This window comes from Vipera ursinii, assembly GCF_947247035.1.
Source record: "Vipera ursinii genome assembly, chromosome: 14".
NCBI lineage: Eukaryota > Metazoa > Chordata > Lepidosauria > Squamata > Viperidae > Vipera > Vipera ursinii.
Genome location: NC_139527.1, coordinates 12,620,278 through 12,692,366, shown reverse-complemented (window position 1 = coordinate 12,692,366; position 72,089 = coordinate 12,620,278). Strand labels below are relative to the sequence as shown.

At 44.5% G+C, this 72,089-nt stretch overlaps 2 protein-coding genes across 2 annotated transcripts; both read left to right on the top strand.

Moving 5' to 3' along the window:
• Positions 1-25,302: 25,302 nt before the first annotated feature.
• On the top strand, positions 25,303-36,609 carry LOC310646760 (solute carrier family 2, facilitated glucose transporter member 11-like; the record flags this gene model as incomplete). The annotated part of the gene is made up of 7 exons (XM_083373424.1): positions 25,303-25,317; positions 26,151-26,249; positions 30,938-31,098; positions 31,338-31,462; positions 31,580-31,709; positions 32,237-32,385; positions 36,530-36,609. The coding sequence occupies 7 exons, from the start codon at positions 25,303-25,305 to the stop codon at positions 36,607-36,609; spliced, it is 759 nt and encodes a 252-aa protein (XP_083229550.1).
• Positions 36,610-38,973: 2,364 nt separating this feature from the next.
• LOC310646759 (solute carrier family 2, facilitated glucose transporter member 9-like) lies at positions 38,974-60,587 on the top strand (the record flags this gene model as incomplete). The annotated part of the gene is made up of 6 exons (XM_083373423.1): positions 38,974-39,156; positions 40,893-41,003; positions 41,294-41,395; positions 51,544-51,619; positions 59,362-59,489; positions 60,399-60,587. The coding sequence occupies 6 exons, from the start codon at positions 38,974-38,976 to the stop codon at positions 60,585-60,587; spliced, it is 789 nt and encodes a 262-aa protein (XP_083229549.1).
• Positions 60,588-72,089: the final 11,502 nt, after the last annotated feature.

The following is a 72,089-nucleotide window of genomic DNA, read 5'->3' as shown; positions in this document are numbered from 1 at the left end:
TAGAATTTTATCTTTAGAAATGGTTCCAGGTTCCCTTTGGATTTTTGTAAAAATTGCTGATGCCAGGGGTTGGAGCATGGGGGGTGGGGGATGTGTGTGCGAAAAGAATTTCAAGCCAAATTGAAAACCGAGGGCAGGATGAGAATCAGGGCAGAATTTTACATGAAACCCAGTAAAACATGGACAAAAGCAGAAATGTGGCCTCCTCTGGAGATGCTAGTGACCAGGGGCAGGTTTGTTGGTCTCAGGACTCTGCCTGGACTCAGATCTAAGTGTGCCAAGTCACAACTCAGTTTCCCATTGGCTCCCTCTTGTAAGTTTAACACAGGCTGTGGGAACTGCCTCATCCTGTCCCACGACCCTCCCCTTGTTCTTGGACAACATTCACCACATTCCCATCAGGCACATAGGATGGTGGGTGAAAAAAGACACAGGCTCTCCTTCCTTTTTTCTGGTGCCTTCATTATTGGAATCATTCTATAGCCTTTCATTAAATCCCTACCTCTCAACAAAGGCACAAACATTTCTCCATACACGTTTCTCCCAATTATGACTTTTTCTACAGAACAAAATGAGCTGCAAAATAGACCTTCCTCTGGAGGCCGTATCTTTTGGTCCCCTAATTGATAGCTTGTCCACAAGGATCCTGTGGGAATGGCCAGAATTTGGCCTCCCAAGAATTTGGTTTCTCAGCCTTCAGCTTTCCCAACCCTGCTTAATTGGCCACCACGTGGGTTACAGTGTAGAGCAAACTCTCCTGACTCACAGGCAGGCTGGCATGTGGGAGGTTTGGGAAATGCTATGATAGAGCTTTCACATATATCGTTAGTATCTTGTTTTTGTAATGATCTCATAGGCACCTGAGAAGTTCCAATTATGTATTCTATGTTGTATGAGACTGATGGAGTTTTTTGTAATGTTGGAGGTGAATAAAAGTTCAGCAGGCAGTGCTCAAGGGGTTTTTTTGTGGAGACGAGGCTGCCTGGCTGGTTCAGAGCTCTCTATCGACCTGGGTCTGAATTCCTTTCCCTTCGTCTGAATTTCTTTCCCCTTCAGATCCTACAAAGGAAAATCAACTGACTCTTCATTAATGTGTCTCCACCCCCAGTTTTTGGAAATTTTGTAGACTGCAATCCAAAGGCATTCCCTGCCTGTCCTTACTGGTCCAGACCCATTATTCATGCCACCATCTATGGTCCTTTTATAACCCAAAGTGTTCTCTATCACACACACCTACAACCTCTCCCCACTCCATGGGGAGCTTTTTTTTATCTACCTTCTTTATCCAAACCTCATTCTTGTATTTCTTTGAGTTTTCCTTCAGCTGTTCCCAGGACTACACTTTTTTAAAAAATTGTCAGGTTTTGATTGGTTCAATGCAGTCTCTCCATTGATGGATTGATTAGAAACATTTCTGATTTGATTGAAATTGGAGATTCTGCCTATGGTGTGTAATCTGAGCTTCATATCTGCTGATCTTCTTGGCTATAGATCTTATGTGCTGCTTTATTATTTTCTACACTTCCTTAATCTTCCTTGTTTCTAGGTGACATTTTTTATTAGATACTTTTTGATCCTTTTGTTCTTCAGCTTCTTTTCTTTCATCTGTTCTAGCTTGCTTGCATCTGATCTTAACTTGCTAATCTTATTTTCCAACCTGATCTTCTATTCTGATGATGCACTGTTTGACTTTTTTTCTTATTTGTTGATTTTGCATCATAGGTATTCAATATTTCCACTAGCTGTTCCTTTGGAACAAGGTTCAGTGCAGGCAGTTGTGTTGTGCTGTTATAGAGGCTCAGTTATTCTTTGCTTTATTTCTTCTACTTCTTTAGTTAAAAGGCTTTGTCCATTTTGAGGCAGAGGAGGCTATTTAGTTTGGGAATGAAAATATTCAATGGTTTCTCAACTGCTGGTTTACCTCTACAGTCTGAGCTACTTCATGGTAGGCTTTGATTTCTTTGCCCTGGGTAGACCTTTGCAGTTCTTCCAGTTCCACTTCTATGAATACTTTATTTTATATTATAAGTTGATGTTGGTTGGCTACCCTCTGTCCTGTTATTTCTGATTCTGGATGTTGTTCTTTATAGAACTAATGCATTCGTTTCAGATATTGTCTTCTCTTTAGACTTGTCATCCAATTTGTAATAACACAGCATTATTTCTTTCTTTTCAATTCTTGAATATTTGCAATGGGTAAACACCTTTCCTTGCAGTAGTCCTGCAGATGCTGGGCCAGGTTACTCAGCCAATAGGTCACCAAATGTCCAGGAACTCCAACATATGGGATGATCCTTGTTGACCCCTGTGATGATTGATCTGGTATGGTTTCCATAAATTACATCTCACTGTACTGTCTATGGGAGAGGCACTCTTCAGCTGGGTCCTCTGATAGGACTTGTCCAGTATGTTTGAACTGCTGGCATAGCTCTCATCTTCCTCAGAGAATACAAGCCCTATAACCATCTCAAGCTAGTGTCTTATTAAGATTTGTTGCCCAGTCAGCTGGATTTGGCTTATTTATCCACCTTTTGACTTCTTCCCAAGGACCTGAGATAGGCAGAAGTTGTTGTTTGACTGTGTTAAAGGTATTGCCACAAGATGTAAGCAATTCCAAATAAAGTTGCTTTTAGTAATTGAGTGATGATGGTTCTGTTAATGCCAGTGGTGTTAAGATGGTTCTCCAAATGTTTTGGGATTGCACCTATTGTGTAGTGGGTCCGACGCAAGGAAGAGACGCCAGCCGGTGTGTGAGTTCAGCTCTTTATTGGAGGGGGGTAGTGAACTGAGGAATGAGGGTTACCTGGCCTCCTTAAATACCTAGCCAGGTAAGCTGCCAGCCAATGGGGTTGGCCCTAGATTTCCCGCCAAAACTGGGTTTCCCGCCGAAACCATTCAGGCCAACACCCCCTGGTGGCTGTTGCTATGCAGGACCCCCTTAGAGAAGAACCACATAACAATGAAACAACATGCACTGGCTATAACTATATACACTGTGTGTCAAAAATAATAAAAAAACAATTCAACTGTGTAAGGGTCATTTGCACACATAGTCCGACAGGTAGGCAGGTGTCCTGTGGGGCCGGGTGGACTGTCTGGGTGTGGCTTGGCCCTGGGCTTGGACAGCTGGTTACTGGGGCCTCTGTGCTGGGTTGAACAGGACTGGGTTCAGGAGGCCCTCCTCCTCTGGTTCCTGCTCTGTTTTGTTTCCGGTTGGACTGGCCTCCCCTGGGGTGTGGCTTTCTGGTTGGGCGTGTGTGGTGCACTCAGGGACCCTTCCTCTGAGCTGGTCGATGTGTCGCCTTATGTGCCTGTCCCCCTTCACCCCCACAATGTAGGAGAGGGGTCCAGTTTTCTCAATCACTGTCCCTGGAACCCATGGATGCCCTGCCCCATAGTTCCTCGCCCAGACCAGGTCCCCCACGTTGAGAACTCTGTGTGCTGGTGGTGATGTATATGATGATGATGATGATGATGATGGTTGTGACCTAACCATCTTGGCTGCTACCCAGTCTGGGTGTAAACGGTCCAGCTTGGTGATGAGGCGCCGTCCCCATCGCAGTTCTGCTGGGCTCTTATCGGTAGCAACGCATGGTGTAGTGTGCTGGGCAAGCAGGAATTTCGCCAGTCTGTGGTGCCAGTCCCCGCTAATGATGCGCCGGAGTGCGTCCTTACCATCCGTTCGGCTTGCCCGTTGGTCGATGGATGGAAGGGTGTGGAGGTGGCATGCCTAATCCAGTTCGCCTTCAAGAACGCCTGGAAATCAGTAGCGGTAAACTGAGGCCCATTGTCAGACACAATTACGTCGGGGAGGCCATGTGAGGCAAAGAGAGCTCTGAGCACCTGGATTGTCCTCCCCGAGGTCATGTTGGGCACTGGGACTACCTCCAACCACTTGGAGTGGCTGTCCACCACTACTAAGAATAGTTGGCCCTGGAATGGCCCTGCATAGTCAATGTGGATGCAGGACCAGGATGTGTGTGTGGCCTCCCACCTGTGCACGGGTGCGTGTGGCATTTCTAGTCTGGATCTCTGGCATGTGTAACAGGCCTTGACCCGTTCCTCAATGTCCTTGTCCAGCCCTGGCCACCAGAGGTAGCTTCTGGCCAGGGCCTTCATCCTAACCACCCCCGGGTGTCCCTCGTGTAATGAGTCCAATACCCTGCTCCGCACTGCGGTGGGAATGATGACCCTGCTTCCCCAGAGGAGGCAGCCCCTGTGCATGGAGATCTCGTTGCGCCTGGTGAAATAGGCCTGGAACTCAGGCCCCGGGGACTTGTCCTGCCACCCTGTGCAAACCCAGGAGTGTACCCTGCTCATGATGTTGTCTGTGGCTGTGTGGCTGGCAATGTCCTTGGCATGAACTGAGCACTCTGGTAGCTCCTGCAGTGCTAGGATCTGTGTGGCTGGGGCCGGGTCTGGATCAGGGGTGTCTATGGGTAGCCTACTTAGACTGTCTGCATGGCCCATCTCCTTCCCTGGCTTATGCACCAGCTTGCAATTGTAGGCTGCAAGGAAGATGGACCACAGGAGCATTCTGGGGGACAGGATTTGTGGAGTCTGCCTGTCCATTGTGAACAGACCCAGGAGTGGTTTGTGGTCCATGTAGACAGTGAACTCCCTGCCATACAGATAATCGTGGAATTTTTTGATACCTGCCACGATTGCCAGGGCTTCTTTGTCAATTTGGGCGTAGTTTTTTTCTGCTCCAGACAGCGTCCTGGAATAGTAGGCTATGGGGATTTGCACCCCATTGGGCTCAAGGTGGCTGAGCACTGCGCCCACACCATAAGGGGATGCATCGCATGCGATGCAGATGAGCTTGGACTCGATGAAATGGGTTACTGTGGACTTATCCAACAGTAGTGCTTTCAAGGCCCTGAAGCTATGGTCGTGGGCAGCAGTCCAGACCCATGCTGCCTGCTTGTCTAGTAGCCTGTGGAGTGGCTCTGCAATGGCTGCCTTGTGTGGAAGGAATGTATGGTAGAAGTTTCAGCAGGCCCAGGAATGCCTGCAGCTCTGCCTTGTTCTTGGGTGTGGGTGCTAGTTTGATGTCCCTCACCTTGGATTCAGTGGGGTGGATTCCCCTGGTATCTACTCTAAACCCCAAGAACTCTGTGGAGGGAACACCTATGCTGCATTTCTCCCTCTTGAGTTTGAGGCCAGCTGTGCGCAGCCTGGACAGTACCACCCTGAGCCTACCTGCCAGTTCCTCTGCTGATGCTCCTGCAATCAGGATGTCATCGAAGTAAGGGCAGACTCCTGCCCTTGAGTGTCTTTTCCATAACCTCCTGGAAGATGCCAGGAGCAACAATGACTCCAAACTGCAGCCTGTTCACCCGGAACGCCCCCCTGTGTGTTACTATGGTTTGAATGTCAGCTGTTGCCCTAGTAACCGTGAGTTGTTGGTACGCCTGCGCAAGATCGAGCCTTGCAAAGATGGTGCCGCCTTGGAGGGAAGCGAGAACATGGCTGACCGTGGGGACTGGGTAAGCGTGCGGGTTCAGTGCGCAGTTCACTGAGCACTTGTAGTCGGCGCAGATCCTTATTTCCCCGTTGGACTTGAGGGGGGTGACGATGGGGGTTTCCCACTTCCCCCCCCATCTACGGGCTCTAAGATTCCCTGGGCCACCAGCTTATCTAATTTGTGCTCTATTTTTTGTTTGAGCACGAAGGGGACTCGCCGAAGCCGGACCCTAATGGGGGGAATGTTTGAGTTAAACTTGAACGCTATGGGGGGGCCTGTGTTCCATCGAAGACGTCTGCGAACTCCTTGCAGACGGTCTCGACGGGTCCCCCTGGATCTGGTGGATCCCGGTGACTGTGATTCCCAGGGCCTCGAACCAGTCTAGGCCGACTGGGCTGGCTCTCTGGCCCTCTACTACTACAACCCCCAGGTGCTCTTCGCAACCCTTAAACCCCACCGAGACGGTGGCCTCCCCTCTTACCTTGACCGGTGAGTTCTGGAAATCGGTCAGGGTTAAATTTGTAGGCCGTAATTTAATCTGCTGCTTGCTATTTATGTAGTTAAGGGTCTCGTCCGAAATGATCGAGACCGCTGATCCGGAGTCAAGCTCCATGCTGCAAGGGATGCCTTGCAAGCGGATTGTTAATCTAATTTTAGGTTTGAGCAGCCGGTGGCTGCCCGTGTGATTAATGGCCAGCCGGCTCTCAACATAGCCAATTCACGTTTTGGTCGGGGCCCCAGTACCTTCGAATGGCGATTCCTCCGGCTGCAGCTCGTGGATCTCCTCTCAGGGGCGGCAACTACGACAGACCGCGGCTATGTGGCCTGTTTTCTTGCAGGCCCGACACGTGGCTGACCGGAACTTGCAGAAGCTGCGCATGTGGTTCCCACCACACCCTGCACACTTCTGAGGGTTGGCGGCATTGCTGGGAGGCCTGGGCTTGTCTGGGCGTCTGGCTCGCTGGTCGGGGGTCGACGTCCGCTGGAGGAGGTCGATGCTCAGGTCGTTCTCCTCTGCGGCACCTTGCCGGTGGACGCTGGTCGCCTGGTTGCCGGACCTGGTTTCCTGGCATGCTTGGACGGCCCCGCAGGCCACTTCATGGGCTAGGATGGCATCCTCAGCTTCTTGGAGCAAAACCTCCTCTCTCTCGAACAGGCGCTCTTGCAACCGCCTGTCTCGTAGGCTGCAGATCAGCCGGTCCTGTAGCCACTCCTCCAAGTTAGAGAACCTGCAAGCTACAGCAACTTCTCGTAGGGCGGTGAGGAAATCGGCACCAGTCTCGTTGGAGCGCTGGTCCCTTTTTTCGAATTGCAACCGCGCGGCCACCTTGGAGCGTTGGGGCTTGAAGTGGGCATTGAGTCTGGCCACGAGGTCCCGGTACGCGACGGTGTTGATGGCCTCTTGGGGAAACAGGTTTGCGGTGATCTCCAACAGCGCTGGCCCCCCGAGGCAAAGCAGGGCTGCTGCCTTCGCCCGTCCTCTGATATCTGGTTGAACTGCATGTACAGTTCAACGTGAGCCAGGTAACGGGCCCAGGTCTCGGGGTGGCGGGTGTCGAACTCATGGGGTTGACCGGCTCTTGCCATGGTGGCAGTTGTGGTCTTGGTCGCGGTGCGGTGTGCGATCTCAGTTGCGGATGCGGTGACCAGCGTGATCCGGTCGGCTGATCCGGTCGGCTGGCGGTCGTGGGGGGGGGAGAAGGAAGGAAAAATGCCTTTCCCTTCAGCTCGCGGAGCGTTGCCCCAGTGACTTCAGGTCTTGGTCGGCAGCAATCCCACCTTCGTCGCCACTATTGTGTAGTGGGTCTGACGCAAGGAAGAGACACCAGCCGGTGTGTGAGTTCAGCTCTTTATTGGAAGGGGGTAGTGAACTGAGGAATGAGGGTTACCTGGCCTCCTTAAATACCTAGCCAGGTAAGCTGCCAGCCAATGGGGTTGGCCCTAGGTTTCCCGCCAAAACTGGGTTTCCCACCAAAACCGTTCAGGCCAAGGCCCCCTGGTGGCTGTTGCTATGCAGGTGCCTGCATACATAACAGCACCCAAGGGACCTATTACTATCTTTCCTTTCTTTTGCTACAGCTATTCAATTTCTATTTATAAGTCTTTATGTTTTGTGATTTTCTCTCTTCTATTCTACCCAAATTCTTCAGTGCATTGTGATTGTTATTCATCAAAGGCCTGGATCCATGCAAAAAGTACCAGTGTCCTTGAGCTGAGGTCCATTTTCTTGTAGCATGACAGAAGTGCTTTCACATTGCTTCATTCCAGAACTTTTTAAGTGTTAGATCATTTCTCAGCTGGCATGATCTGTGCCCAGCGGGTGATTCAGCATAAGTGCAAAGTGCTCCCAAATCCACATCTGGATTAACCCTTTATTAAGACAAATCCAAACACTCCTTGTTTTAGTTGGCCTGACATCCATTCAATTGTGGGAAAGGAGTCAGTGCAGGCAATGCGTACAGGAAATGCTGCTGTGCTGACTCCTTCCTTGCCAGTCTTCTCGGCAGAGAGCCCCCTGTGCTGATTCACCCATTGGCACCTGGTCACTGCAGCTGCCTGATCACTTGTCCTGGCTGATCTCCAGCATCTGGAACAAAAGGCTGCACTGGGGGGGGGGAGGCCAGCGCCAGCTCTGAGGGAAGCAGTTCATGTCACAGAGAACAACTTGGAAGCCTGCAGTAAAGCTTTGACCCTCAGCCAGGGCCTCTCCTCTCTAGAAGAAGGGAATGGCTTAGTAGGTGGAGGAATCCTCCACCAAATCTTTCACAACACCCCAGGATCATCAAATAAAGTAGAACTGATCAAAGCTTTCATCCCCAGCACAGAAAGAAGAAACATTCAGATGAAACCATCTCTTTTCAGAAATAGGAAAAGGCTAAATGCATCCCAACCTTAACCTCGTTCAAGGACAGATATACATTAATACAACTTGCTGCAAACTCTTCTCTTTGAAAGCAATGGAATCTGTTTAGAAAACAAAGTTTATGAAGAAGCTTATTGCCACTGCTTTGATGTGCCCTTCTGTGGATATGTCTTCTATAATCTAGCTGTTGTGTGTTCATCTAACACAAGGAAAAACAATCAAGTGGACACCTACAGCACAAGGGATTTTTGGGTTGGTAATCTGACTTCTAATTTTTAAGTTAGAACTGATTTCTGAATCATAAGAAGTTATTGTTCTATGTTAATTTGGTTTGGACAGTCCCCATCTCAAATACCATGTTCAACTCTGGGTATTATAATTTGAGGAGTTTCTAGGCTAATTGGAGCAGTTTCAGGGAAAAGCAGTGAAGGTTATGCTGGGATGTCCAGCTACCATTCCCAGCCACCAAAGATGGATCCAATAGGAAAGGTATATCCTACCACACTTTTTATCTGTTTACCCCAGTATTCCTTTCTACTGCTCCAGCCCTCTGTCCATTTTCCTTGTCAGCCCCATTGGGTTACATAAATTGTAGCTGAGCAATCCAGTCCACTAGGGAAGCATTTGGGTGGGTGGTCCATGGTAATTCTGGGATGGCTATGAAGACTTGGCCCATTGCAGCTCGGAATGGTGCAAAGCCAGTGCTGGAAAGGGAGGAAGTCAGCCCAGTTGTCTTGTTGGAAGCTAATGTAGCACAGACATATCAAACTCAAAGCCTGCAGGGTTTAGATATGGCCCACAGAGCCGCCCTAGACATGGCGAGGGGCCGGTCACCTTAGCCCCAGCCCCAGCCCAGCTAGTTGCTCCCCCTGGGTGCACACACAGTAGGCAGTGAGCACATGGGGGCTGGCCCCTTGCCATCTCAAGGGCTGCCCTGCAGGCCAGATCTAAACCCTCAACTTGCCTTGCCTCCTCATCCTGCAGCAGCAGCAGCCCCATCCACCAAGAGCCCTGCTGCCCCTTTACTCTCTTCTAGCCCAAGAACCCTGGAAGGGAAGCTGCCATCGCAGCCTGCCGGATGAAGCCACCTCAGAGTGGCATCACCACCCACTAACTTCCCGCACCCACCATGAGCAACCTGGCCAAGGAAAGCGAGCACAGCAGCAGTAGCCTCAAGGAGGAGGTAAATATGGCCAGGCACCCCCTCAGGGAAGCAGGGCTGGGCTGTAGGGTCCCAGTGCACAAGAACTCTAGGACTGGGCACTTGCCCTCTGCTGCCCAGCACTCCAGACAGCCCCATTGCCATCTGGGACTCCTCCACATGGCCTTTGAGGGCAACCATAATGCTGATGCGGCCCTCAATGAAATTGAGTTTGAAACCCATTTAAGGAATTGTTCTAGGATGCGACTCAAATGTTCATAGCCTCTGTTAAGTAGTGGGCTCTTTGGTATAGGAAGGAAGACACGAGACTGAGTACAGGATAACACATACTTCATTCTTGCTAGAACTGTACTGAAACTTGGGCTGCAACCAGCCACAATATATAGTCTAGCCCCTAGGCGGCAGCCAATAGGTTTGAACCCAGTCTTGCCGCCTGGGGCTAGCCAATTGCAGGACAGGAGAAAGCTGTTAGCTGCTCCAGCAACACACGTGGTGTATCACCACAAGCCCAGTACATAACACCCCTCCCCTCTTAGATCAAACTATGACAACCGTGATTAGTCTTGACAGTTGTCAAGACTTATTAATCAACTCTCATACAACTGTAGTGATAATAAAAATAATAAAAAATAATAAATCACTGTGGCTACAATGAGATTAAACAACATCTAATGAACAGGCTTCCATTGCAGTAATGAGCAGTTTCACAATGCACTAGTTTCTGTAGTTAGTGGTAACAAGTTTTTCAACAATATACATCACTTTATTTTACAATGTAATCTGTGAGGTACACAGGTGTGGCCTAGAGGAATGTCTTGGAGTTCCCATCACCTTATGGTCTACCAGCTTACCCAGTGGGCTGTGTAGATTCATGTCCCTTTGTGCTCCAGAGTCAAGGGGATTCAAAATGCTCTGGCTGGCCTCACCAGGTTGGCCCACCCCAGATGTTCTGTACCAGCCTGCTACTGGCCCTGCAGTAAAAGCAGGGACAACCCCTTTACAAACGGCAAGAGGCTGGAATAAAGCCTGCCAAATTTATTAACATAAAACAGAGCAAGACAAGACACCAACCATGAAACAGGAGCTATGAAACAGGAACTATCCAAGCGGTTGCCTTCAGCAAACCAGCCCTCCCACACATTCCCCTTAAATACAGTTCAGGTCGTGGCCTCTCTCCTTCTGAGGTGCCCCATTGCCTTCCTCTGTTTACTCCTGATTGACTGCCTCCTGCGTCGGGCGTCCTTGAACAGGGCCAGCTGTGGGTCATCTTCATCCACGCTGTCAGGCTCACACAGCTGGGTCTCCGTCATGACCAGGTGGGAGGGGCCCGGCTGAGGGCTCTGCGGAGCCTCAAGGCCATCATCAGCAAGCTCTTCAACACCCCCCTCCTCCTCCTCTGAGTCGTCCAACCCAACTGCCGAACCCACAGGCTGACCCTGAATCACAACACCAGAGTCAGTCTGTTCAGCAGAGTAGGCACAGCGGTTGCTGAAACTTGGTTGGCTTGCTTCATCAGGGGGTCCATGTTGCACTCCTGTGCTACCCAGTTCTTCCTCAGAATCCATCTCCGCTGAGAAGGAAAAACCCTGGTAGTCCAAGTGAGGGCTGGCTTGGCCGCAAGTTTGAGGACCTTGGGAGGGACTTAGTGGCCATTCTGGAAACCTTTTCCTGAGTTGATCAATGTGTCTTCTGACAACTCGCCCTCCCTCCAACCCCACTTCATAAGATAGGGGTACAGATGCCTTGGTTATTTGACCAGGAACCCATAAATTCCCTTGACCATAGTTCCTGGCCCAAACCCAATCACTCATGTGCAGCCCCCTTGGGAGTTTTGGTCAAGAGGCTTCTGCTGCCACTCTGTATGGAAGCAACCTGTCCAGTTTAGTAATCAAATGCCTCCCCCAACATAGTTTTGCAGGACTTTTACCTGTGGCAGTGCAGGGCGTAGAATGCTGGCAGAGTAAAAAATCTGCCAATCTGTGATGCCAGTCACCTGTAACAATGCGCTTGAGTGCCTCCTTTGTTGTCCTCACCATGCATTCACCATGGATGAAAGAGTGCAGACGTTGCATGTCTGATAAGATTAGCTCTAAGAAAAGCCTGAAATTCAGCAGCAGTGAATTGGGCCCCATTATCAGAAACTAAGACATCAGGCAACCCATGTGTTGCAAAGAGTTTTCTCAGCACCTAGCAGTAGTCATGTTAGGAACTGGAATTACTTCCAGCCATTTTGAGTGGCTATCCACTACTATCAGGAAAAGCTGCCCCTGAAAAGGCCCAGCGTAGTCTATGTGAATCCTAGACCAGGGAGTGTGCGTTTCTTCCCACCTGTGAACTGGGGCCTGTGGCATTTCAGGCCTAGATTGCTGGCATGTATAACAACCATGGACTTGACCCTCAATGGCCTTATCAAGGCCAGGCCACCAAAGGTAGCTTCTAGCTAAGGCTTTCATTCTGACAATGCCTGGATGGCCTTAATGTAAGGAGTGTAAGACCCTGTCTCTTAGTGAAGTGGGAATTATGACTCTGTTCCCCCATAACATGCACCCTTTATGTGCAGACAACTCATGCCTCCTGACAAAATAACTTTGAAATTCAAAGCCTGGACATTTTTCCAACCAGCCCATGTATACCCATGACAACACTCTACTAAGTAGTTTATCTGTGGCAGTTTCAGCAGCAATATCCCCTGCATGGAGGGGGAACTCAGGTATGTCCTGTATAGACAGTATTCTAGCAGCAGGAGCTGGATCTGGATCCATTAGTGGCAGTGGTAGTCTGCTGAGGCCATCAGCATAGCCCATTTCCTTCCCTGGTTTGTGAATTAATTTAAAATTGTATGCAGACAGAAAAATAGACCATCTCAACATTCTTGGAGATAGTATGTGGGGGGTTTGTTTGTCTGTTGTGAACAGTCCCAACAGAGGTTTGTGGTCAGTGTAGACAGTGAAATCCCTGCCATATAAGTAATCATGAATTTGTTTTAATTCCAGCAACTATGGCCAGGGCCTCTTTGTCAGTCTGTGCATAGTTGCACTCAGCAGAGGACAAGGTCCTTGAGTAAAAATGAGTAAAATAATAATCGCCTGGCTGCCCTGTTTAGGGTGACTCACCCCCTTCTTAATCAGGAGGTGAGGGAGGAGCCCTTGCAGGGTTGGGCCGAGGAGTTTAGTCATCATCTGACGGACAAAATCGCTCAGATCGGGGCCAGTTTGGACTCTGACTGGGCAGAGTCTGATGTGGAGGAATCGGACGGTCTTGAGCATGTTATCTGGACTGAGTTCGATCCTGTTTCCCCTGATGATGTGGACAGGATTATGGGGAGGCTGAGCTCCACCACCTGTTTATTGGACCCGTGCCCCTCCTGGCTGATTTATGCAGCTCGGGAGGAGACATGAAGCTGGTTCCAGGCAGTAATATCTACCTCTTTGAGTGAGGGTGTCCTTTGAAGGAGGCAGTGGTGAGGCCCCTTCTCAAGAAATCTGCCCTGGACCCAGTGATTTTAAATAATTATCGTCCAGTCTCCAACCTTCACTTTTTGGCGAAGGTTGTTGAGAGTGTGGTGGTGCATCAGCTTCCTCTGTTCCTGGAGGAAACTGATTACCTTGACCCATACCAATTGGGCCCGGGTACAGCATGGAGATGGCATTGGTCGCGCTGGTGAATGATCTCTGGTGGGCTCGGGACAGGGGTTGTTCCTCTGTCCTAGTCCTATTAGATCTCTCAGCGGCTTTTGATACTATCGACCATGGTATCCTACTGGGGCGTCTCAGGGGGTTGGGAGTGGGAGGCACTGTTTTGCAGTGGTTCTCCTCCTATCTCCTGGGCCGCTTGCAGTCAATGTTGACGGGAGGGCAGAGATCCACCCCGAGGCCTCTCGTTTGTGGAGTTCCTCAGGGGTCGGTTCTCTGTTCAACATCTATATGAAGCCACTGGGCAAGATCATTCATGGTTTCGGGGTGGGGTATCATCAGTATACTGATGATACCCAACTTTTTTTCTCCACCCCGAACCAACCCAGTGATGCCCTCGCCGTGATGTCCCGTTGCCTGGATGCGGTCCGGGTCTGGATGGGGAGAAACAGGCTTCGTCTCAATCCTGCCAAGACTGAGTGGCTGTGCGTACCGGCATCTCGGGTTAACCAGTCTATTCCACCTTTAATGATGGGGGGTGAGGTGTTACCCCCCATTGATAGGGCTCGCAACTTGGGCGTCCTCCTGGATTCGCGGCTCAGTTTTGAAGATCATATAGGAGCCGTGACCAGGGGGGCCTTTGCCCAGGTTCGTCTGGTGCACCAGTTGCGGCCCTATCTGGACCAAGTCACCGATAGTCACTCATGCGCTCGTGACCTCCTGGTTGGACTACTGCCCTTGAGGACCACTTGGAGGCTTCAGCTGGTACAGAATGTAGCCGCGCGAGTTGTGATGGGGGTTTCCCGATACTCCCATGTAACACCTCTTCTCCGCGAGCTGCATTGGCTTCCGGTTGCCCTCTGGGTGAGATTCAAGGTGCTGGTGATGACCTATAAAGCCCTAAATGGCTTGGGTCCGGGATATCTGAGGGAACACCTGCTGCCGGCATCAAGCTCCCTTCGTCCAGTGCGCTCCCACAGGGAGGGTCTTCTCAGGGTGCCACCGGTAAGAGATTGCCGGTGGACGACACCCAGGGATAGGGCCTTCTCAGTGGGTGCACCTGCCCTTTGGAACCAGCTGCCAGTGGAGCTGAGGACTGCCCCCGACCTCCGTTCATTCCGCCGGGACCTGAAGACCTGGCTCTTCGAGCTCTCTGGCTCAGGCTGAGAATTCTAATTTTAGCTTTAATCTTAATTTTAACTGGGGTTTTACTTATGCAGGGACGAATATAATTTTTTTAATCTGTTTTTAACTTTTGTATCTTTGTTTTTTAATCACCCTGTAAACCGCCCTGAGTCCTTCGGGAAAGGGCGGTATATAAATGTAATGTAATGTAATTAATTAATTAATAATTAGTTCGCAATGGAACTACATCTACAATGGGGGAAGCATGCAGTGGAGCACCTAAGGTTCTATCTTGGGCCTAATATCTTCATAAATTATCTAAATAAGGAGATAGAAGGGAAACTCATCAAATTTGCAGACAACATCAAGTTTTGGTCATCATAATACAAAAAAGATGTTGAGACCCTAGAAAGAGTTCAGAGAAGATCAACAAAAATGATAAGAGGGCTAGAGGCTAAAACATATGGTGAATGATTCTAGGAACTGGGTATGTCTAGGTTGTTGGCTTCCGGTTGCCCTCTGGGTGAGATTCAAGGTGCTGGTGATGACCTATAAAGCCTTAAATGGCTTGGGTCCAGGATATCTGAGGGAACACCTGCTGCCGGCATCAAGCTCCCTTCGTCCAGTGCTCTCCCACAGGGAGGGCCTTCTCAGGGTACCGCCGGCAAAAGATTGCGGGCGGGTAACACCCAGGGGGAGGGCCTTCTCTGTGGGTGTGCCTGCCCTTTGGAACCAGCTGCCCGTAGAGCTCAGGACTGCCCCTGACCTTTGTTCATTCCCCGGGACCTGAAGACCTGGCTCTTTGAGCTTTCCGGCCAGGAGAATTTTTTTAGTAATTTTATTTTAATTGGGTTTTAATTGGAGTTTAACAGGGGTTTTATTTTATTCAAGGACTAAATTTAATTAATTTTAATTGTTCTTAACTTTTGTAATTGTATTGTTGTATTGTTATTTTAAATTCCTTGTGAGTCCTACGGGAGAAGGGCGGTCCAATAAACATAAACATAAACATGATGGGAGGAGCTAAGCCCTTGGGTGGTACCTAGTATTTTCAGGAATTTGCGCCAACATTGAGAGGTGAATTGAATGCCATTGCCCAAGATGTTTCATTTGGGGGCATCATGGAGTCTATATACATGTTGCCAGAAAAGTTTAGCCAGTGTGCGTGCTGAGGGGATTTGGGAGCAAGGCATGAAGTGCACCTGTTTAGAGGACAGTTTGGTAATACTATATTTCCAAAGCTTTCTAGTATCTCCACTATAAAGTCCATGGAAATTTATTTCCAAGGTGCTTGAGGTTTTGTTACTGGTTGGAGGAGCCCTGGGGTTTTCCTTAGTCATTCTTTGGCTAAAGAACAGACTTTAAGACCTTATGTCCCTGTAGGCCATAAGCGAGTACTCGGAACTGGAAACATTCCAAGGAACAACTGAAAGCTGTTTTGCCAGTTGCAAAACAGTACTCCCCTATGGCCTACAGGGAGCACTCACAGGCTTCATGCAGCTGATAAATGCAGTCCTGCATGAAAATTTACTACCTGAATGACATTCTAATTTACACCAAAACTATGGCAGACCACATGCAGCTGGTCAGAACAGTACTGAAAAAAACTCCATGCCACCCAGTTATATACCAAACTTTCCCAATGTAAATTCCACAGCATAAGATCAATTATCTGGGCTTTTGCTTCTCACACGAGGATGTAGAGATGGTCCTGAGAAGGTATGAGCTATACTAGAGTGGGCAATATCTGGCACCTGAAAGCAGCTCCAAAAATTCCTTGGATTTGCCCATTTCTATAGGCAATTTATCCCATCATTTGCCCAAATAGCACTGCCCATCACCAATCTTCTAAAGTCTAAAGGGGAGCGGAAACCCAAACGAAACCAATAATGGATAATGGAAGTGGCATTTGAGAAGCTCGTGTTTGCTGCCAAACCCATACTAAAACATCCAGACCCAAACACCCCGTTTGTTATTCAAGTTGATGCCACTCATGTGGCGGTCGGAGCTGTTTTACTCCAAAAGAATGAGCAAGGGGTCTTGCAACCTTGTGCTTATACCTCCAAAAACTGTGGAGGTGGTCAATATGGGGAAAAGAGGCATATGCAGTGCATTTCTTAGAAGGGGAAAAAACCCTTTCAAAATATGGACAAGCCATAAGAACCTGGAAGCTTTAAAAACAAAAATTGTCTCTGAAACAAGTCTGTCAGCAAAGCAGGCTGAATCATATACGATGGAGGACCTGACACCGGGAGGCTTAGGACTTGTTCTCAATCACTCTGAACCAGCCTTTTCTCCTTCCCATTAATGATATTTAGGGGTTTCTAGGTGAACGGTCAATCTCAAGTGTTGCAACTATGATCAGTACTTGATCTTCAAGTCTTTTTCCTCATACTACAGGACATGATCTGGGTGTTGAATTCCTACTCCTCCGTTAGCTGCCCTTTTTCACATTTCTCCCTTGAGCAGCAGTATCAGCAGCTCCCTATTACTGATCAGCCTGAAGGACTACTAAAGTCCAGAGGGGGAAATCATCCATCTCCTGGCTTCAGGTCAGCTGCTGGCAGCATGCTGAAGAGGAGGGAGGGGTGGGGAAAATGGTGACCTCAAGCAGATTCATCTGCTTCTTGAAATTGTTAACCCAACATTGCATGCCATCCTCCAATAACCAGCAGAGCAGAAATCACTGGGTCATAGTTCTAAATATTCAGATTCAGTTAATGAAACTTGATCAGCCTGACAACTGCCAGCTGGAGACCAGCAGGATCCCCTCCAGAAAATGACAGCCAGTTTCCTCTTGGAATTTGTGAGTATCCTGCATGTTGGGGGTCAACCCTTAGGCACCCACTCAGTCCCCACTTGGAAAGCTAATCCTAACCCTCATTCTTGATGGAAATAGGCAAAAACTGTTTCTTAGGCAACAGGGCTGATTTTTTTTTAAGTTCTAAAAAACAAAATGCCATTCAGAAACAGCTTGGGCATAAGCCTCCCTGACTCACTGGGGTATATGGGGTTGGGCGGGGTGGGGGAGAGGTAGTAGCAAGATTTTATTATTATAACCAAGCTCAATAAATGTAATTCTAGTCTTTCTGTGGAACTGATTTCCTGGTCAGGTCTGTGTTGTCAGAGTTGGAAAGGATAAAAAAATCATTTAGCGCCACCCTTGCTCTGTGAGAATATATTAAAGCATCTCTGACTATGGCTGTCCAGTTTGAGGATTTCCAGCAGAGGAGAACTCCCCCCTTCAAGTGGCTGCCTGTTGCACTGGTTGATGGTTTGTTCAGTTGGGAAATTCCTACCATCTTGAACTTGCTTCTTTGTAACTTAACTCATTGACTCTAGTCCTGCCTCTGGGGCAAAAGGGAATAAGTCTACTCCCTCTTCTATTTGATGAACTTTCAACTATTTGAAGATGGCTGTCCTATCATTGTGCAGTTGTCTTTTCTATAAGTTAAACAGCAAAGGGCCATGAATCATTCCACTTAATACTTGGTTTCCAGATCCGTCACCATTGCAACATCCTTCCTTTGAATTCATAGTCATGGGACCAGTTAGGATCTGACTAGGAGTGGAATTCTAGCTCTGTGTCTTCCTGAATGTTCCCCAGTCTGCTCTTTTTAGCAATTTTTTTCCCTTTTTTTACCTTCAACTTGGAGTATACTAGAACACCCAGATGCTTTCCCCATATGCTACTCTCATATCATATATGTCTGCCTTTCCCCCCCAGGTACAGGACTGTCTTTCTTTCTGTAAAAACATGTCCTATTCAAGACTGTCTACAACCTTCCGAATTTTTTTCTTTTCTAAAGTGTCAGCTTTATATTAACTGTGTCTTTCTAAGTGTCCCCTCAATTTCCTCATCCAAGTCCTTGATAAAAATGTTGAAGAGCCCAGGGCTCAGGACAGGACCACCACTCCGTACTCACCTTCAAGCTGCAGAGGTACCACGAAGGAGCATGTGTCAACTGCGAGTCCATCTAATATCATCTGCCCCATGTTTTACCAAGTTTATGAAAGAGAATGATAGGAGGCACTGTGTTGAAGATTTTGCTGGGGTCTTGGGAGAACATCTGTAAGGCATTCCCTTCCTCCACCAAGCTGATCACTCCATCAAAGATGAAGAAAAGGTTAGTGTGGCATACTTCAAGTCATACTTGAATTATGCAAGTCATATTTATTTATTTTTTATTGAAAAGTTTTAGAGTACATTTTATCTTTAACAATCCCCCCTCCCCCCACCCCTACCTATCCCTCCCTGCCCCTCCCCCCATTTTCCCCTCCCCCATTTCCCCCTCCCCCCCGACTTCCCAGAGCTAAGTACAAGGTATAAAAACAAAAAACAATCATAAGCATCCATATGCTAACAACAATAAACTCTTAAAACTATCGCTCTCTAGCTCATATAAGATAACTACAAGCAATATTAATATTACATATAAAAAGAAAGAAAAAAGAAAAAAGAAAGGAAGACTTATTCAAATGCTAAATGAAACTTTTTAGTCCCATATTTGTTCTGGATATAATAAATCCATTTTTTCCACTCCATAATATAACGTTCTTGCGAATGATCTTTCAAGTAAGCCGAGATCTTTGCCATTTCCGCCAGGTCAGAAACCTTTAAAGTCCATTCTTCTATAGTCGGCAGTTCCTCCTTCTTCCAATATTGACCTATTAAAAGTCTTGCTGCTGTAATTAAATTCAACATCAACTTAGTGTCCACAACAGTAGCATCTGTAATTATGCCCAACAAAAACAATTGCGGACAAAACTTTATCCTTTGCTTGAAGATCTTCTGCATATTCCACCAAATTTTTATCCAAAAAGCCTTAACCTTTTTGCAGGTCCACCATATGTGAAAATATGTTGCATCTTCGCCACCACACCTCCAACATTTTGGCTGATAGTTCGGATACATACTTGCAAGCTTTTTAGGATCTAAATGCCATCTATAAAACATTTTATAAAAGTTCTCTCTTAGGTTCTGAGCTTGTGTAAATTTTACGTTCCTCACCCAGATCTTTTCCCACGTATCCATTGTAATAACTTCTTGGATATTCTGGGCCCATTTTATCATACAATCTTTAACAAGTTCTGTTTCTGAGTCAATTTCTATCAATGCAAGATATATCCGTTTGATATGTGCTGGACCCTGATTTCTAATTTTCGTCAGTCATTGCAAAACCAATTTTCTGATCTTCTTTCCACCTGGCCCGTAACTGAGTATATTGAAACCAAGTTTGAACAATCTCATCTCGCAAGAGGTTGTACGGCTTTAAACACCAGACATTTCTTTCCAAGCTTAAAATCTCCTTATACGTAGTCACATCATGTTTGAAACCAACATTTATGTTTTCTATTGCGTGTTTTGGAATTGCCCACAACGGCATCTTGTAACCTAACTTATGTCTATACTTCTTCCAAACTCTCAACAATGCCTGTCTTAAAATATGCACTTTAAATACATTATCTACCTTCTTATCATACAACAAATATGCATGCCAGCCAAATAACAAGTCATGGCCCTCAAGATTTAATAATCTCTCTTGTGTCAAATTAATCCAATCACTTATTCCTGATAACGCAGCAGCTTCATAATATAATTTAAGATTAGGCATTTTAAGACCACCTCTTTCACGGGTATCCTGCATAATCTTAAATTTAACTCGTGGCCTTTTCCCTGCCCAAACAAATTTATTGATACCCCTTTGCCATTCTTCCAAATTAGAATCTTTTTTAAGGACCGGTATCATTTGAAATAAAAATAGAAATTTAGGCAGGACATTCATTTTCACTGCTGCAATTCTTCCCAACAAAGACAATTGCAATTTTTCCCAGCTCTCCATTTCTTTTTGAATTTTTCCCCATAACTTTTCATAGTTATTTTTATATAACTTTGTGTTAGAGGGTGACAAAACCACCCCCAAATATTTGACCCTTTTAACAATCTCAAATCCAGTTAATCCTTCTAAAAGGGCCTTTTGCGATACTGTCATATTTTTGGCCAGAATTTTAGTTTTTTTGTGCATTAACTTTAAATCCAGAAACCTTCCCATATTGCATTATTATCTCCATCAGGTCCACAACAGAGTTTTCTGGCTGGGTCACCGTAACAACCAGATCATCTGCGAACGCTCTCAGTCTATAATCCTGATCTCTAATTTGTATACCCTTAATTCTTTTCGAATTTCGTATTTTTACCAATAATATCTCCAATGTTAAAACAAATAATAAAGGTGATAACGGACACCCTTGTCTTGTGCCCTTCTCAATATTACATACTTCAGTCAAACTATTGTTAACTATTATTCGGGCAGTTTGTTTTTGATATAATGCCCTAATTGGTTGCAAAAATTTATCCCCAAAATTCATTTTATCTAAAACTTTCATCAAAAATTGCCAATTCAATTGATCAAAAGCTTTTTCAGCATCTAGAAAAATTAGCGCCGCAGGGATCTGGTTGTTCCTTTCCAAAAACTCCACCACATCAACTATATGCCTCACATTGTTTTTCATTTGTCTACCACTAATAAACCCAGTTTGATCCCCATGAATCACCTGTTGCAGGACCCTCATCAGTCTGTTGGCTAACACCTTGGCAAATATCTTGTAATCTGTATTTAAAAGTGATATCGGTCTATAGTTTTTTACTTGAGTAGCATCTTGATCTTCCTTCGGAATCAAAGAAATAAAAGCAGTTCTCCAAGACGGAGGCACCTTTCCCCCTCTCTGAATTGTCTGGAACAGTTCCTTTAACGGCTTTATCAGCTCCAATTGTAAGTTTTTGTAATAAGCCGCAGTCAAGCCATCCGTGCCTGGCGCTTTATCCACCTTCAGTTCCTTAATTGCTATAAGAATTTCTTCTTCTGTTATCAATTGATTAATCTCCTCCTTTTGTGCTTGCGTAAAAACCGGGATGCTAGCATTCTCTAAATATACATCAATGTCTTTTTCATTAATCTTCTCCTTAGCATATAATTTAGAATAAAAATCCACAAAGGCTTCCTTAATAAGATCCTGTTGAAACACAACCTTTCCCTTATGTTCAATTTTATCTATATTAGAAGCCCTTTGCTTTTTCCTTAACCTGTAAGCTAGCCATCTACCTGGCTTGTTCGCATTGCAAAAAGTATTATGCCTAGCAAACCGTAAATTGGTTGCCACTTGATCAGCCATCAACTTATCAAATTGTCCTCTTAGTAGATTAATAGCCTCCTTAATCTTCACATCCAATGGGTTCAAAATTAGGGCCTTTTCTTTTTCCCTAATTTCATTCTCCAGTTCTATCCTTCTAACTTCCAAGGTACGTCTGTATTTATTATTCATATATATCAACACCCCTCTCATGTAGGCCTTGCTAGCATCCCAAACCATGTCCATAGAGGTATCCTTATTCATATTAATTTCAAAGAAATCCTTCATCTGCTGTTTACATTCTTCCACATTTCTCTGATTTCTAAACAAATTCTCATTTACGCGCCACGAGCGCCTATCCCTATTGTCCTTATTGATCTCTAACCAAACTGGGCTATGGTCAGAAATAGTTCTTGCACAGATCTTTACCTTCTTAATCCTAGAAAAAAGTCATTAGTCAGCAAAATAAAGTCAATCCTGGAAAAAGATTGATGTCTGTCAGAGAAAAAAGTATAATCCTTTTCGTGTGGATGTGTGTCACGCCAAATATCTCGCAGTTCCAAATCGTCCTTCATTTCAAAAAAAGATTTAGGCAATCTAGCATGACTCGGAACACGCTTAAAAGAACCAGCCTTATCCATCTGTACGTCCAAAACACCATTCCAGTCCCCCATAAAAATAAACGATTTATAATCCAATTGGGTAACCTTTGTGTGAAGTAAACTAAAAAAATCAGCTTGTTGTTGATTAGGAGCATACAGTCCAACTAGAAGCGTTTTTTTACCTTCTAACAGCAAATCTATCATAACATATCTTCCTTGCTTATCTACTTCAATTAGTTCTGCTGTTAGAGTACTTTTAACATAGACAACCACTCCATTTTTCTTATTCATCGCAGAGGCAACAAATTGCATACCCAACCTTGAGTTCAATAAGTACTTTTGGTCCATAACCCTAATATGCGTTTCTTGCAAACAGATAACATCAGTCTTAAATTGTTTTAAATATTGAAAAACTTTCTTTCTCTTCTGTGGTGAGTTTAATCCATTGACATTCCAGGTTAGAAATTTAGTCGCCATGCTTGGCGTCCTGAAGCTTTTGGAGCACATCTTCAATGGCCCCTGTAATTTCCTTGGGCCGCGCTCCTCCCACGGCTTCACTGTAAGTATGCTTTGGAAGTTCCATAACTTTCTGCTGGTCTTGCTCTTGTACTTGTCTTGCTCGTCTTAAGGCGGCACGCGTCAATCTCTGCTCTCCAGCAGCAGCCGATGAAGCTGTAATTTGATCCCCTCCAGCACCATTCTCCTCTGTCTGTCCACCTTCAGCCTCTTGAAGTTTTCCCTCTCCAGATCCCTTTGCAGCTTCCAGGAGTGATAGAGGGGTTGCTTTTAACACATTGCTGTAGAAATCACGTGCCTGAGTCACAGTAACCAGACGATATCTTTTACCTTCATGCATCACCACCATTCCGACTGGAATCTTCCATCTAAACTTGATATCACATTTCTTAAGTTCCTGTGCAAGGAATGCAAAATCTTTCCTTCTCCTTAAAATCTTTGGAGGAATCTCTTTTAGAACCAGGACTTCTTGCTCAGCAACCACAAATTTAGTATCATAAGCAGCTTGAATAACTTCATCTCTAGTTGCTCTCTTTGTAAAATAGACCACCACATCTCTAGGTAGCTTCCTCTGCCTTGCAATCCATGAATTTACACGAAAAATTTTATTCATGCTTCCCTCTATTTCAGACGCTGGCTGGCCCAGTACTGCTTCCAAAGCCTCAGAGATCAGCTGCTTTAAGTCTTCTTTAGGCCCCTGATTCTAATAGCATACTGCATCTGATGGTACTGAACAAGGCTCAATTCTCCGTCCATTTTATCCCTTATATTTTCATTCTCTAGTACCTTTACTTCTAATATAGAGTTCTTTTGACTAAGATCCTCCACTTTTTCATCCAAACGTTGCACACATTCAGCCACGCTTTCAATTGTAGACAAAATGTCTACCCTCATTGCACTAAACTTCTCTTCCATCCTCTCCTCCAATTTCTCCAATTTCTCCTCCAGCTTTGCCATCTTATCATCCATCATATCTGACATTACCTGGGATTGCTTTGCAAAGGCATCTTGTAAGTCCTTAAGCGTCAATGCCACAGGAGGTGCAGGAGGAAGCAAAGCTTGCAACGAAGTCTGTTGCACCGGGGAAGTTCCCGCACTCCGAAGAACTTTAGAGGAAGATTTAGCCGCCATCTTTCCCCACTTTCACTTGTTGCATACTTTCACTTTAAAGCTATAAAATCCATTGAGCTAGGGAGTAAAAATAAAAGTCCACTTCACCTTGACCTCCTGTACCGCTCTGCCTGCACCTTATTACTCTAAAGTCTTTCCTTCTGGCAGGGGTGGTTGCTAGCATCTGGCTCTGCTCCAAAAATCACGGAGCAGAGACGCTGCGCAGCTCGGAGCTAACCCAGGCTTCGGGGGGGCTCAATCCTTCAGCCGCCCAAACTTTCAGCTCAGGCGGCCCCGGAGAGCGCAACCCCTACCTGGGGCCTCACCCCCTCCTCTTCTCCCAAGGAGGGGGCTTCAAATCCACCTAAACAGCTGATCAGCGCTGTTTTAGATGGATAAACACAGCTGCGGAGCGGACAGCCCGGAGACGGCTGTCTTTGGCGCCGCGTCGCCACCGGAAGTCAAGTCATATTTATTATAATACCACTGTCCAAGCCCTGAAAAGCCCTGTTTTAGATGACCCCAGGGCATGGTCCAAAAATCAATATGGTGATTGTGATAGTAAAATTAAAGCTCCACTCATTTTTTAATGTGCGTCACACATTCAAAAGTGGCCAGACCCTTGATTGTACCATTGTGACCCATCATGTTGACCCACATCTGTGGATTTCCCTATTTATAGCAGATAGCGTGGAAGGATGGAGATCAAAAAGAGAGGCCTTGCAGGCTGGTGTGGATTTTCTGCTGCACTGTGTGGGTGTGAGTGTGGGTGGGTGTGGGCAGGCAGGCACTGACTTTGTAGCACAAATCCTGCTTTCTTTGCAAATGACTTCGCCTAGGCCATGGACAGACATTTTAGTTGGAGGACATCCTGACTGCCTTCTTTTGGTAGATGAACCTGTTGATCTGAAGTGTCTGGCTCTCATGCTTCTATCTCATCCTCCGCTGCACCCGCTCTGCACCTCTGCACCTGCAGAGCTTCTTCCTCTGCTGCTTCAAGAACGGAGTACGAAAGGGAACTTCTAGATGATGGAACAGAAAAGAACAGAACAGAATAGCTGGAAGGGACCTTGTAGGTCATCTACTCCAACACCCTGCCCAAACAGGAGACCCTACAGGATTTCTGACAGATAGCAGTCCAGTCTCTTTGTTGTGACCTGTTGGCCACCAGAGAACTCAGCGGCTGATTCAGATGAGAAAGCACAGGAATGGGTGCCGAGTCCAGTGTCAGGGCCATCTGAAACCTCGAACGAAGGAATGGAGCTGTCACAGCCAGGAACAGAGGCAGAGCCTGGGCCATCTGCCAGCCTACAGTTGGAAAGGTTGAGACCTCCATGCCTTGAGGCAAGTGATTCAGGAGAGGAGGATCACATGGGGCCAGTGATTGATGTGCAGTGCGGCAGAAGCTGAGAAGAGGAGAACAGTGAGAGGCTATGGGATGGTCTTCAGGGTGGAAGAGTCACTGCTGCTAACGTATCCCCACAGGGGCAGAGATGAATAGGTGTGGCAGACAACTATTCCTTTTCCTGCTGGTCAAACACTTGTTACTTGGGACTCCTGACACTTCTCCTTGGAATTTTTGCAAGAGTTTTTCCGCAGATCCTGTGGCACTGGAGGTCAGAGCTCCTTCTGAATGTGGGCATATCTTATATTAAACAACAGCCAGCTTGCTTGAAGGACTTTTGGCTGCAAGCATGGTGAGACCGAGAGTAACTCTGGGTATGGGGAGACCCCCTACAGGAGAAAAGGGAGCGAGCTCTGTTGTTTGGAGGCTGTGTGAAACTGCTGGTGTTTCTGAAATAAAAGGAACATTAGGGACTATTTGGTGCTGCTGTTATGTTTTGGGAGCTGGGTCAGAACAGTCTTCTTGAGAGCCTCCAGTGATGAAGCACCAACAACATCTGAAGGCAGTTTGTTCCATTGGTTGATTGTTTTCACTGTCAGGAAATTTCTCCTTATTTCCAGGTTGAATCTCCTGGATCAGTTTCCATTGTTATTCCTTGTCTGGCCTTCGGGTGTTTTGGAAAATAGGTTGACCCCCTCATCTCTGTGACAGCACTTCAAATATTGGAACACTGTTATCATGTCTCCTCTGGTCCTTCTCTTCACTAGACTAGCCATGCCCAGTTCCTGCAACAGTTCTTCATATGTTTTAACCTCCAGTACCCTAATCAGCTTTGTTGCTCTTCTCTGCACTTTTTATAGAGTCTCAACATCTTTTTTATAGTGTGGGGACCAAAACTGGTTGCAGTATTCTAGGTGTGGTATTACTAAGGCTTTATAGAGTGGTATTAGTACCTCACGTGATTTTGATTGAACCCCTCTGTTAATGCAGCTTAAGGTTGTATTGGCTTTTTTGGCTGCCACTGCACACTTTTGGCTTATATTTAATTTATTGTCCACTAAGACTCCAAGATCCCTCTCACAGTTGCTGCTATTAAGCCTGGTTTCACCCACCCAATCTATATGTGTCCTTTTGGTTTTTCCTGCCTAAGTATAAGACTTTACTTTTCTCTATGTAGACAGGGTGTTGTCTTTCCAGGTGCAGTACCGGCAGCTGTTCCAAATGGTGATTGTATTAGGAATGAGTGGAACCCTCCTTATTGGCTTCCAGGTCTCTGTGATCACCTATCCATCCCAGGTAAGCCACAGAAGCTTTTGCAACTCAGTATCTGCAGTCCCAAAGCAAAATATGGCCTCAATTCTGGGAAGGCCTCCCTTAGCAGACAAGGTTTTCAATCTATGCAGCTGAACACACAAATCCTAGTGCACACAGTTTTCTGGTCACTCTCCTCTCCTCTTGGTGTCCTTCTCCAGCTTCACTCTGCTGCCGGAGTCATTCACCTGGGCTACTCTGCTGGGCTAAAGATCACCTCTCGTGGGCAGCTCTATCAGCACAATACATGCCTCACATGACTTCTATAGGGGGGTGGAGGTTAGAAATTTCTCTGTTTATTATAAAATAAATATCCTGTGTGGTAGAGAATGAGAACCAGTGGTGGTATTTAAATATGTGAACAACTGGTCTCTGTGTGGATGCTGCTTCCAGAAGTCCATTCTGGGCCTGGGCAACAAAAAATTAGCTACTGCTTCTGCCAAAGTGGTGCAAACTTGCTGAATCCAATCACTGGTGAGAACCCCATAAAATAACAGCTGGCCAGTCACCACTTTGATAAGTCCCAGTAAGGCTGCAGCTGGCAACAGGATGTCTCCTGGGGGATCAGTGTGACTGAATTGTTACTAGAATCTTCCCTCTTCATGGACATCTGATGAGTTCAGAGAAGGGCTGGTGACACAAAACCCATAAGTTCCCTTTGATTTTATAAATAGCATCTTCACCACGATGCATTTGGTAACAGAACAACAGATTCTGAGATGAGACAGCCATATTTCTTGCCTACCTGGTATCTACAGGCAATCCTTGACCTACAGATGGCAGGTCAGCAACACTTCCAGGTTATGACAGTGCTGAACAAATGGCAGTTACAGGCCTTAGAGGTCTCGCCATTCCAACACCCCCATAATCTCATATCATGATCTGGTTGCTTGGCAACCTGCAGCGTATTCCACAAATGACAGCTGTCACAGGCCACTCCACGTGGCCGCACTGACAGCTGTCAAAGGAAACGCGCACGCGCAGTCGCGCTCCCCGAGCTGTCAAAATCGCTCCACGCGGCCGCTCTGACAGCTGTCAAAAGCCGCGCATGCGCTCCAGACTGCAAGCTGTCAAACAGCAGAAGCCGCGGACTGTCAAAGCGGCGGCAGCCGCGAAGCTGTCAAAATGGTGCATGCGCCTAGACCGCATACTCTGACAGGCACTAGCTGTCAAAATGCCGGCTGGATTATTCCGACCCGGGCTGCTCGGGCAGCCAGCTGACAGGATTCCCCCAGCCCAACGCGCATGCGTTATCACTGGGGAAATGTAAAAAGCTGCCAGCTGATTATTGGTACAGGGTCCCTTGGCGGGAAAATACCCGTCCCTGATTCGTTGACTTGTTTGACAGTTGCCTATATAAGGCTGTTGTAATCGTTCTGTTTTCGTCCGGGCTACGTTAATAAATCTTTGAACCAAAGACATCGCCTCTCTCGTCCTTGCCTCAGATAAACTACCTGGCGACGAGGGTGGGATTGCGGTACAACTAGCTGAAGTCACGGCCTAGAGGCGAAGCTGTCCCAGTCAAATCGCTGAAGTCACGAGCTAAGTCACTGACTGGGGCAAGCAAACCTTTCTAGTGCCACAGTACCGCTAACCCAGCATGGCTTATCTCGGGCATGTGAGAGAGTTCGACGTCCGCCACCCGGAAGGCTGGGAGTCGCATTGGGGCCAAGTCGAGGGGTACCTCGTTGTGAATAAAATCACCGAGGACCGCCACAAGGCCGCCGCGCTCCTATGCCTCAGCGGGCCAGCGGTATACGACATCGCCGTTGGACTCTGTAGCCCGGACCCGGTCGCCACGGTGCCCTATGCTGAGCTCACAGATCGCCTCAGCAAACACTTCATGCCGAGGCGGTCAGAGCTGTACTGGCGGCTCTACTTCGCTCGCCGTCGACAGCAACCGCCTTCATCACTGGAGTCCGGCACGCCGCTCGGAAATGCCATTTCCCCGACCTGGAGGACCGAATATGAGACCAAGTCATCGCTGGCCTCCAAAACGAGCGCCTGCAGAGGAAGCTTAATCAGTGGAACAACCTGCCTCCAGAAGTGGTGAAGCTCCAATACTGGAAGTCTTTAAGAAGAGACTGGACAGCCATTTGTCTGAAATGGTATAGGGTTTCCTGCCTGAGCAGGGGGTTGGACCAGTTGACCTTCCAAGTCCCTTCCAACTTTATTATTATTATTATTATTATTATTATTATTATTATTATTATTATTATTATTATTATTATTATTATTTTGTCCAGAGATTGTGGGCTCCCATCACTGGAGGCTTTTAGAAGCGATAGGAGAGCCACTTGTTCGGAAATGGTATAGGGTCTCCTGCCTGAGCAGGGGGGTTGGACTGGAAGACCTCCAGGGTCTCTTCCAACTCTGTTATTCTGTTAAATTCTGTAACTGCCTTAGTGGCTTTAAAGGTACCTCAAATCCTAGGATCTATCGTTGAAATTGGTAGCATATAAATTTAATTAAAAAATAAATCCCTGACAGATGCTGAATTTGAAGTGAAACTATTTCATTTCATTTTACATGGAAGTAAACAACTGTCTGAAGTTTAGCATAAATAGTATATATGGAACGTGGAATGAGAAATTAAAATATCCACTATTGGCAAACCAATGGGTTCAATTTTTAAGAATGAAGTTGTCAACGCTGCTAACATCAGATGTTCTTGCTTTAACAACATGTGGAGAGGCAGCTTTGCTTCTTTAAAATGTGTGTTACTTTTAGAGTTAGAATTAGTTGATGCTGGGGGGAGTAGGATGTCTCTCAAGGCTGTTTTGAAATAAGAGAAGATAAGAATTTGGCAGGTTGTTTAACAGGAGGGAAAGCTTACAATTCAAACTAATTGGAGAATGTGATTTATGATGGTTAATTACAGGGAGGAACTATGCTTTGATACTGTGTGCTTAGGGGAGGGGAATCCAGATTTCGGCTTGATCATGTACATGCTGAAGCTATGCTCTTTTGATTAAAAGACTCCTTAAGTTAACAATGCCTGCAGGTTCTTTGAAGAATTCCATCTGTCGGAACCATGACAGAAGTTATTGCATTGAAAATATTGTTTCATATTTACTGGACTGCCCAGAGAATATTTTTTAAAAAATGTATATAAGATTATTTATGTTGGCACCATCAGAAATTTCAGACGCAGATGATTGTCTTTCCCAACTATAGCTCCATTTTGAATTCAAGTTTTCAGATGTGTTAAGACAATTCTGGGAAATAATGTAACAAACATGAAAATGTTATATTTTAAAAATAAAGGTATATTTTAAAAATATGGAATATGGAAGTGCCACAGCCTCACCAAAGAGCATTATCTTATATGTGAATAGGGTAGGGTAGGGTAGGGTAGGGTAGAATAGAATAGAATAGAATAGAATAGAATAGAATAGAATAGAATAGAATAGAATAGAATAGAATAGAATAGAATAGAATAGAATAGAATAGAATAGAATAGAATAGAATAGAATAGAATAGAAAGAATAGAATAGAATCTTAGAGGTTTTCTAGTCCAGCGCCCTGCTCAAGCAGGAGACCCATCTCAGACAAGTGACTGCCCAGTCTCTTCTTAAAAGCTTCCAGTGATGGAGCACCCACGATTTCTGAAGGCAAAGCAGTTCCACTGGTTAATTGTCCTCACTGTCAGGAAGTTTCTCCTTAATTCCAGGTTGCTTCTCTCTTTGCTTAGTTTCCAACCATTGTTTCTTGTCCTGCCCTCTGGTGCTTTGGAGAAAAGAAACTTATCCTCCTAACATTAAAAGATGCATTTCTTTGGAATCAGAAGTTCAAGCAATATTTTTCTATATGGTCTAGATTTAAATATCAGAATTGGAAGGGACCTTAGAAGTCTTCTAGTCCAACCCTTGCTCAAGGACGAGGCCCTATGCCATTCCAGACAAGGGGCTGTCCAATCTTTTCTTAAAAGCCTCCAGTGATGGAGCAACCACAACTTCTTGAAACAAGAAATTTAACATTGAACTAATCTGTATTAATATCCAATTTTGCAAGCTTTTAATTTTTAATTATAATCCATATCCATGGTGGCGAACCTAAGGCACAGGTGCCACAGGTGGCACACAGAGCCCTCTCTCTGGGCACGCGTGCCATTCAGAGAGGCCTTCAGCTGAGTTTTATAAAACCTTTTTGCTTTAGGCCTCCGCCGGCATGCACACAAAAAAAAGGTTCAATCAATCAATCAATCAGTATCAACTTCTCGCAGGGAAAAAAAAAGTTCTTGCAGAGTTGGAATTCATTGATTGAACTTTTTAGTCCCACCCAGTCTGCCTTTAGCATTGCAGCCACACCCACCCAGTGGGCCATGCCCACCCGCACCCGATGATACATAAGTGGGTTTTGGGTTGCAGTTTGGGCACTCGGTCTCTAAAAGGTTTGCCATCCCTGATCTATATCCCTGATCTATATTGTATAATCTCAAATGTATCTTATATTTGTTGGGGCTGTTGTAGGTCACCAATAAATAAAAAACAAAAAACCTGTTATTGAATTAAGCCATTTTCTGTACTAACACAATATACTCAATCATGAACTATCCAGGTTATCAAGATTCGTATAATAAACCAATACATTAAAAACTAACTCAGGTTGTGTTGTGCTGCAAGATTTGCAACCAGTCTGGTAGATGAACACTCCCTCTCCTGTTTTCCCAGGACATCAAGAGTTTTATCAATGAGACGTGGCTGCAGCGACACGGTGTGGCTGTCTCGCCAGACAGGCTGGCTGTGCTATGGTCCTTCATCATCTCTATCTACTGCCTGGGGGGTCTTCTGGGCTGCTTATGGAGTGGATTGCTGGCCATGAGATACGGAAAGTATGCCTTTTTCTCAAGAGGAAGTTTTCATGGTGGCTCCTTGTCTTATAGCTGTGAGATTTTCTCACATATGCTGATGTCAGTGACTATATAATTGTGAGAGTTCTCATTTTCCCCTCCCTCTTCACCTTAAATTAGAACTGAAAGCCTTGAAATGAACTTGAATCCCAGAGAAATCAGTCAATAGTGGGAAATACACATGTGGCTGGAGTCTAACACCTGGTTGTGGTTTATTTCAGAAAGAAAACTTTGATTTGCAGTGATTTTATTATAATTGTGGGAGCTCTTCTTATTGGTTCCAGTAAGATGACCAGGTCTTTTGAAATTATCCTGATGGGCCGTTTCCTTTATGGCATCAGTGCAGGTAGGATGAGGAGGAGGGCCTGGGTTTTGACTCTCAGGTAAGCCAAAAGCATCCCCTGGATCAGGAGACATGGGCATGGGGAGAGACCTTTTGATTCCTGTGATTCTTCTCTTGAAGGACTCTGCCTGAATATCCACGGTCCCTATCTCAGTGAAATTTCCCCCAAGAAGTTCCGAGGCTTGGCCACCACTACGGCGGCAGTGTTTTTCTCCCTCGGAAAAGCCTTGGGGCAAATCCTGGGCTTAAGGTAAGCTCACTGCCCAGGAGCCATTCCAGCTCTGGCCTTCCATCCTCCATTCCCATTGAAGGCCAACAATTGTGGCTGTCCTGGGCTGCGATTCTCCCACCTGCTCTGCCAAGGAGAGAGCCGGTCTTCTTGTTTCCTTTTAGACTGTATGAAAACTCCATCTGAGGGATAATCTGCTCTCCCTCTCAGGGCTCTCAAGGGGTCCTCGGTTCAAGCTGCGCAGTGGTGGGATTTAGCTAGTTTGTACCAGTTCGGCAGAACCGGTAGCTAATTTTTTGTTGCCCAGGCCCAGAATGGACTTCCGGAAATGGCATCCACACAGAGAACTGGTTGTTCACCTACTTGAATCTCACCACTGAAGCTGTGATGGTGGGAAGTGCACTTTGGCTCTTTTTTTGTCAAAGAGATGGTGCTGGCTTCACCTCCTTCACTTTGGCCCCTGCTGCAACCTCTTTCCAGTCATCCAATCCTTTCAGAAAGAATAATGGTGTCTCTTTCTCTCCACCCCACCCCCCGGGTCTCCTCAGAGACCTTTTAGGCACCGAGGCCCTGTGGCCCCTCCTGCTGGCCCTGTGTGGCTTCCCAGCCCTGCTGCAGCTGCTGCTGCTGCCATTCTTCCCAGAATCGCCCCCCTATCTGCTGTTGCAAAGAAAGGACGCCGACGCTTGCCGAAAAGGTGACACATGTCTTCCCCTGTGGGAAAGAACCTCTTTGTGCTTAGCTAAGGGTGGCCATCTAACCATCATGCCTTCCATATAAATGTGACTAATAAATCCATAAATATGGATGATGTGGCTAAGGAGAAATTAAATATGGCCTCATAAAAGAGATACTTAAAAGACAACTGTTACCACCTTCAGTGATGAACTAGCTACAGCAGGGCTCTTCAGACTTGGCCCTTTTATGATCATAATCATAATAGTAAAGTTGGAAGGGACCTTGGAGGTCATCTACTCCAACCCCTGCTCAGGCAGGAAAGCCTATACCAGTGATGGCAAACCTTTTAGAGGCCGAGTGCCCAAACTGCAACACAAAACCCACTTATGTACCGTCAGGTGCCGGGTGGGCATGGCCCATTGGGTGGGTGGGGCTGCGATGGTAACGGCAGACTGGGTGGGACTAAAAAGTTCAATCAATTCCAACTTTGCAAGATCTTATTTTTTCCCGCAAGAAGTTGAAACTGATTGATTGATTGAACCTTTTTTTTTTTGCACACGGCGGTGGAGGCCTAAAGTGAAAAGGTTTCATAAAACCCAGCGGACTGGGACGATGGCGCACGTGCCCATAGAGAGGGCTCTGTGTGCCACCTTTGGCACCCGTGCCATAGGTTCACCACCATGGGCCTATACCATTTCAGACAAATGGCTTTCCAGTCTCTTCTTAAAAACTTCCAGTGTTGGAGCATTCACAGCTTCTGGAGGCAGGTTGTTCCACTGGTTAATTGTTCTAACTGTCAGGAAGTTTCTCCTTAGTTCTAGGTTGCTTCTCTCCTTGATTAGTTTCCATCCGTTGCTTCTTGTCCTGCCTTCTGGTGCTCTGGAGAATAGCTTGACTCCTTCTTTGTGGCAACCGCTGAGATATTGAAACACTGCTATCATGTTACCCCTAGTCCTTCTCTTCATTAAACTAGACATACCCAATTCCAGCAGCCGTTCCTTATATGTTTTAGCCTCCAGACCTCTAATCATCTTTGTTGCTCATCTCTGCACTCTTTCTAGAGTCTCAACATCTTCTTTGCATCATGGTGACCAAAACTGGATGCAGTATTCCAGGTGTGGCCTTACCAAGGCATTGTAAAGTGGTATTAATACTTCACATGATCTTGATTCTATCTCTCTGTTAATGCAGCCTAGCACTGTGGTGGCTTTTTTGGCAGCTGCAGCACACTGCTGGCTCATATTTAAGTGATTGTCCACTAGGACTCCAAGATCCCTCTCACCGTTACTACTATTGAACAAGGTACCCCCTATACTATACCTGTACATTTGGTTTTTTTGCCTAAATATAGAACCTTACTTTTTTCACAGTTGAATTTCATTTTGTTAGATAGCGCCCAGTGTTTAAGTCTGTCCAGATCCTCCTGTATCTTAAGCCTGTCTTCTGGAGTGTTGGCTATTCCTGCCAGCTTGGTGTCATCTGCAAATTTGATGAGTTCCCCATCTATCCCCTTGTCCAAATCATTGATGAAGATGTTGAAGAGCACTGGGCCCACAACAGAGCCCTGGGGCACCCCACTACACACTTCCATCCATGTAGACGCAGTTCCATTGAGGACCACATGCTGAGTACGGCCGGTCAGCCAACTACGAATCCATCTGGTGGTGATGCTATCTAACCCACATTTTTCTATCTTATGAAGTAGTAGTTTGTGATCTACTTTATCAAATGCCTTACTGAAGTCCAAGTAAATTATATCCACAGCATTCCTCTGGTCCACTAATTTTGTCACTTGGTCAAAGAATGCAATAAGATTTGTCTGGCATGATCTGTTTTTGAAAACCCATGTTGGCTTTTAGTAATGATTTTGTTTGCTTCTAGGTGCTCGCTGATTCGTTGTTTGACTATCTTTTCCAGGATCTTCCCAGGTATTGAGGTCAGACTGATAGGTCTGTATCCTGGATCCATTTTTTTTCCTTTTTTGAAGATGGGAACTACATCAGCTCTTTTCCAGTCCTCTGGTAGTTCCCCAGTGTTCCAGGATCTTTGAAAGATATAGTTCAGTGGTTCTGAGATCACATCTGCCAGTTCCTTGAGAACCTTGGGGTGTAATCCATCTGGTCCTGGTGATTTGAACTCGTCTAGGCTGGACAGGTGCTCACTTACCATTTTCTTGCCTATCTTAACTTGTGTTTCTATTATGTTTTTTATGGCACTATTTTTGATAGGTTGGTCAGTTTTTTCCTTTTGTGTAAAGACAGATGCAAAAAACGGGTTAAATGTTTCTGCTTTCTCCCTGTTGCTTGTCACCTTCTTGCTACTTTCAACTACTAATTTCCTTTACTTTTTTGTTTTTTACATGTTGAAAGAAGCTTTTTATATATATTTTTTACTTTGGTCACAAGCCTTAGTTCATTTTGAGCCTTAAAGCTCACTTTGTCTTTGCAGGCTCGGGCTATTTGCTGATATTCTGACTTAGTTATGTGCCCCTCTTTCCACTTTCTATACTTGTCCTTTTTATCTTTCAATTTATCAGAGAGTTCTTTATGTAGCCATGCTGGTTTCTTTTGAGAGCTGTTATTTTTCCTCTTTGTTGGTATTGTGCTAGACTGGGCTTTTATTATCTCACTTTTCAAAATTTCCCAAGCTTCTTGAGTTGTTTTCCCCTTGAGGATTCTCATCCATGGAATCCTTCCCAAGCTATCTCTAAGTTTATTGAAATTAGCTCTCTTAAAGTCCAAGACTCTAGTTTGACTGTATTCTATTGCTTGTGCTTCCATAATGTTGAATTCCAATATTTCATGATCACTTCTTCCCAAGGTTCCTGTGGCTTCAACACCTTCTATCATTTCATCTCTGTTAGTGAGAATTAGATCCAAAATGGCTAATCCACTAGTTCCCTTCTCTATTTTTGGGTGACAAAGTTGTCTGCCAGGTTTGTCAGGAATCTGTTTGATCTTCCACTTGGTGCAGAGTTTGTCTCCCAGTTGATGTCAGAGTAGTTAAAGTCACCCATTACTATTGTGATGTGCTTCCTACATACCTTGGTTAGCTGATTAGCAAAATGTTCATCTATTTCCTCTGTTTGGTTGGGTGGCCTATAGTATACACTTATGGCAATGTCATTTTTTCTCCCTTTTATATTGATCCAAACGCATTCAGGTTTACAGTTTTCATCATTGTTGTGCTCTATTTCTGTAGAGATGTAGTTATTTCTTATATAGAGAGCAACTCCACCTCCTCTTTTATTTGGTCTGTTTCTTTTGAATAATTTAAATCCCTCTAGCTGTGTGTTCCATTTGTGGGCTTCATCCCAGCATGTTTCCATGATGGAGACAATATCATATCTGCCCTCAATTCTGAGAGTTGAAGTCCACAAGTTATAAAAGGACCACGTTTGAAGACCCCTGAGCTACAGCCTTTCAGTGGAGACCATGAATGTTGGTGTCTGTGATGACCCAGGGCACAGCACAGAGGCAATGCAGTCAGCTAGCAATTCAAACAGTTCTTTTATTGCTCCAAATTTTCCCCAAATGCTCCCACATTTGCTGGCAAGCCTCCAACAAAAGAACACACACACACACACACACCTTCAGTCAACTCTGCCTGAAAGTAGGTTCAAATACAGTCTGATTAGCATAAGAAAATACTCAAGGCCATAGAGATAACAAGGAAGAAAACATAAACTTAATGAGTCTGTTTGAATCCTAGCTTGCCTGAGCAGTTTTCAAAAGAGAGAATCCGAAATACAGTCCGAGGTCTTTAAACATTCAAGTAACGTGGTAAGTCAGTCCAATAGTCAAAGTTTCCAGGTTTCCAAATAGAAGTCACAAAACAAGAGATCAGCAACAATACACAACACTCCAAGGAATCAGCGTTTGCTCCCGACAAATGCCCCTCCCCACAGCAGCTCCTTAAATCTCAGTCTCCAGGTGTTCCTTGTGGAGAAGGGCAGGATGCTCTCCTGCCGAGTAGTTGAGCCTGCCTGCGTTGTTCCCTCCTTCTCTCCACTCTCCATGCTCTAGGATCAGGTGGGGGTGGCCCTTGCTCATTGCCTGAACTCTGCCGCTCCTGTTCCTCCTGTTCCAATCCTGAAGGGCCCTGGCCTGCTTCGGCCTGCTCTTCCCCACATTCCTCTGAAGCCTCTCCCTCGGCCTCCATAGGTTCCCATTCCAGTTCATTTTCCTCTGCAAATTCAGGCTCAGATGGAGGCATGACAGTGTTCTTCAGTAGCCCCAGGTAGTGGGTTGACAGGAAGGACTCTCAGGCAGCCCTGCTTTCCTTATGTTTGCTTTCTTCTCTCTTGAACTGCTTATTACTGTACTGTCAATACATTGTCTTGAACTTCTTCCTAAGATGGAAATCAACAAAACATCAATGAAACTGAGTAGAGACAAATAGAATTTTACTTAGGAAACAAAAATCAGATACACAGTCTTGGGGCATGTCTTGCTTGGTAATAATGTCAGTAAAATATTGTGGAATACAATTAACAGTTGTTGATTAAAATTATTAAGTATGATCATTGTGATCATGCTATAAAAAGGCAAATAGAACTGTTGGTTGCATCCAAAGAGTTTTGAAGAAGAAAAGTAATGGTTCCACTTTATTCTGCATTGCTGACACCCCAGCTTCTCCCTTCGGTTCTAGTACAAGAAGGACTCAGAGAAACAGGAATTTATTTATTTATTTATTTATTTATTATTGGGACTTATATGCCGCCCTATCTCCCAAAGGACTCAGGGCGGCTAACAACAATAACATACAATAAATACAGAAGTTAAGATAAAATTAAAATTAAAGGCCTCTGTACAATAAATTAAAATTAAAATTAAAATAAATTAAAAATTACAGTTAAAAAATTAAAAACATAATTAAAATCCCTGTCAGTCCAGGTCAGCCAGGTGGCTGCGGTGAAAGAATTGCTTTAAAGAAGCACAAAAGGGATGATCGAGGACCTATGATTCAGTGAAGCCATGAAGAGAGAGGGAAGGAATTGGGATTTGGGTGATGAGGCCAAAAATTATGATGATTGCTAACTTGCTTTTCCTGTGGGGGCTGTTGCAGTTTATGAGCAGCAACTCTCTTAATTTTTTTCTCAAACGTGACTGTGTTTTTAAGGAGGAAAGTTTAAAGTGTTTGTCAGGAATGCTTTTCAGGAAAGAAAAAATCCCCATTGATGGCAATGGATGCCAGTGATTCAGAAAGGGGGGGCTGCAAAGCAATTCCTGTTTGCCCCTCTGACCCCCTGGCTAAAGTAGAAAGTATGAAAGATTGTTGTATTTTGGTAACAGTTTTAGTATTGAAAATGCCTCAATGTTTGGAGCAATGGGGCTCTGCAAATGAAATTGGAGACCTAGGTTAAGGGGGGGGGAGGAAATAAATAACAGCATCTTCTGCCAGAAACAAAAAGGGGGAGGGGGGAGTTTGGAACTGCCAGATGCTGGAAAAAAAGCACGAGGCCAAATCTGTGAGAATTGTCCTAATAACATTCCTTATATTTCTGTACATCAAGTTGATTTACTTAATCAACTTGATTAATCTAAAAAAGTCTGAATTTTTTGCCACAGAGCTAGAACTAGACCTAACCTTTTGGAGTTACAAAAATCTATATGACCACTAAATGGCAGCAGAGAGCAAACTCCAACTCTTTGCTGCCATCCAATGGTCATATAGATTTTGCAGTTGTGAAAATGACCTTAATAGAGCTTGATGGTGATTTTGTTTTGTTTTTTGGGATGCCTTCAAGTTAGCATTGATTCCTGGTGACTCCCTGACCAATCCCTATAGTTTTCTCTCCTCCTTTTGAAAATTGAGGTGATATTTGTTCTCCTCTAGTTTTTTGGGACCTTCCTATCCAGGGTTTGTCAAAATTGCTTAAGATAAGCAAGTGAATCTGCTGGAAACCAAGAGGCCTATCATGAATGACATTTTGGCACAGTATCAAATATACTGCTCAAAAAAATAAAGGAAACAGAAAATAAGACATCCTACTATTAAATACAGTACATTGTGTTGTTTAAGTGTTCCCTTTATTTTTTGAGCAGTATATATATCTCTACTTGCCAGATGATATATAGTTACAAAAAGTACAAGGAATTTTTCTTTAAAATTTTGTCATGGTTTTGATGTTTTGGTTTTTAAAAATCTGATTAATGCTGTAGGGTATGCAAAATCTCCACAAATGTAACAGCATATAAAGTGTGCTTTTTTTTAAAATCCAACCATCCAGTATGATGCTATTTCAAAAATCAATTCCAATTTCTATAAACGTCAGGCACAGGAAACCTGAAATAGAAGTTTATTCAGCTACCTATACACAAATATCTGGTCTACTAATGGCCAAGCCAAATTGGCTCTAAATAAAGATAAATGGAATTCATGGGGGTCTGAACTTGGGTCTCTTGTGGCTGTGCAATGATTCCAAACTGATGACGCATTTAACCCTATCCTCCAGCTCAGCTACTTATCTCCTACCCTAAATTTCCCTAATGGGAAATTGTCCAGTTGGGTGAAAAAATGAGTACCTAAATTTCTCTTGTTGGCTCAGCTAAATGTGATTTTTTTTTTGATGAACATTTGAATTGTTCGTCTCTCCTTCCCAGCAATGAAAGACCTCTGGGGTGAAAGACATCAGCAATTGGAAATCGAGGAGGCATTGAAAGAGATGACCATTGCTGGCTCCAAGAACCTGAGTATCTGGGAAGTGATGAAGGAGCCCAGCTTGCGAAGGCCATTGCTTATCGCCATTCTGCTGGTCACAAGTTTGCAGCTCTGTGGCCTGAGTGCAGTTGAGTAGAATACTATTTGGAAACAGCTAAGAAAGTGACCTTTCTTTTCCTTTTTTGCTATTTGTAGACAAGACCAACAGGATTGTGCCTTCCTCTTTGTTCTCCATACAAAGACAGTGATACTAAGAAGGAAGAGAGGAATTGTGCAATTTGGCTCAGACCTTCTAGTCTTTTTTTTTTGCCCCAAGGCATTCAACAGGACCAAGGACAGTTACTAAATTTCTTGTATTTCCATTTCTAACCAAGGACCCCAAAACCTATTTCAGATCAATATATTTTCACACATCCTTTTCAAATTAGTCTTTGTCCCTAACTTTTATTATAGTGGTATTTAATCCTTGACCCAAACAATGATCTAAAGGTGCATGGGTTGTCTAGTGATGGTAATAAGATGGTATTTTTTTAAAAAAGATCTTTAAGTATTAGTGCTATATTTAAGTATTAGTGCTATATTTGCATCTGTCCAACTTTCTTGTATCCTTCCTCTATCCAGAATTGAATTTGTCATTTTTAAAAGAGATGTAATAGTTGATCTTCAAAATATTTGTAATAGGAAGCTGTTAATCCTTCTGGGCCAGGACCTTTCTCAGACTTTTCTCATAGATTTCCTTTATTATTACTATAAATCCATTCATCAGCTGCTTTAGTCATTAACTTTGGTAAATATTTATTTAAATATTTATTTTTGCCAGGGGAAATACTTCTCTGTAAAGTTTTGTATAATACTGATGGAAACCTATTTGCATATTTAAAGGTAAAGGTAAAGGTTTCCTCTGTTCAGTTATTTCCAACTCTAAAGGGAGGTGGACATCTCTGTTTCTTAGCTGAGGGAATCAGCCTTGTCTGGGCTCATGTGGCCAGCATGACTATACATGCATGGAACACTGTTACCTTCCCATCAAGGTGGTATCTTTTTATTCACTCACATTTGGGTGCTTTCAAACTGCTAGGTGGGCAGGAGCTGGAACAAGAATGGGAACCACCCCCACCCCCATCATGTGGTGCTGCTAGTTTAGGGTTACAGTTAAATAGTAATAAACCAGACTTTGACCACCACCCAATAGGTGCTTATAACAAGATATGGGCTGGTTGAGACCAATCCTTTTCAGTGGAAATTGTCCCACAACCTGGTCTCATTTGCTTGATAATTCCACCAAGTGTCTCTTAGCCAAGATGCCTCAGACCAAAAGGCCACAAAGGGGTTAGAAAACTAGGAAAGACAGTTCTGGGGAGATCAGCTCCCCCCACACACACACACATACACACTTAAGTGATGGAGACAAAATAGGTAGCTATTTAAGATGGGGGCAGAGACAGTAGAAAGAGAGGGCTTAATTTGGACTTTTTGGGGTACATGTTGATTTTCTACAGCTCTGATGGGGAAGCTTGTAGGCTGTGACTGTCTAACTTCTGAGTTCAGGCATGTTCAACTTTTATATTGTAATGAACAGTTTGCCAAAAGGAAAAGGAAAACCAGCCCTGAGGAAAAGCTTTGCCATTCAGCAACACTGGACAACTGCCACCCTAAAGGGAAGACTTGATAGTAATGACAATGAGTAGCCTCTTGTTGCAAAGACAATTTATAAATAACACATTTTTTTAAAAAAAGCTAAAAACAAGCACAAAATGCAACAATGGAGCTTGAAAGTCTGCAGCTCTTGTCCACTATATACTGTATATAAAACCTTCATCTTGAAAACCTGCGGTCCATGATTCCCCTTCCTCTGCCTTCCAGATATACTTCTATGCTTTTGAAGTTTTCCGCACTGCCAGGCTGGAAGAGCTGGTCATCCCTTATGTCACTCTGGGCATTGGTCTCTGTGAATTTGCCTCTGTGCTCCTGTGCGTAAGTACAGATGAGTTGCTCACTCGTTTTGCACCATCAACTGCAAAGAGAAAAGGCCAGGCAAGCAGCCTCCTGAGGGAGACAAGTCAGGTGGCAGCAGCTGGATCGAGGCCCTGGTGGGTTGGCATCCTCTCCTCCAGATGGATGTCTGTCAATCAGAAGTCAAGGCAGAAGGTGGCAACAAAGTCAGACCAGGCTCACTTGCCTCCTCCTGTGCAAGTGCGCATGTGGCCTGTCAGGGTCCTTTGGGGTGAGCTTCTATTTGGAGTGACCATCTCTTTTGCCCTCAGAGCTCCATCATTGACCGCCTAGGCCGGAGAGTTCTGCTGTGGGGCGGTTTTGGGATGATGGCCCTCACATTGGCTCTCCTTGTCCTCACTCTGTCTCTCCAGGTAAGCAAGTCCCACCTGGCTAATTCCTGGCTTTGGGCAATTCTTTCATTTTAATTCACATTTCTCTAACCACAGTATTATCTTATTAGAAGGCTTCTGTTTATTGTTCCACTTGCCACAAAATGTCACAAAGGTTTTTACTCAACAGACACTAGTTTCTTCACTTTAATGTTTGTTTTTTATCTAAATTTTAATTATACTAATGCTGCTTTATATGTGTGTGTGTGTGTGTGTGTTTGTGTGTCTGTGTGTATAGTCTTTTTTTTAGTCTTGTCATTTGCTGATTATCAAAATAGAAATGCAAGATAAAAGTTCATTAACAATTTAAAATATGTGTAAGGATCTGCCTCATTCTCTTACAAAGAAAGCAGAACTCTTGAAACAGGAACTTTTAATGGCAGGTACAAACAGTAGGAGAGCTAGGCAGGATCTGAGGTTTTTCCACCTGAATCAATAGGTTACAGGAACAATCGAAACTCCACCCCAACTGTCTATCTGGTCGGTTCAAACAGGCCAATCCATAGGTGTCAACTCACTGTGGGAAAGAACCGATAAGGCACCTTTTCTAAAGGTGGTTAGGTCTCCACAGCTTCTTCCCTCTGTCTGGAGATAAGGCAGATGGCTTAGAGCAGGGGTCGGCAACCTCGGCTCTTTTATGACTCGTGGACTTCAACTCCCAGAATTCCTGAGCCAGCTATGCTGGCTCAGGAATTCTGGGAGTTGAAGTCCACGAGTCATAAAAGAGCCGAGGTTGCCGACCCCTGGCCTAGAGAGACATTCCATTCACACCCCCGAGAAGATACATCAAAGAGGACAGAGCAAAGCGAAAGAAGTGTCCTCCCCTCCCCCCGCGTTAGCACAGCAAGGGCCCCGCAAATCCCCCTACCCCCAGGAGAATGGGAGAACCAAGGAGGTTATGATATGAAAATTTAGGGCTCTGACAACATGAGGTAAAAAAAGTTTGTGCTAGAAATTAAGGTTTCACTAAAATTCAAACTAAAATTCAGAATAGGGCAGTAGAGAGAATCAATATAGCTGGAAGGGACCTTGGACGTCTTCTAGTCCAACCCCCTGCTCAAGCAGGAGACTCTGTACCAGTTAAGACAAGTAGCTGTCTAGTCTCTTCTTAACAACCTCCAGTGATGGAGCACCCACTTTGTCAACATATGAAGAACGGTTGCAGGATTTGGGAATGGCCAGTTTAGAGAAAAGAAGAACTTGGGGGGGGGGACGGGGGACAGGATAGCAGTATTCCAGTATTTGAGAGGCTGCCACAAAGAAAAGGGGGTCAATTTATTTTCCAAAGCACTAGAAGGCAAGACAAGAAATAATGGATGGAAACCAAACAAGGAGAGTCCTAGTGGCCGATCACTTTTTTTTAAAGTAGCTAATTTCATTGTTTAATATTCTAATGCTTATAAATATCATAAATCAATTTTCATAGTGTCCATAATGATCACTTCCATTGTATACGTACAGTGAACATTTCCTTCTTTTTCCACCTTCATAAAATGTGACATTTTTTTCTTTTTTTATTGAAAAGTTTTTAAAATACATTTTTTAAAAACATAAACTCCCTCCATCCCCCTCCCCTCCCCCTTACCCTCCCTTACCCTCCCCCCCAACTTCCCAGAGCTGAATACAAACTTAAGAACTTTACAAACTTAAGCTAAAATATGCTAAATAACTAAAAAAAGACATATTAAATTCTATCGCACTTTAACTTTCTATCGCACTTTAAACATAACTAAATTACTAACCACTTTAAACATAACTAAATTACTAACCAATAATGAATAACTAATAATACATCATATAAAACCTATACTTATTCAAATGCTAAATGAAACTTTTTAGTCCCATATTTATTCTGAATATATTCAATCCATCTTCTCCATTCCACAATATGTTGCGATTGTTCTTTCAAATATGCTGAAATCTTTGCCATTTCCGCCAGGTTTGAAACTTTCAAAGTCCACTCTTCTATAGTAGGCAGTTCCTCCTTCTTCCAATATTGTGCTACTAAGTCTTGCTGCCGTAATTAAATTCAAGATCAATTTAGTATCTATAACAGTACAATCTGTAATAATACCCAACAGAAATAACTGTGGAGAAAACCTTATCTTTTTCTTAAATATCCTCTGCATGTTCCACCAAATTTTAATCCAAAAAACTTTGACTTTTTTACAAGTCCACCATATATGATAATACATTGCATCCTCACAACCACACCTCCAACATTTAGGCTGGCAGTTCGGATACATACTTGCTAATATTTTAGGATCTAAATGCCATCTATAAAACATTTTATAAAAATTTTCTCTTAAATTTTGTGCCTGTGTAAATTTTACATTTCTGACCCATACCTTTTCCCAAGTGTCCATTGTGATAACCTCCTGAAAATTCTGGGCCCACTTTATCATACAATCTTTAACAAGTTCTGTTTCTGAGTCTATTTCTATCAATGCATTATATATCCTTCTTATATGCGCTTGACCTTGATCTCTAATTTGTTTTACCAAATTTCCATCAGTTATCGAAATACCAACTTTCTGATCTTCTTTCCATCCAGCTTGTAACTGCCCATACTGAAATCAAGTTTGCACAATCTTTTCTTCTTTTAAAATATTATATGGCTTTAATTGCCATACATTCCTTTCTATCCTTAAAATTTCTTTATATGTAATCTCATCATGTTTAAATCCAACATTTAATGTTTTTTAATGTTTGTATTTCCTATTTTATTCTGCCCTGTGAACCGCCCTGAGTCCTCAGGGAGAAGGGCGGTATATAAATGTTATTAAATTAAAATTAAATTAAAATTTATATTTTCTATTGCATGTTTAGGTATTGCCCAAATTTGTATTTTATAATTTAACTTATGTCGATATTTTTTCCAAACTCGCAACAGAGCATACCTTAATATATGTGTTTTAAAAACATTATCCACCTTCTTGTCATACAATAAATATGCATGCCAACCAAATAACAAATCATAACCCTCAACATTCAATAATCTCCCTTGTGTTAAATTAAACCAATCACTAATTGATGATAAAGCAGCAGCCTCATAATATAATTTAAAATTGGGCATTTTAAGACCACCTCTTTATTTTATTTTTACTTTATTAAATTTATATAACGCCCTATTCCCGGAGGACTCAGGGCGGTGTACAGGGAAGATTAAAACAAACATACAAAAATTAAAATCAGATTAAAACAGTTAATTAAATAAAGTCCCCGAAATTTAAAACTAAAGCCTAATAAAAATTAAAACCCCTCAGCCTGGGCCAGACAGTTCAAAGAGCCAAGTTTTCAGGTCCCTGCAGAATGAGCGAAGGTTGGGAGCAGTCCTAAGTTCCATGGGGAGCTGGTTCCATAGGGCCGGAGCGCCCACAGAGAACCCGCCGGCATTCCCTAACTGGTGGTATCCTGAGAAGGCCCTCCCTGTGGGAGCGCACGGGACGAAGGGAGCTTGATGCCGGCAGCAGGTGTTCCCTCAGATAACCTGGACCCAAGCCATTTAGGGCTTTATAGGTCATCACCAGCACCTTGAATCTCACCCAAAGGGCAACCGGAAGCCAATGCAGCTCGCGGAGTAGAGGTGTTACATGGGAGTATCGGGAAGCCCCCATCACAACTCGCGTGGCCACATTCTGCACCATTTGAAGCCTCCGAGTGGTCCTCAAGGGCAGCCCCATGTAGAGAGCGTTGCAGTAGTCTAAACAGGAGGTCACGAGCGCATGAGTGACTGTGCGTAGGGCATCTCGGTCCAGATAGGGTCGCAACTGGTGCACCAGGCGAACCTGGGCAAAAGCCCCCCTGGTCACGGCTCCTATGTGATCTTCAAAATTGAGCTGTGAATCAAGGAGGACGCCCAAGTTGCAAGCCCTATCAACGGGGGGTAACACCTCACCCCACATCGTTAAAGATGGAATAGTCTGGGTAACCCGAGATGCCGGTATGCACAGCCACTCAGTCTTGGCAGGATTGAGACGAAGCCTGTTTCTCCCCATCCAGACCCGGACCGCCTCCAGGCAACGGGACATCATGGCAAGGGCATCACTGGGTTGGTTCAGGGTGGAGAAGAAAAGTTGGGTATCATCAGCATACTGATGATACCCCACCCTGAAACCATGAATGATCTCGCCCAGCGGCTTCATATAGATGTTGAACAGGAGGGGAGAGAGAACCGACCCCTGAGGAACTCCACAAACGAGAGGCTTCGGGGCGGACCTCTGCCCTCCTGTCAACACCGACTGCGAGCGGTCCAGGAGATAGGAGGAGAACCACTGCAAAACAGTGCCTCCCACTCCCAACCCCCTGAGACGTCACAGTAGGATACCATGGTCGATGGTATCGAAAGCCGCTGAAAGATCTAATAGGACTTGGACAGAGGAACAACCCCTGTCCCGAGCCCGCCAGAGATCATTCACCAGCACGACCAATGCGGTCTCTGTGCTGTGCCTGGGCCTGAAACCCGATTAGTACTGGTCCAGATAATCAGCTTCATCCAGGAACAGAGGAAGCTGATGCGCCAAAAAGCAAAGGTTGGAGACCGGACAATAATTATTTAAAACAGCCGGGTCCAGGGCAGGCTTCTTGAGGAGGGGTCTCACCACCGCCTCCTTCAGGGTGGCGGGTAAGATACCCTCCTTCAAGGAAGCAGTTATTACTGCCTGGAACCAGCCTCATGTCTCCTCCCGAGCCGCATAAACCAGCCAGGAGGGGCACGGGTCCAACAAACAGGTGGTGGAACTCAGCCTCCTCCTCATCCTGTCCACATCATCAGGGGAAACAGGATCGAACTCAGTCCAGATAACACGCTCAAGACCATCCGATTCCTCCACATCAGACTCTGCCCAGTCAGAGTCCAAACCGGTCTGAATCTGAGCGATTTTATCCATCAGATGATGACTAAACTTTCACGTACATCTTGCATTATCTTAAGTTTTACTCTCAGTCTTTTCCCTGCCCAAATAAATTTATTAATACCTTTCTGCCATTCCTCCAAATTTGAATCTTTTTTAAGTATAGGTATCATTTGAAACAAAAATAATTTTTTTGGCAAAACATTCATTTTTACTGCTGTGATTCTTCCCAATAAAGATAATTGTAATTTTTTCCAACTATCTAACTCTTTTTGTATTTTTAACCATAACAATTCATGATTATTTTATATAATTTTACATTTGAAGCTGAAAGATATACCCCCAAATATTTAATCTTTTTAACTATTTCAAATCCAGTTAGCCCTTCTAAAACAACCTTTTGTTCTGTAGTCATATTTTTAGACAAAATTTTAGTTTTTTGCGTATTTATCTTAAATCCAGAAACTTTTCCATATGACAATATTATCTCCATCAAATCAACAACTGAGTAAGTCGGTTGACTTAATGTAATAACAAAGTCATCCGCAAACGCTCTCAATCTTATTATTATCTATAATCTTGATCTCTTATTTTAATTCCCTTAATTTTATTTGAGTCTTGTATCTTAATCAATAATATTTCCAATGTTAAAACAAACAACAAAGGTGACAACGGACACCCCTGTCTTGTACCCTTTTCAATATTACATGTTTCTGTCAAACTACCATTGATTATTATTTGAGCTGTTTGCTTCTGATATATTGCCCTAATAGGTTGTAAAAAAAACCTCCATTTTCTCCAGTACCTTAAATAAAAATTGCCAATCCAATTGATCAAAAGCTTTTTCAGCATCCAAAAAAATCAGCGCTGCAGAGACCTGGTTATTTCTTTCCAAAAATTCCAATAAATCTACAATATGTCTCACATTATTCTTCATTATTCTTCACTTATAAATCCTGTTTGGTCACTATGAATCATTTGCTGCATTACCTTCATTAATCAATTTGCTAAAATTTTTGCAAATATCTTATAATCAGTATTTAAAAGCGATATTGGCCTATAATTTTTGGTTTGGGTAAGATCTTGATCTTCCTTCGGAATCAGTGATATAAAAGCTGTTTTCCACGATGGAGGCACTTCTCCAGATTGAATTGTTCTAAATAATTCTTTTAAAGGTTCCACCATTTCTAACTGTAAATCTTTATAGTAAATGGCAGTCAAGCCATCTGCTCCTGGTGCTTTCCCCACCTTTAATTGTTTAATTGCTAAAAAAAATTCTTCATCATTTATTGGTTGATTCATCCCTTCCCTTTGCTCTTGTGTAAGAACAGGGATATTCACTTCTTGTAGATATCTATCTATATCTACATCTTGAATCTTATCCCTAACGTATAACTTAGAGTAAAATTCAACAAAAGCCTTTTTAATAAGATTCTGCTGAAACACCTCTTTATCCTTGTATTCTATCTATATTACGTGACCTTTGTTTCTTCTTTAACAAGTAAGCTAACCATCTACCCGGCTTATTAGCATTACAAAAAGTATTATGTTTAACATACCGTAAATTGGTTGCCACTTGATCTGCCATCAACATATTAAACTGACTTTTTAACAAAGTAATTGCTTCTTTAATCTTTTTATCAGATGGATTCAAAATTAAAACCTGCTCTTTCTCTTAATTTCCTCCTCTAACTCTTTTCGCTTATATTCCAGTTGACGCCTATATTTATTATTCAAGTATATTAACACTCCTCTCATATAAGCTTTACTTGCATCCCAAACCATTTCAATAGAAGTACCTTATGCATATTTATATTTAAAAAATTCTTTCATCTTTTTTTTACATTCTTCCACATTTTCTTGATAACTAAACAGATTTTCATTCAATCTCCAAGACCTCCTCTCTCCACTCTCTTTTTCCAGTTCCAGCCATACTGGACTATGATCTGATAGAATTCTTGGACATATCTTCTTAATCCTAGAAAAAAAATCATTAGTAATTAATACAAAATCGATCCTAGAAAAGGATTGATGTCTATCAGAAAAAAAGTAAAAAATTTACTTCCAAATTTCTTTCTCTCCAAACATCTCTCAATTCCAAGTCATCTTTCATCTCAGAAAAGGATTTAGGCAATCTAGCATGATTTGGTATACTTCTAAAAAGACCTTTTTTGTCTTTTTGTACATCCAGGACACCATTCCAATCTCCCATCAAAATACATGATTTATAATCCCATTGAACTATCTTGTTATGTAAAAGTTTATAAAATTCTCCTTGCTGTTGATTAGGGGCATATAATCCAACCAAAAGTATTTTCTTGCCTTCTATTAACAATTCAATTATAACATATCTTCCTTGTTTGTCTGTTTCAATTAAATTAGCTGTTCAATTCTTCTTCATGTAAATAACTACTCCATTTTTCTTATCTGGAGCAGATGCATTAAACCAGACATGTCAAACACAAGGCCCGGGGGCCAGATCTGGCCCGCAAAGTGGTTTCATGTGGCCCCCGAAGCCATCCTGGAAACAGTGAGGGAACTGCCTTGGCCCTGGCCCAGAGACCCTCCTTCTGCCAGAGACCCCCAGATCTGTCCCACTCCTGCCCAGGCCCCCATAGGCACCCTTGATGCCAACAATGTAGAGCTGGCCACGCCCACCCAGTAGGCCACGCCCACCCTGGCCATACCCACCCGGCCCCTTCAGGGCAACCGCAGTGCTGATGTGTCCCTCAATGAAATTGAGTTTGACACCCCTGCATTAAACTGTGTACCCAATCTAAAGTTTATCAAATATTTTTGATCAGCTGCTCGAATATGCGTTTCCTGTAAACAAATAACATCATTTTTAAATTATTTCAAATACTGAAATACTTTCTTTCTCTTGTGCAGGGAATTTAATCCATTAACATTCCAGGTTGGAAACTTTGTCGCCATCTTTTGCGACCTGAAGCTTTCGGAGCGCCTCTTGCAAAAACACCTGCACTTGCCTCTTCGATTTCGCTCCTCCCACTGCTTCACTATAAGTAGGTTCTTGAGATGTAATTGTAGCTTTCTGTTGTTCTTGTTCTTGTCTCATTTGTCTAATTGCAGCCCGTGTCATTCTTTGTTCTCTAACCTCTTTTGATGACATCTGGGACTGCTCAACTTCTAGAATTTTCTGAGATTCTTTATCCTTCTGCAAAGTAACTCCTTCAGCTCCTTGTATCTGAATCTGACGCTCTCCTTCATCCTTCCTTCCTTTAAATTCTGAAGATGGTGGAGAACCTGCCTTCAATATGTTAGAATAAAAATCTCGTGCCTTCAAAACTGTATTAAGATGATATCTCGTGCCAGCATAATTCACCACCAAGCCTACTGGAATCTCCCATCTAAACTGAAGCTGCCGTTTCTTTAATTCCTCTACCAAAAAAGCAAATTCTTTTCTTCTCCTTAAAATTCTTGGAGGAATCTCTTTCAGAATCAAAACTTCTTGCTCAGCAACTTTAAATCTATTGTTATAAAAGGCTTGGATAATCACATTTCTGATTGATCTCTTTGTCAAATAAACCACCACATCTCTAGGTAATTTTCTTTGTCTGGCAATCCAAGAATTAACACGAAATATTTTGTCTATATAATATCTTAATATCATAATATCTTCTGCTTGATGATCCAAAACCGGTTCGAGGGCTTGTGCCAATAACTCTTTCAAGTTTTCCTTTGGGTCTTCCTTCAATCCTCTAATCCTCACAGCAAACTCCATATCTCTATATTGTATCATAACTACATCATCATCAATCTTTTCCATCACATTTTCAGCTTCCAACATTTTAGCATCCAATCTCAAATTATTTTTATTCAACTCTTCCATACGATCATCCAGACGCTCAATACAGACTGCCAGCCCATGAAATGCAGCTAAAATGTCTGCTCTTATTTCAGTATTCTTCTCCTCAATAAGTTCAGCTATTTGCTGGGATTTTTTTTAAAGCATCTTGTAAAGCATCTTGTAAATCTTTTACTGTTAATGCTGGTGCGGGTGCGGGTGCCACAGGAGGGGGCATCAAAGCCTGTAATTAAGAATGCTGAACTGGCAAAGCACCAGCACTTCTAGGAACTTTAGTTGGTTTAGAAGCCATCTTAACACCCAGTTAATTTCTATTGCGCACTTTCACTTTCCACACCACTTTCCACACCGCTTTTCTTTCAAAATAAACCAGAGTTAAAGTCTGAATAATTGCTGTTCCAATATTCTCCTGCACAGCTCTGCCTGCATCCAGGTAATACAAAGTTAATTGTTGATTGCAGGGATGGTTGGAGCGTCCTGCTCCACTCCAAAACCTTGAAGCAGAGGAGTCCCTGAGTCCGGAGCTAGTTCAGGCTTCGGGGGGGCTCTCACCCTTCAACCCCCAGAATTTAAACTCTGGGGGTCTAGGGGAGCTCTACCCCTACCTGAACACTCACCCCCCCTCTTCTCCCGAGGAGAGGGTTTCTGAGCCGCAAAACAGCTGATCATCGCTGTTTTAGTGGCTCCAATGGAAAACAATGGGGCTGATGGCCGGAACGGCTGCCATCGACGGAGCCTTGCCACCCGGAAGTCCCTAGTGGACAATCACTTGACTATAAAGCAACAATGTGCAACAGCAGCCAAAAAATCTAAAGTCTGTCATTGATAACCAAATGGAGGTTTATTTCTGAATTGCCCTCATACAAAGGAGAAGTCAAGAGAAGCCTGAAAAAATGGCTGTTAGGATGGAGTTGATGAGATTCTGGAAAAGAAAGAGGAGATAAAGTTGAACTTATCAATGAACAAGGTGGAAGCAAGGTGAGAAAGGCCCAGAAGCATATACTGCAGGATAAAAACTTTGGGACAGCTATGAGCTGGATGACTGAGAATCTCCATAAGCATGTAGGACAAAACAGTTTTCATTATGATACCTTCTTTTTGCTGTGCAATTTCTCTGACTTCATATTTGCAATTTCTTTTCTTTGAATCACAGAGTTGGTTGTCCTGAAAGGAATGAGATGATGGGGAGGGATGGAGGTCTGCTAATTCACAGAGACATTGACTGCTAATACTCCATAGGAGTTGTTGATTTTCTGTTGCTAGAACCACTATCACTGCAGCAGCTAAATCCATTGTAAGCTGAATAATTTGGGTTTCCTATTTCAACAGTCCCCTCCACACACAGGCAGCAAAAGATATCGTACAGGAGGGGACAATGTCTGGTCTAAATTTTGGTTTGCTGGCAGTGGGCCCCCACTTTAATCCCACCTGCTCTTGTTCCTCCCTTTTAGGATCAGTCTTCCTGGATTTCATACAGCAGCATCGCCCTCATCTTCCTCTTCATAACTTTCTATGGAAGTGGTCCATGTGAGTACAGTGAAATCAAATACGGAGAAGCCATGACACAGAACATAGAATAATAGGTTTGGAAGGGACTTTAGAAGTCTTCTAGTCCAACCCCCTGCCCATGGCTGGAGACCCTATATAATTCTGGACAAATGTCTCTTCATTCTCTTCTTGAAAACCTCTGGTGATAGACTAGAGCACCCACAGCTTTTTCCACCTATTACATCTTGTCCTGCCCTGGTGCTTTGGAGAATAGGTTGACACCCTCTTCTCTGCAGGTGTCAAGTACTGGAAAACTGCTCTCATTATCAGCCCTAGGTCTTCCTTTTGTTAGAGTAGACATACCTAGTGTTCTCAGTTGTTCATCGTGTAGCCTCCAAATCTTTTATCATCTTTGTTGCTCTTTTCTGCACTCTTTCTAGGGTTTCAACATCTTTTTCTGTATTCTGGCGACCAGAATTCGATGTAATATTCAAAATGTGGTCTCACTGATAAAATAGTACTGATAAAATAGTACTATCACTTCACGTGATCTGTGGAGTACTTTGTCAAATGCTTACTGAAGTACAATTATATTAAGTCCATAACATTTCCCTTATCTACTAATTTTGCCAGTCAGTTTGTCAAAGAATGCAATAAGATTTCTTTGGCATGATATGTTTTTAACAACCATGTTGGCTTCTAGCAATAACTTGTTCTAGTAATAACTTGCTTGTTTTTACGTGGTTGCAGATCCATTGTTTAATTATCTTTTCCAGGATCTTCCTAGGTATTGATGTCTGACTGACTTGTCTGTTGTTTCAAGGATTGACTTTGTTGCCCTTTTTGAATGTTGGAACCACATCTGCTCTTTCCAGTCCTCTGACAGTCCTCTTATGCTCTAGGTAGGATCTTTGAAAGATTTCATTCAGTGGTTCCAAGATTCCATCTGCCAGCTCTTTCAGAAATCTGAGATGTCATCCAACTGGTCCTGGTGATAGGAACTCGTCTAGGGTGGACAAGTTACTTTATCTTTTTCTTGACTATTTTGACTTGCCTTCCTATTCTGTCTTTTACAGTATTGTTTTTGATAGGTTGGACTGTTTTCCCCCCTTTTGTGTAAAAAGAGATGCAAAGAATGAATTAAGCAGTTCTGCTTTCTTTCTTCTGCTCCTTGCCATCTTCTACTAGGTGACCAATCATTTCCTTGACTTTTTTTGTTTCTTACGTTACTTTGCAAATGACAAATGGCTGCTACTCAGTCCCTGAATAAAGGGGAGGCTTCCATCTTCTTTGGCAGGGGTTCTCTTGCCTCACCTCAAAGAGCCTTTTTCCTGACATTCCACCAGAACCTATGTCAGGACCCACCTCAATCCACATCTTAGGAAATAAGAACTCTTGGATGCAAGTTTAGTTCAAAAGGAAAATGTTTACTAGGATGGAATCGATTGTGGCAATACAAGACGGAATCTAACAAAGTTACATTTCAATCCTATATAAAGCATTCCCATTTCAGCCCCCTCCCTTATGTGTCAGGCCCTTCCGTGGGAAAGGGAACTCTCCTTGTTTTTATTGTTATTGCTTCTTCCTTTTCAGTTGTAAATGAAGATGCAATCCAGATCTGTCTCTCCCCCTCCCTCCCCCAGTTCAAACGTTTCCCTGTTGTTTGAAGATCGCCTTAAGTAACCATCCTTTCCCCCCCCTTGGAGAGATGGCAGAAACCCCAGAATAAGCACAATGTTCTACCTATACATTTATGAAATGTGATACAAATGGATTCTGACATTCGGCTCTCCTTTCAGAAAAAAGATGAGTCCATCTGTGGGGAAAGAAAACATATAAATGTTAGCCTGGTTTGTTGGGATATTCTGTATGAAACCTCTTAAGCAACTTAGGTGCTTTAACATGGAGTTTGTTAACCCACTCATTTTCTGAGGAGGGGAGGTGTTTCCATGCCACTAAATATTGTATTGTGCCATGGTGTTTTCTGGAATCTAACATTTCTTTCACTTCAAAATGTTGTTCTCCTTCCACCATGATGGGGGGTGGTGGTGGTGGGATTTTTGCTCGTAGTGGTGATTGTTGTTCTCTCTTTAATAGACTGCAGTGAAAGTTTGGGTGTATTCGTCTAAGATTTTTGGGTAGTTCTAATTCAACTGTTACTGGGTTTATGATTCTTTTAATTGGAAAGGGTCCAATATATTTTGGTCCTAGTTTTTTATAGGGTTGGAGTGATTTCAGGTATTTTGTGGATAAATATACCATCTCTCCTACCCTAAATGGTGTGGGATCAGTTCTTTTTTTGTCTGCTTTTCTGGCATCTTCCAACGCTTACCTAACGATTGGCCATATATTTTGTAATTGAGCAATCCATTCCTTCAGATCAGGTATGACCGGTTCTTTTGGGGTTAGTTCTGGTATTGGGTTGAAACTCTGGCCTGTAGCTACTTGAAAAGGGGTGTAACCTGTGCTTGAGTGGACTGCAAAAGGCAGTAGGTCCGTCCAGTCGGACTGCTGAAAATTAATAAAGCATCTCAGATATTGTTCAAGTATATTATTAAGTCTTTCAGAAGCTCCGTCTGTCTGAGGATGGTGACTAGATGACAGTCCTTGTGTGGTTCCTAAGAGGGATAAAAATTCTTTCCAAAATGCCGACGTAAATTGCACCCCTCTGTCAGATATGATGCATTGTGCAATCTGTAAATATGCTGTACAAAAAGTCTTGCTAATGCTTTTGCAGTCGGGATTTTTTGGCAAGGTATGAAATGTACTTGCTTAGAGAACAGATCTGTGACAGTCCAGACTACGGTGTTTCCATTACTTTCTGGCAGTTCTACAATAAAATCCATGGCTGAGGGGTTCGCCACTGGTTGTAACAGACCTGGCGATTTCCCTTGCAGTCTTTTGGCCATCGCACAAATTTGACAGCTACCCACATAGCTTTCTATGTCCTTTTTCATAGATGGCCACCAAAATTGCCTTTTAGTTAAGTGTAAGTTTTTTACAAAGCCAAAGTGTCCTGCTGATTTTGTATCATGGCACAGTTGCATGAAATTGATTCTCTGTGTGGCAGGTATAGCTTCTCCTCCACCCATGGCAGTCCATCTTTAATTGTGCACACATGTTTATTTTTCTGGAACCATTCATCACTTTCCAAAGACTTCCTGAATTCTATTCCAGTTTGGCTATCTACCTTCGGCTTCATTTTTTCTTGTGCCCTGGTGGTGACTGGTGCTGCCAGTTGTTGTTCCGGTACAAGTGGTTTAAAGTCAGTAACTCTTGTGCTGTTATATTGGGGCATGCGGGATAATGCATCTGCCAGGAAGTTCTTTCCCCCCGGTAAGTGTTTGAGAGTGAAATTGAATCAGTGAAAATGTTGGGACCAGCAGGCTTGCTTAGGAGTGAGCTTCCTGGGCGTTTTTAGTGCTTCCAAATTCTTGTGGTCTGTCCAGACCTGGAAAGGTATTTTATTTCCTTCTAAAAATTGGCGCCATGTTAGTAATGCCCACCTCAACGAGAATGCCTCTTTTCCCCATATTGTTCTGTTTCTGTGAGTTTTCTGGATGTGTATGCACATGGTTGCAACGTCCCCCCATCATTTTCTTGTAATAGTACGGCTCCTACCACTACATCACTCGCATCTGCCTGTATTACAAAAGGTTTGTCGGGATCTGGGTGTTTTAGGACAGGCTCAGCAGAAAAAAGTCTCTTTAGTCTCTCAAATGCTGCTTGACACTCCATTGTCCACTTTACAAGCTGGCTGGATTTCATGGGGGACCCCCCTTTCGTTTTCAACAAGTTTGTCAGGGGCATGGCTATTTGGCCAAATGCAGGGATGAATTGGTGGTAGAAATTTGCAAACCCCAGGAAACTTTGCAATTGCTTCCATGTGCGGGGGGGTGCCCGCTCTAATACTGCCCTAACTTTCTCAGGGTCTATTTCAATGCCCTCTGGGGATATGCGATATCCCAGATAGTCAATTTTTTCTTGGTGGAATTCGCACTTTGATAGTTTAGCATATAGGTGGGCAGCTCACAACGTTTTCAGGACTGCTCTGACTAGTTTGATAGTCTTTGGTCTCTTTGGTCTCAGTGAAGATAAGGATGTCGTCCAGGTAAACCAGGACCCCCTTATAAAGGTGCTCCCTTAGCACGTCATTAATTAACTGCATGAATACTGTGGGGGGCCATTGCAGTCCAAATGGCAGTACTTTGAACTGGTAGCAACCCAATGGGCAGTTGAATGCAGTCTTCCATTCATCTCCTTCCTTAATCCTAATGCGGTAGTATGCTTCCCTCAGGTCTAGTTTAGTGAAAGTCCTTCCTTTCAATAGGTGGGATAGCATATCATTCATCAGGGGTAAGGGGTACAGATTGCATTCACTAATTGTATTCAAATTCCTATAATCTATACAACAGCGGTAAGAACCATTCTTCTTTTCCCTGAGCAGAACTGGGGCAGCCACTTTGGGTCTGGCAGGCTCAATGAAGCTCCTTTCTAAGTTTTTCTTTATGAATCTTTCCATTTCTGCCATTTCCCTTGGGCTCATGGCATACATCCTGGGTTTTGGGAGTTTTGCCCCGGGTTTGAATTCTATAGCACAGTCTGTGGGGCGGTGGGGGGGAAGCTCATCTGCCCGTTCCTCACTGAAAACCTCAGCCAGGTCCCTGTATTCCTCCGGTATCTCTGGTAACCCCTTCTCTTTCCCCACTGCTGCTGTCTCCTCCCTCTGGGTTGGGGGGGTGCTTTTGGAGTCTAAGTTCTTCTGCCCCCCCTTTGGAAAATTGAGTTCTGCTGTTTATCCCGGGGTTCCATTTCTTCAGCTATTCCAGTCCTAGAATCATTGGGCATTCCATGCCTGGGGCCACTATAAACGTTATGTCCTCCTCATGGGGCCCCAGTGATAGGTGGATTGGTAAAGTGGCTAGGGTGGCTGGTCCCCCCTGCTATTGTCCCATCTAATTGACTAAAAGAGATTGGTTGTTTTAGCCTCCTTACTGAGATGCTCAATCTCTCCACCAGCGTTGGGCTGATAAGGCAGCGGATGCACCCAGAGTCTATCAGAGCTTTTATTTTGGCTGCTTCAGGCATAGGGGAAGCTAATATAGTCACTGTCTTAAGTATGGGTGGAAGGGGTCCACTTACCAATGGTTCTCCCTCTGGGCTGTCTTCTGAGTTGTCCACCGTCCCTGCGGTGCAGGCTGGAGTCCAATCCCAGTTCCTGGCAGGAATTGTGGACTCTACAGCCTCTGTCCCCTTCATGGAAGATTCTTTTGTGTTGCCTTGGGGCTTCCCCGGCTTCTTGGAGGATGATGCCTCTGGTTTTCGTTGGGGGGCTTTTGAACGACATTCTGCAGCATGGTGGCCCTCTCTCCCACAGTTAAAACAACCCGTTGATTTTTTGGCTGTGGCTGGTGGTTTTTCCTCCCTCGCGTGTTTGCTCAGGTGGCAGGCAGCCCCATGGTTTTCGTCTGCGGTGTCTCTTCAGTAGGTCTATTTCCACTTCCTCCGCCAGGATGTACCAGTCGTCGAGATGGGGTGGGTCTCCTCGAGGCAGGCAAGCCTCGTAGTTTAGACCATCTTTGAAGTGGCTAAGGAGTATGTCTTCTGGCCAGTTTAGCTTGCTGGCAATGGCTCGGAATTCTTGGGTATATTTGGCCATCGCTTGCCTGCCCTGCCTCACCGTTTTGATTCTCTCCCGGGCCTTACGGTCAGCCAAAGGATCCTCGAACCGCCGCCTCAAAGATGACATGAATCGGTTGAAGTCGTCGAGTTCTGGGGCGTTGGAGTCGTGCAAGTTTACCACCCAGTCTGCAGCCGATCCGTCCAGGGCAGATTGCATAATTCAGATGCGTGTTTTGTCACTAGGGATATCCCGGCCATACTCTTCCATGTAACTGAGGACTTGGGTTAGGAAGAATCCCAGTCGTGATGGCTCCCCCTTGAATTTGACTTCCAGGGGCGGGAGTCTTTGGCTGGAGCGTTGTCTGCGCCGTGGCCAGTATCACTCCTCATCCTGGTCCCCGTCTGTGGTTCTGGGGGGGGGTACTGCTGAGGCAGCAATTCCTGTTCCATTGGACGGCCCCGGGGTTTCAGGTGCTGGATCCCCTCCGTTACCTTTCCAGTTGCGTCCCCAGGCGCTGCCTCGGTTGCGATTTTCAGCTCTCTCCTCCCTTAGTGAGCTCAGGGTTGCTTTCATCAGATCAATGGCCTTTTCCAGGATCCGCTCCTCGCTGGCATGCAGGGAACTCTCCATCTCTTGCCTCCATTCTGGTTGGTGGTTACTCCGCCTCAGGGTCACTTCTCCCGAAGCCTTTTCCCACTCACTTTCCTTCCAACACCCATCGAACACCGGGGTTTTCGGACGTACTGCTCCACCGCTTCCTCCCTGGGGAAATATGCCGCTTCAGCTTCCCATCGTCTCTGGGATTCCATTTGGGGGGAAGACTCCCCCTCCATGGGGCTTCCCTCCTCTCTTGCTTCATCGCCAGACATTGTATTTGGTGCAAAGTCCCCCGGTAAGGTTTTCCCTTCCAGGTTGACTCTTATAGCAGATCCCGTCTACTGTCAGGACCCACCTCAATCCACATCTTAAGAAATAAGAACTCTTGGATGCAAGTTTAGTCCCAAAAGGAAAATGTTTACTAGGATGGAATCGATTGTGGCAATACAAGACGGAATCTAACAAAGTTACATTTCAATCCTACATAAAGCATTCCCATTTCAGCCCCTCCCATCATTTACTTATGTGTCAGGCCCTTCCGTGGGAAAGGGAACTCTCCTTGTTTTTATTTTTATTGCTTCTTCCTTTTCAGTTGTAAATGAAGATGAAATCCAGATCTGTCTCTCCCCCTCCCTCCCCAGTTCAAACGTTTCCCTGTTGTTTGAAGATCGCCTTAAGTAACCATCCTCTCCCCCCCTCGGAGAGATGGCAGAATCCCCAGAATTCTACCTATACATTTATGAAATGTGATATAAATGGATTCTGACAACCTACTTTCCTATAAGTTATACTTTTGTTCTGAGATCTTTTGTGTGACTTCCTTTCCAATATTTGAAGGACCTGTCAGACCTCCCTTCAATCTTGTCCATTTAAACAAAATGGAACTATTCATGCACGTGATTTCATGTCTTGAATTTGCCTCATCTTCAATATCAAGATTCTTTTGCTTTGAACAATTGCCAAGTGACATATTTCTCATCCAATACCTGTGCATTTCTGTTTCCTAAACAGCAACAACTTTGCTTCTTGTTCTGATAAATATGATTGGAGTTTTTTCCAGTCCTTTTCTGCAACAGGTGATTCTGCTTGCAGAATACTGATGTAGATGACAACTGCACTTATGCTGCCCAAAGGAGGTCCAGCAGCAACTAATTTCTCCCTGGAATTCATGCTTTCTGCCACACAGGCTTTTTCCTGGCGTCTGCCCCATCACCAATCTTGGAAAAGCAGTTTTGCTCTCATCCATCCCAGGGAGTGCATTTTGTGCAACAGATTATTATTATTATCTCACATAGTGGCACGGGGGTGATGGAGGTGATGTGTCTTTCCCTCTTCTGACTTATCTTGGGGGCAGGGGAGAAGTCCAGTGCTTGAACATGTCCACACAGGGTTCTGGGGATCAGAATCCTGACTATGAACTATGTCGTATTTTAAATTAAGTGAAAGACATACAGAGATTAGGAGCAGTCTCCACAAGCTGTTTCGTGCATTAAAGGGACCCAAGGCTGCTCAGTAGCATGGAGGGAGAGTCTTGACTTTCTAGGGCTGTCTCTTCTTTCAGCTGGCGCCATCTTCTCTGTCATGGTGGAGATTTTCCGTCCTGATGCAAGACCATCTGCCCTGGCCCTGGCCAGCTCGTTCAGCTGGGGGGGGCTCTTTATCACCGGCATAGGTTTTCCCTTTGTGGTGGTAAGTTGGACTGAAAGTCATGAGTCCACAGGAAAGGAGAAATAAATTAAAATAATTAAAATAATAACATGAATCAGGTATGTAATGGTGATTGATTTTAGAGCTGATTTCCAATTAACCATTTCAAAACAGTCTTATTGTTCTTAATTGCAGAGAAATTAGAAAATATCACTTGGGTTTGCTTCTGCCGTCCTTCAAGTGTCTTAAAATGGGCAGCTCAATATAGCATTTTTTATTGTTTGTTTCAATCATTTCCAAAGAAGGTTCCCTACCCACAACTCTTCTTTGCCCCAACGAATACTCTGGGCTTCCTTTCCTTCTTTCCTGTTTTAACTTTCACGCTCCAAGGCACTTTAGGGAGCATCACTCAAAAGGGACCTGACTGACCAGCGTTTGAGTAGTCAAATGCCCTCGGCCTGACCTTCTTCACAGAGTGTGGCTCTAGAGATAAAGTGAAGGGCCATCTCAAAAGAAACTGCTTGGAGCTGCTAGAGAAAGGGCAGGAAAGAAATATTTTAAAACCAATCGATAATTAATTAGCAGAACATAAGATTTTGACACTCAAAGGATATAAAAAGGCAGAATAAAAATCTAATTATCATCATCCCCACCATCCCCACCACCATCATCATCTGGCACCCATGGGAAGATTTGCCCCAGGGAGGCTGCACCCCACTTCAACAACTTTAAGTGGCTCTTCTACTAGCATTCTGTGGGGAAAGGCAAGTGATGGTGCTCAAAGAGTTGGCACTAAAAAATCTGCTCCCCTGAGACACGAGGAAGTGAAAGCCGGAGTGATTATTGTCATGCCCAGGAGTAATCACTCCCCTGGATTAACAGATTGAGAGCAGAAGACCACCAGAAGAACTTGACTTTCCCACTCTGCCTCTGCCTCTGCCTGCTTCCCAGGTACACTCAGATGCCCTGTTCTGCTTTGTTGTTTGGAGGAAGGTTGAAAATGTCTTTAACGCTGCCTTTAGCCACCACAGGTTTCAGCCTTTAGGTTCCTGCCTCCAGAAAGGGCCTGTGCTGCTCCTGACTTTCAGCTACACGTCCACCCACGTCCAGACCTTTCTGAGCTCTCTTGAATTTGTCTGAACTTTTAAAAATTTGAGCCACTGAGCACTTTGTCCACTCCTTCTTGGAGACTATGTGATGGATAAAAAGGACTTTCTTATTGTCCATCAGAGTCACTCGGTGACTTGGATTTCATTAGATTTTCAGTTCTCCAGTGCTTTTCCCCTTAGTCCCAAACAACTATGCAGGGAGATTGTGGTTCTGGGAAGGGAGCCTTTCTGGGAAAACCAGAAAGTGACTTAATTACATTCCGAAAGTCCAGAGTGGATTGAGGTTAGACAGCGAATCTGTCACCTTTACCCATGGGAAATTCTTACCCTCCCCAGAGTCTGGCAAGACCTCAGTTGCACCTCAGTCTCCTCTAAACCTCAGCCAAGAAATTCATCCTTGCCTCTGATTTTCTGTCCTCAGGAGGCCCTTGGTCACTACTGCTTTCTCATCTTCTTTGGTGTGCTCATCGGAATGGGACTTTTCACCTACCTCTTCATTCCAGAGACAAAGGGGAGGTCCATCCAAGACATCACGGAAGACCTCAACAGGATCCCTCTGGGGAAGAGGCGCACATTACCTGCTCTGGAAAGCAGCTCTCCCCTCAGGAGCCATGGCCTTTGCACCAAGTTATGACCACAGCCCTGCAAGCCCTGCAAAGACAGACTTTGGTACTAACAAGGAAAACCACCAGGGTGAGGGAGGAGAGGGGCGGGGAAGATGCTCCTGACGGGATCAAAGCAGCCAGAGGAGAAGGCCTTGTGCGCTTCCCTCCTTCCATCGAAGCCGGAAAGCTGAGATTCTTTCTCAGGCATGACAGGCACAACTCTGGGTCTCATGAAGCTTCTGGGGTCTAGCACAAAAGCCCTAACTTAAAAAAAACCCCAACACGTAACATCACAATGTGTGTATCCTAAAATTAAATATATTTAAGATATTATTACCATGTGTTTATACAGTATTTATATTTGCTGCAATGTGTCAGAGTGGATGGGATTGCTTTGACTTAATAGATGAATTCTGACCAAGCCTTGACATGATAGAGGCATTTATTTATTTATTTATTTATTTATTTAATTAAATTTTTATACCGCCCTATTCCCGAAGGACTCAGGGCGGTTTACAGGGCAACATAAAATATGATATAAAAATAGTATAAATTAAAATAGATTAAATTACATAAGCCCAACAATTAAAACAATATTAAAAGCTAAAACCCCTTCAGTCCACGCCTGATAGATCAAAAAAGCAAGTTTTCAGATCCCGGCGAAATGTACGCAGATCGGGGGCGGTCCGAAGTTCCAGCGGTAAATCATTCCAAAGGGCAGGCACGCCCACAGAGAATGCCCTCCCCCTGGGGATCACCCGCCGGCACTCTTTAACCGTCGGCACCCTGAGAAGGCCTTCCAAGTGGGAGCGCACAGGACGAAGGGAACTTGATGTCGGCAGTAGGTGTTCCCTCAAATAACCCAGACCCAAGCCATTCAGAGATTTATAGGTCATTACCAGCACCTTGAATCTCACCTGGAGGGCAACCGGAAGCCAATGCAGCTCACGGAGAAGAGGTGTTACACGGGAGTATCGGGAAACTCCCATAACAACTTGCGCAGCTGCATTTGAAGCCTCCGCGTGGTCCTCAAGGGCAGCCCCATGTAGAGAGCATTGCAGTAGTCTAGTAGTAGTCACGAGCGCATGGGTGACTGTGCGTAGGGCATCTCGGTCCAGATAGGGCTGCAACTGGCGCACCAGACGAAGCTGGGCAAAACCCCCCCTGGTCACGGCTCGTATATGGTCTTCAAAATTGAGCCGTGAATCCAAGAGGACGCCCAAGTTGCGAGCCCTATCGATGGGGGGGTAACACCTCACCCCCCATCATTAGTGGTGGAACAACCTGGTTAACCTGAGATGCCGGTATGCACAGCCACTCAGTCTTGGCAGGATTGAGACGAAGCCTGTTTCTCCCCATCCAAACCCGGACCGCCTCCAGGCAATGGGACATCACGTCGAGTGCATCACTGGGTTGGTTCGGGGTGGAAAGAAAAAGTTGGGTATCATCAGCGTACTGATGATACCCCACCCCGAAACCACGAATGAGCTCACCCAGCGGTTTCATATAGATGTTGAACAGGAGGGGAGAGAGGACCGACCCCTGAGGGACTCCGCAAACGAGAGATCTCGGGGCGGACCTCTGCCCTCCCGTCAACACCGACTGTGAGCGGCCCAGGAGGTAGGAGGAGAACCACCGCAAAACAGTGCCTCCCACTCCCAACCCCCTGAGACTCCGCAGTAGGATAACATGGTCGATGGTATTGAAAGCCGCTGAGAGATCTAAAAGGACTAGGACAGAGGAACATCCCCTGTCCCGAGCCCACCAGAGATCATTCACCAGTGCGACCAATGCCGTCTCCGTGCTGTACCCGGGCCTGAAACCCGATTGGTACGGGTCAAGATACTCAGTTTCCTCCAGGAACAGAGGAAGCTGATGCGCCACCACACTCTCAACAACCTTCGCCAAAAAGCGGAGGTTGGAGAACGGACGGTAGTTATTTAAAACAGCCGGGTCCAGGGCAGGCTTCTTGAGGAGGGTTCTCACCACCGCCTCCTTCAAGGCGGCAGGGAAAATACCCTCCTTCAAGGAAGCAGATATTACTGCCTGGAACCAGCCTCGTGTCTCCTCCCGAGCCGCATAGACCAGCCAGGAGGTCTATGTTATGGTGGAGCTCAGCCTTCTCATGATCCTGTCCACGTCATCGGGGGAAACAGGATCAAACTCAGTCCAGATAACATGCTCAAGACCGCTTGATTCCTCCATGCCAGACTCTGCCCAGTCAGAGTCCAAACCGGTCCGGATCTGAGCGATTTTGTCCACCAGATGATGACTAAACTCCTCAGCCCGTCCCTGTAAGGGATCCTCCCTCATCTCCCAATTAAGAAGAGAGCGAGTCACCCTAAACAGGGCGGCTGGGCAATTATCTGCGGATGCGATGAGGGCAGCGAAGTAATTAGACTTCGCCGTCCTCATCGCAGCGAGATAAGACCTTGTAAAGGCTTTAATTCACCTTGCAGAGATGTTGATTCTGTTCTCATAGCCTACAACAACCTGGGTGCAGGACTAAGCAAAGAAAATTAGATATATAATTTATATTAAAGAAATTTCTGAAAGGATAAAAACAATACAAATTATGAAAGAAAAAAGTAAGGAAAATAAATAAAATAATATGTAAATGAAAAAATGCAAATAAAAATAGAGAAGAGAAAGAAAAGAAAAAGTTATAGAGAAGTGGCTTCTGATCTTAACAGCACATAACAAGGACATTTATATTTTACCTTCTCTCTCTCTGTAAGGTTGCCTGACAAGTTCCTTCTTTCCATAATTTGCCATTTTTAATGATTAAATATATTAAATAAACAAGCTCATTTTTTCATGTTTCAACAAAAAGTCCATAAGAGGTTTCCAGTCATTAATAGTTGTAATTATTGTCCTTTCTCTAATCTAAGTCATCTCTGCCAATCCTGTCATCTTCACCAGCCATTCCTCCATTGTGGGCATTTCAGAGTCTTTCGGGGGGGAACCAAACCACCCCCTGAAAAGCTCTCCCCTGAGATCATAATAGGCCCTCCCTGATTTGAATCAAATTGTCATTCCCTGAGAAGATGATGATTTGCTTAAGGGGTGGGTTATGGGAAGAGGAGATGATCTTCTGATCATAACTTTACAAAAGGTGAAGACTGGTAGTAATTTCTTTATATATTTCTTTTCTTTTTCTTTAGATTACTCTTTCCTTTTTTCTTTCTTTGTACTTTTTATTCTCTCTTTTTATTTTATTTTCTTTCTTTGTATTAGTTTTTATTATAGTCACTAAAATCATCAGTAATAATTACATATTTTTTAAAAAAAGAAAGGAAAAGTTAGCCATGAGCAATCTGGACTTAGGCTTGGCCCATCTACTATTGATAACTGTTTCATTTTATGCCACCTAGAAAAACATGCAGCTAAGTGGGGCAAACTGTTTACCCCATCTGCAGAGTGCAGAGCACCATCTAACTGAATGAACAGGGACCTTCTTGGGAAACAACTGATGGCCCTCAGGCAGAGAGTCATTGGCAAGTGATACGCGACTGTCCTAGAGAAGTGGTAGCAGGGTGGAGAGGAATGAACTGAAGCGGCAGCAGCCCCACACAAGCCCAAGAGAGAGACATCTGGAGCTGCAGGGCTGTCCAGGCTCTGCAGAGGTGCCAAGATCAGTGCCGGGCTCCAACTGATCGGTGCTTCCAGGAGCTGGAGATTCCCGGAAGAGAAAAGGAGGAGGGTGGAGAGGAGAGGATATAAAAGGATGTGGCTTTTGCGGGAAAGGGCCAGTGAAGGGCTGCCCCACCCTGCCCCCTGGGCATGTGAAGAGGTGGTGAGTGCCCAGCATTGCTGCTGACTGTCCCTGCTGATCACTGAGAAAGGAAAAAGGTAGAAGAAGCACTTCCCTTTCCCCTGGGACGCCAGCACTCACACCCTCACCGCCTTCTCCGTGCACCCCCAAGGACAGGGGAGAGATGGGGGAGGGGCCTAGCTGGCTCCAGGGCTTCCTATGGCTGAGCATGTTTTGGCTTTAATGGCCACCATTGGTAGATCAGCACCATGCCCACTTGCTGACCTATCCTTGAAGCCACCAGGCTTCCCTTTCATCGGGACTGCCCCTGCCTGGTTGGATGGCTATGGCCGGTGTCAGCATGGCTACCGGCAGTGTTGGTAATCTCTCCCTCTCCTGTCATCCCTTCCTGAACATGGAGGAAGGAAAGAGAAGCAGGGCAGGAAAGGAGGGAGGGAGGGAGGGAGGGAGGAAGGAAGGAAGGAAAGAAGGAAGGAAGGAAGGAAGGAAGGAAGGAAGGAAGGAAGGAAGGAAGGAAGGAAGGAAGGAAGGAAGGAAGGAAGGGAGGGAGGGAGGGAGAGGCAATTCAGTTGGAAATGCCCCAGTTCAAAGGAGAAAGCAATGTTGTGTTCTGTTTTGTCACAGAAAATACTTTGTTGGCAATCCAAGTTAACATTGGTATTCTTGAATTGTGAACTCTTAGGAAAGTATCCCCTCCTTGTGTGTTGCTAACAGCCTCTTCAAGTGGGAAAAACAGGACAAAGCAGAGTGGGGGAAAATTAGGGTCCCTGCAAGAGAGTCCTTCTAAGGATTATATATTAATAGACCTGCTTGAGCAGGGTCTGTAAGATTGTCTGGGACACCAAATATCCTTTTCATGACCTGTTTTCCTTGTTACCTTCTGGGAGGAGGCTTTGTGGTATTTGTAGCAGAACATCCAGATTCAGCCATAGTTTCATTCCATACAGCATTAATTAACCTTGTGAATCTCAAGCTTCCTCCTTCTGTTATATATTCAAATAGACAGGGGTGTGTAGGGGTGTGGGTCTATACATATGTTGTATACAGTATGTTTAGGTGTATGTCATGTATGTGTTTCACTTTGAGAGCGGGCAACTAAATTTCATTTTTGATGTGTGCCGTTGTGGCCACAGTAAAAAAAAAGGCAATAAAGGTTATCTTATCTTATCTTAAAAGCAACTAAGCTACCTCTGTTCCTAAATGCTAAAGCTATTGCGCATAAAAAGCGGAGGATTTCTGATCAACTATCACAGCCACAATTTTGATGTTTTTCTGTACTGTTGTCTGTGGACACCCCACTAAATGCACACACAGAATAAACTGAGCGTGGTTTTTCTCAATCTTTTATTTAAGTGGGCACAAACTACTAGCAAAAGTAGCATTTGATCACAAGGCAAGGAGGCATTGAGAAATGTTTCCTCTTTTGCATCTGAGCATCCCAGAAGAGACAGGAAAAGAGAAAGGGAAAGAGGAAAGACTGTTAGATGATTAGTGCCAGCCATTGGCAGTTCCCCAAAAGGGTCATCAGATGGAGGCAAAGAGGCTTCTTTGCTTCCACTGATGAGCCAAGGGTCTCAGACCCCGACAGCCCCATTGGCGAGAGAGTTTTATGGTCAGGGAGGGACCAAGACCCCCCATAAATACCTCTGCACGAGGGGCTGCTCTTTGTTCTACTTCTAGTTCTAGTTTCTAACTTCTACCTCTACTCCTAGCTCCTACTCCTCCTGTTTTAGTTAGTCATGTAATGCTAGCTTGTTTTATTTTATTTCTCTCTCACATGCAGGCATGAATGCTTTCATGCCAAGTATTTCTTTCTCTTTGATCTATCATGAATAAAGCTAATATGATTGCATCTCTGCGTGATGCCTTTGCTTGGAAGCTCCTTTAACGATTCATTGTGAGATCACCTCACAAAGACAAAGAAAAAGAAAGAAAGAGGGGAAGAGAGCAAGGAAGAAAAAAGAAGGAAATAGGGGAAGGGAGAAAAAAGAAAGGAGAATGAAGAGAGAAGGAAAAAAGGGAAGAAGGAAGAAAGGAAGGAGGAAGGAAGGAAGGAAGGAAGGAAGGAAGGAAGGAAGGAAGGAAGGAAGGAAGGAAGGAAGGATATTATAATGAGAGGAAGGGAGGCTCAGGGAAGTCTTGCCTTAGCACTTGGCCACCATCAGCCCCGCTGCCCTTTCCCCATCCCCTTGCCCTCTCCTCCTGGCCTAACGTGGTAGTTTCCCATCCTATTGCGAAGGATGCTTTGGTTACAAAGCCAGGTCTGCTCACATGGAGAGGGAGTGGGACAAACCCATGCACTTTGCCCTCCTGCACCCACCATGAACAACCTGGCTAAGGAGAGGGAGCACAGCAGCAGCAGCAGCCTCAAGGAGGAGGGAAGTGCAGCCAGCGCCCCCTCAGGAAAGTGGGGCTAGACTCGGTTGTGCTGCAGGATCCTGGTGCCCTGGGAATTCAAGGGCTTGCCTGCCATTGCCCAGGGCTCTGGGCATCCCGCACCACCATCTGGGAGTCTCCCGCATGGCCCAAGAGGCACAGTGAGGCTCCTCACCCCAGTCCAACCCCCCTCCACTGGAGACCCCTGGATCTCCCCCACAGCCTCACCTGCCCCCCCTTTACAAGCACCCCCCAGCCATTGACTTTGCTTGTCAAAAGCTTGTGTTGCATGGGGGACTCCCAGACAGTTCTATGAAAGCAAAAGTGAGGGGGAGGATGACTCAATGGTAAGTGGACCCTCCACCCCAAGTAGTGCCCCAATCAGGAGCAAGGGGCCCTGTTAGACTCAGGGTGCATCCGCTGCTTAGTCAACCTGCAGATGGTAGAAAAGTTGAGTCTAAGACTTAAGAGACTAAGGCAGTCTATGAAAAACTGTGAAATTCGAGCAAGGGGATGGTCGCTCGGGGTGGGGGGGGAAAGCAGGGTACCTGCAACCTGCCTAACAGAGCCTGTGAGCCTAAAGACAGTGAGCCAGGAAGAGACTCTGGCAACTGGTTTATTTCCACTTTCGGAAGGGAAGGTGCAAAGACCTGACAAAACATCGCTGCAACAGCCTGACATTATCAGCTGTTTCCCACAACAGACTTAACACCTGGAGATTGGCCCATTTGAACTGACCGGATGAACTATTGGGGTGGGGTTTGCTTGGGACACTTTTAACCTATTGATCTGAGCAGGAAACCCTCAGATTCTGTCTATTATGCCTGCTATCAGCTTCTCCTAATAAAAGTTCCTTTTGGAAGAAACTGCTTCCACATTCTGTTTTCTTAGGATGAGGTTTTGAAGTGGGCCCTACATTAGACAGGATCTGCAGTAATAGTCAGCTCAGAAGGAAAGCCCTTACTGAGGGACTTGGCAAATCATGTCAGACAATGGAATAGAGAGAGAGGAACCTGCTACAGGGGGGGGGGAACCCTCCTGACGAGCAGACCCCTGCAAATCCTCCATCTCCGGATCCTCAAGCTCTTTGGAAGAAGAGGTGGTGACAGAACACCGTCACAAGCCTAGGTGGTAAAATGGGCATTGGAAGGAAGGATGGCTGGGAGAAGAAGGCCAGAAAAGTGACGCTCAGACGGGGCAGTCATCAGCCAGGCTGGAAGGAGGAGATGGAAAGGTCTCTCCACCTCAGCAAGGATGAGGAGGATCATCTGGGGCACTCCAGCCAATTGCTGGAACAGGCAATCAGCATGATGAAAGTAGCCCTCAACTCCATGAAGGAGGAGAAAGCTGAATCCTACCGAGGTACCATCCGCCTGGGATTCAGCAGGAGAGCCAACGAGGGGGAAACTGAATCCGAGGCTCCAGACCCATCTGACGGAGCCATCAAAATTGGTGCAGTCACTGCTGCTGCAGCCACCCCTTCTCGTGTGGAAACTACAGACAGAGAAGGGAGATGACACAAGTGGAAAAAACGGCACCGATCCATCCAGTAGTTCCCTCCATTAGATGTGAAGTTCTGTGAGGCATCACGTCACCTGGGATTCTTCTTAAACCAGGTGGAAGAGTATGGCCGAGACATCCCCACCGACTAAGCTAGAATTCTCATCATGCAAGCCGCCCTGGATGGCATTGCAGTGGACTGGGTTGTAGACCTCCATTCTTCCAACACCCCAGAGCTACTGAACTTCAATCAATTCATGGTCTCCCTCAGGCACTGTTTTGAAGTCCCTTTGGCCAACCAGAAAGCCCTGGAATGGATAAAGATGGTGAAGCAAGGCAGGCGGCCAATGGTGGAATACACCCAGGAATTCCAAACTGAACTGGCCAGAGGACATCCTGCTCAGCCATTCCAAAGGTGGATTGAACAATGACTTCTACGATGCCTGCCTTCCTTGGGGAGATCCTCATTGGCTACAACACTGGTACATCCTAGCTGAGGAAGCTGAGATTGACCTGGCCAAGGGGGAAGTCGCCATTGGAGCCGACCCATGAGCCAGCAAAGCAGCCATCGACCTCCAAAGGAACCACAGGATGCTTCAAGTGCAGAAAAGAAGGGCACTGCACTGCTGAATGCCGCTCTCACACCCTGACTGGAAAATCAGACCGGACTGTGACTGGGAAGCCCAGAAAACCATCAGCAAAGCCAAAGGGGACAGCCATGAAAGGCATGGAGGCCGTTGAGTTCTCTGCCTCAGTTCCATGAGGAAAGGGAACTCTGGCCCACACTGGAGGAGTGTCCCACTCATCCAATGACAACTCCGAGGACGAACCCCTGTTAAATGGACCCATTGCGCCCCTCACCAGGACAGTAACTTTGTTAGCCCTGGACATGCTTGAAGCTGTAGAAGTCAGGACATTAATTGACTCTGGTTGCACCCCCAACATTAGTGGGGAATCTAGGAATGCCAGTGAGGAGGCTGAAGAAACTGATCTTGTTCGGTCAATTAGATGGGTCCATAGCAGGACCTATTAATCTATTTGCTAAAATTTTTGCAAATATCTTGTAATCAGTATTTAAAAGCGATATTGACCTATAGTTTTTAGCTTGAGTAGCATCTTGATCTTCCTTCAGAATCAGCGAAATAAAAGCTGTTTTCCACGATGGAGGCACTTCTCCTCCCAATTGAATTGTCCTAAACAATTCTCTTAAAGGTTCCACCATTTCTGACTTTATAATAGATGGCAGTCAAACCGTCTATTCCTGGTACTTTACCCACCTTTAATTGCTTAATTGCTAGAATAATTTCTTCATTATTTATCAATTGATTCATCCCTTCCCTTTGTTCTTGTGTAAGAACAGGAATGTTAATTTCTTGCAGATATCTATCTATATCTACATCTTGAATCTTGTCTCTAACATACAACGTAGAGTAAAAATCAACAAAAGCCCCTTTAATAAGATTCTGCTGAAACACCACTTTATCCTTGTATTCTATCTATATTACGTGACCTTTGTTTCTTCTTTAACAAGTAAACAAGTAAACCTTTGTTTCTTCTTTAACAAGTAAACTTTAACAAGTAAACTTGCTTATTAGCATTGCAAAAGGTATTGTGTTTAGCATACCGTACGTTGGTTGCCACTTGATCTGCCATCTGCCACATATTAAACTGGCCTCTTAGTAAAGTAATTACCTCTTTAATCTTCCCATCAGATGGGTTCAAAATTAAAGCCTTCTCTTTTCTCGTAATTTCCTCCTCTAATTCTTTTCGCCTATGTTCCAGTTTACGTCTGTATTTATTATTCAAATATATTAACATTCATATAAGCTTTACTTGCATCCCAAACCATCTCAATAGAAGTACCCTTATGCATATTCATATTAAAAAATTCTTTCATCTGTTTTTTACACTCTTCCACATTTTCTTGATATCTAAACAAATTTTCATTTAGCCGCCAAGACCGTCTATCTCCACTATCTTTTTCTATTTCCAACCATACTGGACTATGATCTGATATAGTTCTTGGACATATCTTAATCTTCTTAATCCTAGAAAAAAAATCATTAGTAATTAGTACAAAATCAATCCTGGATAAAGATTGATGCCTATCGGAGAAAAAAATAAAGTCTTTTTCTTGCAAGTGTCTTTCTCTCCAAACATCTCTCAATTCCAAGTCGTCCTTCATCTCAAAAAAAGATTTAGGCAATCTAGAATAATAATAATAATAATAATAATAATAATAATAATAATAATAATAATAATAATAATAATAATAATAATAATAATAATAATAATAAAGTTGGAAGGGACCTTGGAGGTCATCTAGTCCAATCCCCTGCTCAGGCAGGAAACCTTATACCATTTCAGGCAAATGGCTGTCCAGTCTCTTCTTAAAAACCTCCAGTGTTGGAGCATTCACCACCTCTGGAGGCAGGTTGTTCTACTGGTTAATTGTTCTAACTGTCAGGAAGTTTCTCCTTAGTTCTAGGTTGCTTCTCTCTTTGACTAGTTTCCATCCGTTGCTTCTTGTCCAGCTTTCAGGTGCTTTGGAGAATAGCTTGACTTCCTCTTCTTTGTGGTAGCCCCTGAGATATTGGAACACTGCTATTCTCTTCATTAAACTACACATACCCAATTCCAGCAACCGTTCCCTATATGTTTTAGCCTCCAGCCCCCTAATCATCTTTGTTGCTCTTCTCTGACTTTCTAGAGTCTCAACATCTTTTTTACATCGTGGTGACCAAAACTGGATGCAGTATTCCAGGTGTGGTCTTACCAAAGCATTGTAAAGTGGTATTAGTACTTCACTTGATCTTCACAGCCTAGCACTGTGTTGGCTTTTTTGGCAGCTGCAGCACATTGTTGGCTCATATTGAAGTGATTGTCTACTAAGACTCCGAGATCCCTCTCACAGTTACTACTATTGAGCAAGGTACCACCTATACTATACCTATGCATTTGATTTTTCCTGCCTAAATGTAGAACCTTACTATTTTCACCATTGAATTAAATTTTGTTAGATAGTGCCCAGTGTTCGAGTCTGTCCAGATCCTTCTGTATCCTTCTGTATCTTCTGTATTCCTGCCAGCTTGGTGTTGTCTGCAAATGACTCGGTGTACTTCCAAAAAGGCCTTTTTTGTCCATTTGTACATCCAAAACTCCATTCCAATCTCCCATAAAAATACAAGATTTGTAATCCTACTGGATGATCTTGCTGTGTAATAATTTATAAAATTCTCTTTGCTGTTGATTAGGAGCATATAATCCAACCAAAAGT